At 41.9% G+C, this 72,089-nt stretch overlaps 1 protein-coding gene and 1 long non-coding RNA gene across 4 annotated transcripts; one reads left to right on the forward strand and one right to left on the reverse strand.

Annotated features, from left to right (window-relative positions):
* The first annotated feature begins 11,626 nt into the window (after positions 1 to 11,626).
* LOC311081676 (uncharacterized protein) lies at positions 11,627 to 39,742 on the forward strand. 3 transcript variants are annotated; one of them, XM_084112291.1, is made up of 4 exons: positions 11,636 to 11,704; positions 15,178 to 15,494; positions 37,226 to 37,239; positions 37,279 to 39,742. In XM_084112291.1, exons 2-4 carry the CDS (start codon positions 15,236 to 15,238, stop codon positions 38,434 to 38,436), a joined length of 1,431 nt encoding a protein of 476 aa, XP_083968417.1. In that variant the 5' UTR covers positions 11,636 to 11,704; positions 15,178 to 15,235; the 3' UTR covers positions 38,437 to 39,742. The 3 variants fall into 3 exon arrangements, with proteins under 3 accessions (XP_083968416.1, XP_083968417.1, XP_083968415.1); XM_084112290.1 differs by having other exon boundaries at positions 11,627 to 11,690; positions 37,226 to 39,742; XM_084112289.1 differs by having other exon boundaries at positions 37,226 to 39,742.
* A 9,867-nt stretch (positions 39,743 to 49,609) lies between these two features.
* On the reverse strand, positions 49,610 to 52,707 carry LOC311081716. Its single transcript, XR_014605988.1, has 3 exons — positions 52,550 to 52,707; positions 52,116 to 52,198; positions 49,610 to 50,295 (listed from the first exon to the last, which is right to left on the reverse strand). It is a non-coding gene; the product is annotated as an uncharacterized lncRNA (long non-coding RNA).
* Positions 52,708 to 72,089: the final 19,382 nt, after the last annotated feature.

Here is a 72,089-nt window from a genome sequence, read left to right on the forward strand (position 1 = left end):
GGTGGGGTCAAAACAGAGACAGGAACACAAACACCACATGTGCTACACAAGACAGGACAGGCATGTGACAGTTTCAGCATGCCATCATCCACCAAACACAAAAAGGCTGTAAGGGCATCTTCAATATTGCGCTTGGCGTGCGCTGTCGGGCCTGCCGCTTCAGTTAGTACATTTTGGCATTGTCGCCTTCCTCTGTCTTCACCCAGCTCTATATAGGTCCACACTGTGCCGTCTTTCGCCGTTTCACGCCTTTCGGCTGTAAGTGGGTTCATTAGGCCAGCTTCCACATCTCGTGGTGGACTGTGTTGTCTTGGCACAGCAGGCACATCTGATGGATCAGAATTTTGCACTATTGCCAAAAAAAAAAAAAAAAAGGACAGAACAGACTAATTACTTTTTTATTTCATGAAATCGTAATCTTGTTAGGACTAATTAGCCCATATGATTTCTACTAGCCTGACAATATAGTATAATACTAGCAATAGAATAATAATAATGAAAAGGTGTGTGCATTCATTCACAATTTTACATCAGGGTGCCTGAGGTAAAAATGTGAATGAATGGATCGGTCGTCAGGAAAGGTGCGTCGGTAACAGCGGTGGGTGTGTGAGAGGAAAAATAATAGGACAACCATTTTCGATACCAGATCTGATCGGTATAGTCTACCTTAGATAGTTAGAGACGGATAACTACTTTGAAGTAGCCTAACGTATTATTGATAATATGGCTCGTCTGCCTCACAAAGTATAAAAATATAGCTAGAGAAGAAGAGAAACATACCTGGAATATTATCTGATGGAACAAGGTCAGTTCCAGGATCGGAGATGTCCAGCCGGCTCTTTTTTCGACGGGGAATTAATTCATTATCTGAATCACTCTCAGAGCTGAATGAACTGTCCAGGGACCAAGAGACATCGCTGTCCTGATCCGAACCTGCTCCTCCATCAGACTCCTCATCGTCAAGCGTCCTAAGCATGGCTAAAACCTCTGTGGCTGTCATTGTTCTTTTAGATGACATTTTCATTAGCTCAAATGTATAACTTATAGTGTTGGAACAGCTTTAACAAAAAAGGACAGATCGTTGCTATGTAACGGGTACGAATAGGCGGGAAATGTAGCGGATTTATGTATCAATAATGCGTGCGGTCAAAATGACCGTTACGGGTATTCTAGGTAGAAATTTGTGATTTTAATAAAATAACAGTGTCAGAATAAAATATACACATATTTAGGAAAAGTCAGAGTCCTACAGCCAAATTGATTTTATTTGAACAAAGTTATTACACTGTAAAATGTGTATTAAAAACGGTCAAAATGACCGTCTTGGGAGTTCTAGTGTTAACAGTATTAACGACTATAGGGTTGTTATTGCACAAAGTCCTTACAGACTTTATATTCTTACAGGATAAAAGACAGAGCAATGAGCAGTGAGTATGAAACTTTTCTATACATAACCAAACAGAGGTGGGATCCTCCTTTACCCATTCAGCTACAAACCTCAAATGTGATGCCAGTTGATACAATCTAAAGTTAGGCACATCCACCCCCCCTTTTGACGTAGATAACTGTAACTTAAAAAAATTTAAGCCTGGGTTTTCTTTTATTCCAAATAAATTCACTCAACCAGCTATTAAGTAGTTTCAGTACTTTGTTTGAAAGTAGTAAGGGGTAATCTATGAAGAACGTTCATCTTAATAAGAGATACCCTACCAAGCAAAGATAAGGGAAGAGAGCACCACCTTTGTAAATCTCTTTTTATGACATCTAGTAGAGGAGTGTAGTTAGCCTTAAACATTTGGTGAAACATAGGGGTCATATGGATACCGAGATACACAAAAACAGACAGGGACCAACGAAATGGAAAAGGTACAAGGGAATTAGTCCTTCCTCTGTGTAAAAGTTATCATCAGTAGTGCCCTAGAGAGCCACCTGAGGGCACTCTACATCAGACTATCATTATTCACTCACAACTACATTTCCCATAATTCACTGCCCGGACTCATCTTCCCTGATTATCAGGGATGTAGTGGAGGCTAAACGCACGTAAACGCCGTTTACGCACCTCCCAAAATTCGGAAATAGCGTTTGCCCACCTCCAAAGTGCGTTTATCCACCTCTACATTGCGTTTATCCACCTCTACATTTCACGTTATTTGAGCGGACTTTGTTTTTCCAGTGCGTTATCGCCGATCGGTACATGATTCGAGCATTTGAGCCGTTAACGACAGAGCAGAACGCGTAGCACAAACACGGAGCAGAGAGCGCAGCGCGCCGACACACACACACACGGAACAAAGAGAACGGCGCACACACGTAGCAGAAAACACACGCTCGTGAAGTTACTAAACAAGCTGCGCGAGAATGAAACTTGATCGCAGCCGCAACAGGAAATCATTAAAACAATGCAAAAAAGGGATTTTTTAATTTCATTACAGGCCGCTGGTTTAATGTAGGGAGCATGTCAAAACCCAACTGTACAAGAGATTCAGAGGGAGTCAAGCCTGCACCAGGTTTAAGACTTTTCCCTCTACAGGGAAACACTGATCCACATTTTTCTGATAGACCAAAAAATTAATCAATTAATCGAGGAAATATTCAACAGATTAATCGACTATGAAAATAATCCCAAATCACTAATCATTATGCACAAGTGCATTGCATTGGAAGCCCTGGATATAAGCCTCCCTCTCGATCTCTCATAAATATTTTTGATCTTTGAGTTTTGTCATTTAGTAAACTTTATAGATTTCAACCATATTATTCCTTTTTGAGTCTCTTTAACAAGAACTTAGATTAATGTATGAATTGAATAGTGATTGTGTGACCTATGATGAGGGAACAACCAGTGATACCCTTGGTAGTACCATCAAATGATAGCCTATAGCGATGTCATCAGGATACACATCGTGGTCCACCGGAATTTATAGTTTACCCACCTCTTTTTTTACCACTACACCACTGCTGATTATCACATTCACCTGTGTCTCATTATATTGTTTAGTTCACCCCATATAGCCTGGTTCACCTCATCATTCCCTGCGAAGTCTTGTACGTTTCCACTGCCTTTCTGAGCATTTCCTTTGTTGTCGTTGTTCCTGGTTCCTGATCTCTGCCTGTGTCCTGGTTTTCCTGTTTTCTGCCTCACCCTCTGGATTTGTCTGTTTGTTGGATTGCCTGCCTGTGTATGACCTTTGCCTGGATTTTGACTACAATTCTGTATAACCCTTTAAATAAAACTGCATTTGGATCCTCAACTTTCGTGTCTCGGAGCAGTACGTAACACTCTGAGAGCCCCCAGAGGCATCGCAAGAGATTTAGAAAAGTTTATTTTGTAACCCGAAAATGTTCCAAATTGGTGAATTAGTTTGATGAGACGGGAAATAGTTGAAGCTGGTTCTGATATAATAAAATATCATCCGCGTATAGAGAAATTTTATGTTGAGTGTTGCCCGCGCTAATTCCTTTTATTAATAAATCTTGCCTGACGGCCGCGGCCAGGGGCTCAATCGCCAGGGCAAAGAGGGAGGGTCTGAGAGGACAGCCTTGGCGTGTCAAGCGGTAAAGTGAGAAATTGTTAGACCTATAGCCATTAGTGATAACTGAAGCTAAAGGTTTATTATACAGCAAACTAATCCACCTTATAAATGTCTCTCCTAAATTAAACTTATGTAAAATATGATGCAAATAAGCTTTTGATATTCTGAGTTTGACATATATTAATAATATTTAAGAGTCTTCTTACATTGTGGTTAGAACTTCTTCCCTTGATAAACCCCGTCTGGTCTTCCTTGATTATGACAGGCAAAACTTTTCGAGTCGGAGCGCTAGTATCTTAGAAAGTAACTTAAGATCCTGGTTTAACAAAGCGATAGGCCTGTAATTAGATCAGTGATCTGCGTTCTTGCCCTTTTTAAGGATAACTGTGATGTCTGCCTCTCTCAAAGATTGAGGTAGAAGGCCGGATGTAAAAGAATGCTCTAGCATAGTCAAAAAAGGGTCCAATAGCACGTGGTGGAACTCTTTATAAAAATCGCCAGTCAAGCCATCTGGCCCGGGTGCCTTCCCTGATTGTAATGTTTTAAGTGCAAACAGGGCTTCATCTTTAGTAATAGGTGCATTTAATTCAACCTTCTGAGTTTCAGAAATAGTAGGAAGAATTATTTGAGACAGAAAATGTTCCATATCCACAGAGGCCCCTGGGGGAAGATCTGATTTATAAAGTTGTGAGTAAAATTCTCTGAAAATATTATTTATGTTTTTATTATCAAAATAACGAATACCGGCAGTATCAACTATTGAGGTGATTATTTGAGGATCTGATTCGACTTTAGTCAAGTAAGATAGATACTTGCTGGGTTTATCACCAAATTCATATAGTCGCTGTCTAGAAAAGAGAATAGAACTCTTAGCCCGTTGAGTTAACAAAGCGTCTAATGCGGCTTGCAAAGCGCATTTATTTTGTAATAATAATGGGTCGGATGATGAAGTTAACGTTTTATCAAAATATCCTTTAAAGGTCCCGTTCTTCGTGATCCCATGTTTCAAACTTTAGTTAGTGTGTAATGTTGCTGTTAGAGTATAAATAATATCTGTAAAATTATAAAGCTCAAAGTTCAATGCCAAGCGAGATATTTTATTTAACAGAATTCGCCTACATCGAACGGCCCGTTTGGACTACATCCCTCTACATCCTTCTTTAATGACGTCACTAGAACAGTTTTTTGACTAACCTCCGCCCACAGGAATGCTCCCTCAACCGAAATTCGTTTATGTACTTGCGCACTTCTTATAACTTACTGTGTTTACTCAGCTCTTATGGTGATTTTCTGAAGTAAAACTGACGCTTCATCTTTTGTGTGATGTACAATAAACTTTATTAAACTCATCAGTATATGTTTGATCATCATTCGGACCTGGTCCGAAACAGCAGACTTGTAGGCTATTAATAAATAATGGATACATACAAGCAGATGACAAATACGTTATAACCGTAATTAAACTACTAAACTATACCTACCTGTTCCATCTCTATACAGCACTCTGACTCTGTAGGCATTATTGTCCGACTCGAAATGAACACCTTTACTGAGAGTTTCTGATGTTATCATCATTCCGTGAGATGAAATTGTCCTGAGAGACTGAGCGCGAGCTCGTGAGGCTCCGCCCCCTGGGCCGTCCAGCAGCAGCTTATTTGCATTTAAAGGGCACACACTAAAACAGCGCGTTTTTCTGAGCCCCAAAAAATGACAATTTAAACATGCTGTAAAAAATGATCTGTTGGGTATTTTGAGCTTAAACTTCACATACACACTCTGGGGACATCAGAGACTTATTTTACATCTTGTGAAAAGGGGCATAATACGGGACCTTTAAATCTTTCTCAAGCTTTGACTGGAGCTCTGATTGCCTTCGTTTCTTAGAGGTAGAGTAGCCAATTACTAAACCTCTGATATATGTTTTTGAAGTCTCCCAAAGTAGAGAGGGGTCTTCAGTAGACTGTGAATTTATATCTATAAAGATTTTAAATTCACTGGTCATATACGATACAAATTTCTCATCTATTAGAAGGCTTGAATCAAATCTCCATCTCCTGCTTCCTGCAAAATGTCCAACAGTAGTCAATTTCAGACAAACCATAGCATGATCACTAACAACAATGTTCCCGATTTCGCAAAATGAGACGTATTGTATGAGGGACTAAAAACAATAATCTATACGAGTGTGGCATTTATGAGGAGGGGAGTAAAATGTAAATTGTTTGTCGGATGGGTGTAAAGTTCACCACACATCGAGAAAGCTCATCTCATCACATATCGCAGATCTAAAGCTACAGATGCTAACAAATTCTAAAAATGCTTTTGTTAAAAGATCAGGAGAATAATTGGGAGGGCAGTAGAGATTCATTACAGTAGTTTCTTCTCCCTGTAAGATTCCCTTAATAATAACATATCTTCCACGTATGTCCTTGACACACGTCTTTAAATGAAATGGTATTTTCTTACTTATAAGTATTACAACACCCCTACTGCTGGTGGTGAAAGAGGAAAAGTAAACCTGGCTAACCCAACCATATTTCAATCTAAGATGCTCACTATCATTAAGATGCGATTCCTGAAGCAGCGCCACATCAATTTTCTCCTTTTTTAGTAAAGCAAATACTTTTCTCTGTTTAACCTTGCCTCGCAAACCCTTCACATTCCATGAACAAAATTTCAAATTGCCCTCTTAGTGATGCAACATAAGTGCTTCCAAAAGGCGCACAGCAGTCATTAAGTCCATATCCCTCTTTTGCAAGCCGTTGCTTGTAAGCTTAAATCGGTTCAGCACAGTGTCCCAAAATATGGTCATGAGTGCAGTCTCCAGCTTCCCAAGCTTGTTACACAGCACAGCGGTAAATCCCCTGTTATTTCAGTATAATTTTCATGCAGAGCTTTTGTGGAATCTCCTCTGCAGCTCCATCGTGTACAGGAGAGGGATTTTAGCGTCAGTGTGATGTCGGCAGTGAATATCTTATTTCATCGATAGGTGGAAGCAGAGCAAAAAGCATATAGAGCTTGAAGTAAGTAAAAAAACTGGCTTGCTCCCCGACAGCTATTTCTGATACAGTTCACACCAACCAAATTTAAAGAATGTGCCGCACATGGAATGTAATGAATGAGTGGGTATTTTTTCTTGAGTTGAGCTTGCAAACCATTATATTTCCCTGACATGTTTGATGCGTTGTCATATGCCTGGCCACGGCAGTTGGAGAGATCCAGCCCCAAATCTCTGACCATCTTCATCACACAGTCGGCCAGACTTGACCCTGTGTGGCTGTGAATTGGTTCAAATGCGATAAATCGCTCAACTACTTTTCCATTCTCACTTACAAATCGGAACACAAAAGTTAGTTGGTCCACGTGAGACATGTCAGGTGTAGAGTCTACGATAACAGAGAAATATTTTGCTCTCTGTAGTTCTGTAGCTATGACTTTCTTTGTTTTGTCACCCATTAAGCCAATAAATTCGTCACAGATAGTTGATGACAAATATGAAGTCTTACCACGACCCTTCTGACCATACTTCTGCAAATGCTCCATTAAAAATGGATCAAATTGTGCGAGCAGCTCAATGATTCCCAGGTAATTACCATTGTGTGGGGATCCCAATTCATCATCTCCGCGGAAAGGAAGCCCCCTTTCACTCAGAAATTTAATGACGGTAACTATAGACTTCAATACATCCTTCCAGTACTGTCCTTCTGCTTCAATTTGTCTCCCAAGAGAAGCATTCACAGTTCCCAGATGTTTACTGCGACCGTGTAAGTGAAAGCATGCATTTTATGTGTTCACCACTCATTTCATGTTCCATTATTCTCTCTGGATGTTTCCAGTCGCTAAACCCGACAACAAATGCGCTGCTGTGTGTTGATAACACTTTACAAGCAAAGCAAAAAAGGTCTCCGGTGGACGGTGAATATATAATCCACTCTCGTTGCACAGTTTCATCGTTGTGAAGGTGTCGGGTCAGTGCCTCGTTGGTGAGAGAGCATGTTTTTCCGCCACTAGCTTCGTTCCCCCTCCGAGATGCTGGATATTTAGCCGCCCGATTCTGAATGGCTCCTGGACGCTCTCTGCAATCGGTCCCCATAAAGCAGGGTCTTCAGAGATGATGGTACCTGAGTTACAGGTGCATCGTTAATTTCGACAGCAAATTTTTATTTAGTTTTAGTCGTAGGCCGTTTCTCAACATGTGTTCTTGTCTGTATTTGTGTTAATATGAATCATTTTTTTTAAGTTTGAACATGCAATACAGATATATATTTAGATAAAATCCCTTAAAATTAAATAAAAACACTTCTAAGAACAGTCATTTTTCTTCAATGAATAATTATGCAGTCTTTAACTTATAATACAACATTCTTTATTCTTTCAATATATTTGTATACATAACATATAATTAATTCTTATTAAAGCTATTAAAGAGCAGTGCATGCTTTTCTCTTTTTATTTTGTTGTTTGAATAATATTGTCAATAATCAAATGGTTTTGATTGTGGTGTAATGTTTAATGTAATTAATAACTTGGATCTAAGCATTTTGGTGTTTTGTACGGCTTAAGTTTAGTTTTAAAAGGTAAGAGACAGGAATTAAAAAATAAGAGACCAAACAAAAGCAGATTACTAACAATTATTTTTAATATCACTAAGTTTTCATAAATCTTTCATAAAGGCACTGCGTGCATATCAAGCTTTTACTCAAACGTCCCTCATCAGTGCACTCCACATATAATACATAGTTTTTATGTATGTTATGTGCAATGCCTTGTTGAAGGTCGTCTGGCTGAAAGCCTGATATGCAGTGCCTTTATGAAAGTGTATATACAGTGTGGTTGCATGCTGGAAATCCTCAGATCTCAGGCTTCTTTGCCCAGGCCTTTACCAGTGGCCCATTTTCATAGTTCGTAAGGAGACAAGCCACCGTGTACAGCTGATTGATGCTCCTAAAAACCCGTAGGGGAATCACAGAATCGAAAAACTTGTGCTCTTTGACCCGACGAATGGAGCGCTCCACATGCACTCTTAGACGTGCTATGGCTTGGGTCTCCCTAACCTCAGATGCAGACATTTGAGGCCTGCCAGAGAGGAAGGCTGGCCTGTAAACCTTACATGGCACAATGTCATCAATGAGGAAACCTCTGTCTACCATGACAGCCATCCCAGGTTTGAGCAGATTGAGGACACCAGATTCACGGGTAATCTGTTTGTCGCTGATAGACCCAGCATACAGCGCAGAGACAAATGTCACTGCCCCATGTGGCGCGATCCCAGTGAGCCCCTTCAGAGTGCAGTGGGACTTGTAGGAGGAAAATACCTCACTCTGAAGGAGAGGGGAAGATGGGCGTTGACACCTCAGCTCAGTGCAGTCAAGGATGACTGTGGTGTCGGGGTAGTCCTTAAAGTCAGCAGGCAGTTTTCTCTGTATCTCCTCTTCGGGTATCCAGATCCTCACTGAGCCGAGTACTGTAAACAGAAAGTTGCTCCATGTTGTTATGATTCTGCTGACCATGGACTGATGGATACCATACCGGTCAGCAAGGTCCCGTTGCTTAGATCTGAGGGCAAGGTAATTCAAAAATAGGAAAAACTCATCAATGGGCTGCAGGGAATGGGTTGTAGCATTTGACTCTGTGAGAGCTCCTCTTTGTGCTTGTCGAACACTGACCATGGATGGTAGAGAGTTTGCAATCAAGCCCCAGAAACGCATCAGTAGATCATATGATGCAAACCTAAAGAAATGGAATACAGATACACTATTAATAACTGTTCATAATTAACTACACAAAATGTACACACATAACTTTAATTAAATGTATCTGTGCAAAATTTAAAACACTAAAGAGTTTTGGTACAAAATCATGTTTATCAGACATTTTGGGAGACAGAACAAGTGAATATGGAAATAAGTTCCATATTCCTAATAATTATTTGATATTATTATAAAAATGTTGCCAATCATTACTCTATGTCTTTCATAACATAGTTGAGAATTATCTTTAAACAAATCTTGGTAAAAGAAAAAAAAATCATGAAACCTAGAAATTGATTGGTGAATAAAATAAAATAAAAAAAAACATTGTTTTGGTCTATACATGTAATTTCATGTAATTTTATTTTTTAAACAACCTGGTGTTCTCTACAGAGGACATGCTAATTTCAAAAACCTTTTTTTTCTGGGATGTGTGCTGTCCTGATTTACAACCTCCCGCATCCCTCAGTCACATCACATCACAACCCATTCTCTCTCTCTCTCTCTCTCACACACACACTCTCTCTCTCTCTCTCTCTCTCTCTCTCTCGCTCTCACTCTCTCACACACACACACACACGTTAGCCTAAGCCTACCTGTCTAAACGTACCTTGTAAAGAACCTGATATCCTTGTCCGAGGCAGCAAAACGATGAATGCCCAACCGCTGCCTCAGCGTAAGGCCCTCGATCTGTTGGCGTAACAGGCGATTTTCCTCCCGGAGAGAAGTATTTTCCTCCAACACTAAATCAACGACTGCAGCCTCAGGTTTCGATGCATAGTCGAGTTGCATGAGGACGCCGAATGTTACGTTGTCCAGTGTAGCGTTATCTGGTGTATCCAACCTGTTCTCTGGCGACGGTGGTCTTTCCCTTCTCTCCCAAACCCCCGGTCTTGTAGGTGGAAGGGAGAAGTTGTTCCACTCAAATAAAACTGGAACAACACCCTTTTTTAACAGCCGATGACCTGTTTCTGATGCTGGTTCATGGATGTCTTCCCATCTGAAGTGCCGGCTACACACCCGGGTGTGAGGCGTCACGGTGAATTTGTCCCTCCGTATATTGACGATCCACTTACGTCTCAGCTCCTCATCAGCAGGAAAAGTAAAACAACTAAGTACAGAATTGTACTTTCCGGATGCCTGGCACTGTGGCACACAGCAGTGTTCGGCAGTAGTACCAGACACTCTCTGGTATTTAAACTTTGATGACTTCATGTCAACTAAAAGCAGCTACCAAAGCAAGTGGACGCTTAGGCTAGCCGGAAGTATTCGCGGTGGCTGACATTTCAGCGGAAGTGCGTCACAACAGCCGTTGGCATTTAGCCTTATTGACATATGAATCAGACAATCCCGATACAATTTTTTTGTAAACAACTTTTTTAAAATTCTGATTGGATAATTATCAAGATCGCATATATACTATTTTTATGTAGGTAAAAAATAAATAAAATAAAAATCGGTAACACTTTACAATAAGGTTCATTAATGTATTAACTGACATGAACTAACAATGAGCAATACATTTGTTACAGTATTTATTCATCTTTTTTAATGTTAGTAAATAGAAATACAGCTGTTTATTGTTTGTTCAGTTCACAGTGCATTAACTAATGTTAACAATAATTTAATAAAGTAAATGTTGAAATTAACAATAACAAAGATTAATAAATGCTGTATAATTATCCCTTTAGAACCTGAAGCTAAAATAGGTGTTTTTCCACATATTTTGATTTTTTGACTGTAAAATTCTAAAACAATGTGCTATCTTCATGTGCAAGGTGTCATCTTTTTCAGAAAAAGATAGCTTTCAACAAATTACAGTTATTGACCATTATTGTGTGTGGTGAGTCTGTAAATAGAATTTAAATAGACAAAAATAATAAAAAATGAGAATACATTTTCAAATTTTTATTTAGAAAAAACAGAAAAATCACGAACGAAAGAAAGAAACTAACACTTTAAAGTTGAAAAATGAAGTATAATACATCTATACAAGTCTTTTTTGTGACATTGGGTTGCACAGTTTTCATTTAGGAAATTTCATTTTTACTTTTTTTTCATACACGCACACATACTAATGCGTCCATTCATAGGCACGCATGCATACACAACATGTGATATGTGAAAGAGTAACAGCCATCCATCTCTCAAGATTAATTAAAAATCATCCCAATCCCTTCTGCTGTCTACTAGTACCACACCACTTCTTCCGCCATGTATTCGTTCCTTTTATTACTTTATGCGATCCAAAACACTCTTACCTGCTGCGCTTCGTATCATGTTCATGTCTGTGTACTGTACGTTTGTGATTTTAGACGGAGTAAAGGGGACTTTTATTTTGGTTTGGCTGTGTGACGTCATAAGACTGCGCCGCAGTCCTGCATCTGTTGTGATTCGGAGAAAGGTTTGTGAAGAAAGGTTTGTGTTTTAAGCATATAAAGTGTTTAAATCAATGCAAACTCTTTAATCAATCTAATCGTGTTTACAAGCTATTTAAAACTAAATGAACCAATCCGAATGTAACGTATTTTTTAAATCTAATATTAATGAGCAGTGTTTTGTGCGAGTAAAGTAACAGAAGAGGAGTGTCTCAATTCGCTCCCTGTATGTATCGTCAGTTTATCATAAACACAAATTCTGCTTCTGGCAAGTAGTGATGGAGAAATTTAGTCTTTTAAACTAAATTGAACTAAAAGTAGTTTAAAAAACTAAATTTCTAGAAAAATAGCCACTGATAGCAGACGAATGCAGTTATTAGTGCAGTTTTTAGATTAACTTACACTAATGCTGGAGACACTTAACGACTGGCTGACACATGACTGTTCTTCGACTGCAGCAGATTCTGTGAACACAGACTGTAAACACCGACTGAACGCGCTGAGTGCATGATCAGTCATCATAAGTATCAAATTACATTTATAACCGGCCTTACAGTGAGTGTGTCCCCGGCTTTATGCAGTTATTAATGCAGAGAGGGAGGGAGGGAGAGAGAGAGAGAGAGAGAAGCATGTGCGTCAATATTATTATTTATTTATTAATCAAATTCGTTTTAATTAACCCTTTGGGCTTCTTCATTAATGTGTTACACTTGGCTTCCTTTCGTGCAAAAACGACCGAAGCCTCAAAATTGAACTTTTTCCCTCCAGGAAAACCAATGAAATATATTTTTGTTCAATAATATTTTTTGATTTTTATTTAGAATCTTTAAAGGTTTTTATGATACTTTGCATTAATTATATAATTTGTATGCACTATTTTTTCATTAGAATTAATATATATATATATATTTTTTTTTTTTTTATTTAATGCAACATTTCACATTAGAATGCAGTGTAGAGCTAAAAAAAATATATATATTTGAAGTGAAAAGAGCGCTATCCAGTGGCGTTAAAAGAGAATTTTTAGTGCAATGCCATGTAACGCCAGTAGGCTGCCTACTTATTTACTTTTTTCCCAATACATTTCAAGTTCAATTTATCATTTAGCTTAGAATATAAGTTATTATTGTACAATTATTGTTAGCAGTGAACAAATACAAAGTAGCACATACCTTGTCTAGATTGTCCACTCCACCTTTGTAATCTGTGCATTCGTTGTAATCTAAAATCATCTCTGGTTTTCTGCCCTCGCGCTCGCTGACTGCTGCATCCTTGTGTGTGGTGCTCATTAGGATGACGTTCTTCTTCTTTTCAGTTTTCAGTATGACACGAGGGTGTGTGTCTCAGTGAATGCGAAGAGAGATGATAGAGGAGCCCTGTTTCCAGTAGTCACCAGTGCACTTGGGAGCTCTGCTCTGTTTTTGCGTACAGTACCCAGCATCCTTTTTTTTTTTTTTGCAAGATCTCTGTGCCAAGAGCATAGGACGTTAAGAAATTGTCACAAGTGACAATGTGCCCCTTCAGATCTTGTATCATGTCATGCACCACACGTTTTCCCAGGTTTTGCTCACGTTGTGCTCCTGCAGGTTTGCCTGTGTACACTTGCATATTGTGGCAGTAGCTGCTTTTAGCATCACAGGCTGCCCAGATTTTAAGTCCATATCTAGCCGGTTTGCTCGGCATATACTGCTTGAATTGGCACCGGCCTCTGAAGCCAATCAAGCACTCGTCCACGGTTACATACAAGTCTGGGTTATACAATATGGGAAGCCTTTGCACCCATTTTTCCCACAGTTCACATATGGGTGCCAGCTTGCCAGCTTCTCTTCTTTGGGTTCTTGTGGTTTTGTCATCAAAACGTATAACACCTGACAATCTGATGAAATCTTTCAGATGCATGGTTGCTCGAAAAATTGCTCTTCCCATCTCCCCATGCCACAGGCTTCGTGTTGCTTCGCCATGTGATTTCGAAAACCCCAGCAAGAATGAGAAGACCCATGTAAGCTTCTATTTCAGGCCAGCCAATGTTTCTCCACTGATCCCCATCCAACTCAAAAGTAGATTTGATGTCTTCAGCTCTTGAAATGGCATACCTTGTGGGACCAGGTGTTTTCCTCATGATCTCCTCTCCTCGTGCTCTTCCTGGAGTTTGTGGTGGAGGAGATGAACTCCATAGTATTTCTCCATTTTTTGATAGGAATGATGGATCTCCCTCAGGGCCTTCCTCCCCTGAATCCTCCTCTGATGGCTGATCCTCGGTCATCTGGAAATCTGGGTCAGCCTCCAAATCTTCCTCTATGTCTGAAGTGTCATCTGGTTCACTAAATTCTTCGTCATCACTTGCCTGAAGCAAGTATTCAAGGGTCTTTTGAGCAGTATATCTTCTTGACATTTTTGCTGAAGAATTAACTGTGGACTGTGGTAGCAGGCAGAGGGGAAAGTGATTGTTTTATAAACAAATACTCTTATTGGCCTGGTGGTTACCGGGGGGTCTTGATGTTTTAGAGTGTCACCCCTTCATTGCTGTGCACGTTTTTTCTGCACAGTGGCTGATCTGTAGTTTGTACCACCAAAAGTTTCTCTGAGTTTTCCTATATTTTCGTATTTCCCATTCCTTTCCTATGGTCGGTCATTTTTGCACGAAGGAAGCTAAGTGTGACTTTTTTTTTACGACCCTTTAACATATCCGAATCATCTCCTTGATTTTTGTGTGTGTTCACATAGGTAATATAACAAAAGTCACCAAGTTTCATCCCCCTCCGATGAAGCAAAACAATTAAAAATTTCGAAACGTAAACGTTTTCGTGCATTTTTGCACAAAGAAGCCCAGAGGGTTAATTCGTTCATTCTTTTTTTTCTATTAGTGACAGTAGACTAGCCTAATAAACGAAACACAAAGCCCTTTTAACAAGTATAGGCCTATCAATAATTATGTATTTTTTATATGATCTATAAATAGTATCTATAAAACCCGTGCAGCAGGACTATCAGTTTATATTCAGTTTAATTTCCCATTGATTATAGATAGGACTATATACTTTATTTATTCAAATTAAACTGCATGTTTCCATTGATTGTGAAGTTAGACATTGAAAATTGCAGATCAAGCGTATGGGGCTTATCTTGCATATGGGGCTGCATTATTTTTCTTGTTATGAATTGTATCCTATTATCCGTTATTACAGTTGACTACGCAGAGTGATATGGGGCTGTAATGCAGTCAAGACCTGCTTGAACTACTTTAGCCGTGCAAAATAATGAACACCTTAGAACGTTCGTCAACCAATCAGATTCAAGCATTCAACGGCCCTGTAGTATAAATTGATTTAATTTATGTTATACAAATTTAATACCAAATATAAATCATAACTTAAGTATGTAAAATACAAACTCTCTCTCTGACTGACTCTTTGACCAGTGAACTGAACTACTGAACTAGATCTGATTGAAACGCACTCAGAGATTTAGTTAGGATTTATTTTTCTTTCTGTTAATTATTCTCCTCTTAAACAGGACAAACACAGAAAAACCCCGGAGAAGAGACTGAGATCCACCTAACATTACTATAAAGATGGCGTTTATTACAGAGGAGAGTGAAGACTTCAAGATTGAAGAAGTATTCAGTTTGAAACAAAAAGAAACAGAGGAACAAACAAAGATGGCGTTTATTAAAGAGGAGAGTGAAGTCTTCAAGATTGAAGAAGTATTCAGTCTGAAACAAAAAGAAACCGAGGAACAAACAAAGATGGTGTTTATTAAAGAGGAGAGCAAAGAGGTGAAGATTCAAGAAACATTCAGTGTGAAGCAAGAAGAAACTGAGGAACTAACAGGTTGGTTTCATTCTCACAGCTGAACTCAGTCATTTGATCCTAGGGCTGGGTGATATGGCCTAACAAAGATTTAAGTTGATTTCCCCCCCTTACCAGACTGATCTCATGAAATGGCGTATGTATGACACGCCAATTCGTATTTCCATTTTTGGCGTGCTATCAACACGCATAATCGCTTTTCAGCATGTTTATCAACGCCGTTGACTTAACGTTACATTACTGTATATAAATATGACCTACCCCAACTCCGTCCCTAAACCTACCCGTCACTGGGGTTAATACCATTTATGAGTGTTCCCCTACCATCCTAGGAAAAAAAATATCGATCCCCAGATGTAGATATACATTTTGCTCCGTTTCGCTCGGACATTTAACGGCGTAGACATACACGCGGAAGATGACGGTTCGTTTCGGCGTGGACATACACGCGGATAGCTCAAAATGCGTATAGATAACACGCCACTTGACTTGAAAGTGGCGTGTATGTTTACGCAAAGTCATGATGTCATGTTGCCCTTACTTAAAATCAATCTGCAGATGACAAAGAAATTGTTTAAAACAAGTTTTAACTTTATTTTGTTTTGATATTTTCCCTTCATGGATTTGATCTGGATTTCCACCTTGAGGTTAAAGTGCGATCAGAAACAACAAGCCAAAAAGACAAGATTGCAGGCCCTGCCTTTGTAAACAGTGAAAATGTAACACAACGTAACATGACATAAAATGATGTGACCCTTTTTGAAACGTTTTCTCTAAACACAAGTTTAACATCTTGGTATTCAGTAGATAGGAGGTAGTTCTGATAAAGTGCAAACAAAACATTCAACAGCATTGTTTATTTGTTGTGTTGGTTTTAGTTTGAACATCCTTTTTTTTTTTTTTTTTTGAAAAATATTTGAAGCTTGGTAGAACATACCTGGGGTCCAAAACTTTCAGCATGTGAATAAACCCTGGCTTTTCCACAGTATATTAGAATATTTTCCATATTATATTAGTATAGTAGATTGCGACTGTATCTGTGATCGCTTTCCACTGTTCCCAGTCTTATCATACAGATACAGTTTGAACATGTGTGTAAGAACTACGGGAGCCCAGAGGGGAGAGTCGGCGGATGTTAAAGAGAACAACTATTTTCATTCAAACAAGTCGGTATAAACTACACATTCGAGTTAATCGATGCCCTGTTTAATCCCTATTAAAATGTCCAGTTCTACAGAAATTAGTGATATTTTTGTAGAGTGTCCTAATTAAAGTGTTTTTATTTGTCATTGAGCGGGTGGACAGACATGTTGAGATTGCATGACCAGACAAATAGACCCTTTTTCAGTTAGTAAACGATCCCTCTGGCCGCTTCACTAACGCTAGTTAGCAAGTTTTGTTAGCTCGTTTTTTAACAATGACTGGAGAAAATCCGATTTTATCTTAATGTGTAAGGTCACTCACTGTCCAGGACCGCGATTGTTATTTGCAAAAGATCCTTTTAAAGTCGGCATGAAATCAAATTTTACAATTTGTATTTTTATATGTAATATTGTAGTGTGTATTATAAATGATTTATCTATGCACTTAATTTTTTAAAATTCATGTACCCTTATAATCTTTAATTAAATGCGTTATCCTTCCCTCCCCCCTCGAAACGACTTCTTTTCTCTTCCTGTCATGTGCTATTGCCTTTTTGACATCTTTTATGAGCCCATGGAGTGTCCCCAGAACAACAGACATTCCTCACGAGTCACGTTGGCCAACCACAGAGAGAGGGGAATCACTCCTCTGACCCAGGGAGAGAGATTACAAACTCTCTGCACATTCACAAATGACACATTACAAATGACTCTCTGCACATTACAAATGAGTCTACTCCATCTGGATACTCCTATAAGCACGAACCCCGTCTGATTGGTCGTGGCGGCGGTGTTGCAGCGGTCTATAGAGATATTCTCAATGTTACTCAGAAAACGGGTTATAAGTTTATTTCGTTTGAAATACTTGTACTAAATGTTACGCTCTTAGATGTTAGAAAAAAATCCATATTATCTCTAGCCTTGGCTACCGTATATAGACCGCCTGGGCCTTACGCTGGTTTCCTAAAAGAGTTTGCAGATTTTCTCTCAGATCTATTGGTCAATGTAGATAAAGCATTAATTGTTGGAGATTTTAACATACACGTAGATAATCCAAATGATGCGTTAGGGACTGCGTTTATAGATTTATTAAATTAATTTGGGGTCAAACAAAACGTCACCGGACCAACTCATCGTCTTAATCACACACTCGATTTAATTATATCATATGGAACCGATCCAACCGATATAGATATCATTCCACAAAGTGATGATGTCACTGACCATTACTTGGTAACTTGCATATTACGTACTGCTGTAATATGTCATGCGGCGCCACGTTTTCGACCAGGCAGATCAATCCTTCCATCCACCATAGATAATTTCTCGAGTTGCTTGTCTGATCTGTCTCAGCTGCTGCCTGAACCCAAACAAACAGATGAACTAGAAGAACTAACTAGCACTATGAGCACCATTCTCTCTAGAACATTGGATGTTGTTGCACCCGTTAGATTAAAAAAGGTCACAGAGAAAATTAAAGCACCATGGTACAATAATACTACGCATGTTCTAAAGAGAGAAACCCGTAATTTAGAGCGTAAATGGAAACAAACTAATTTAGAGGTCTTTAGAATCGCGTGGAAAGACAGTATGTCACGTTATAAAAAGGCCCTAAAAGCGGCCAGGGCTGAGCACCTCCGCAAACTAATAGAAAACAACCAAAACAATCCTAGGTATTTATTTAACACCGTGGCTAGACTAACAAATAAACAGACGTCACACGAACAAAATATCCCGTTACAGTTTAGTAGTAATGATTTCATGAACTTCTTCACTGAGAAAATAGAAAACATCAGAACCACAATTGTAAACGTTCAATCCTCAATCGCACCTTATAATTCAGCCTCAATTTTCCCCCCGCAAGAACAATTACAGTGCTTTACAACTATAGGACAGGAGGAGCTAAATAAACTTATCACTTCATCTAAAACAACAGCATGTTTATTAGATCCTATACCAACTAAACTACTGAAGGAAGTGTTACCTGTAGTGGAAGAGCCTCTCCTCAATATTATTAACTCGTCTTTATCTTTAGGTCATGTTCCAAGAACATTTAAACTGGCAGTGATAAAACCTCTCATTAAGAAACCACAATTAGACCCGCATAATCTAGCAAATTATAGACCCATTTCAAATCTACCTTTTATGTCTAAAATACTAGAAAAAGTTGTGTCCACTCAACTGGGCTCTTTCTTGCAAGAAAATGACATCTATGAAAAGTTTCAGTCTGGTTTCAGGCCGCATCACAGCACTGAAACTGCGCTCGTTAAAATCACAAATGATTTACTCTTAGCTTCTGACCAAGGCTGTATCTCAATACTAGTTTTACTGGATCTAAGTGCTGCGTTCGATACTATAGATCACACAATACTCTTAGATCGACTACAAAATTATACTGGTGTTCAAGGACAAGCATTAAGCTGGTTTAGATCATATTTATCTGACCGCTACCATTTTGTCTATTTAAATGGAGAAAAATCGATCATAACTCCAGTAAACTATGGAGTGCCGCAGGGATCTGTGTTAAGCCCTCTGTTATTCTCAATATATATGCTGCCACTTGGAAATATTATAAGGAAACATGGAATTAGTTTCCATTGTTATGCTGATGACACTCAAATATATATTTCATCACGGCCGGATGAAAACGCTAAATTATCCAAATTGACAGAGTGTGTTAAAGATATAAAAGATTGGATGACGCGTAATTTTCTATTATTAAATCCAGACAAGACAGAGGTAATACTTATCGGTTCAAAAAAACGCCCACAGAACCTCTCACAATACAACTTTGACATCGTAGGATGTCCTGTTACTTTATCCTCTACAGTAAAAGACCTGGGTGTTATATTAGACTGCAACCTGTCTTTTGAAAATCATATTTCGTATGTTACAAAAACAGCCTTTTTCCACCTTAGAAACATTGCTAAGCTACGTAATATGCTATCAGTTTCTGATGCAGAAAAGTTAGTTCATGCATTCATGACCTCAAGACTAGATTACTGTAATGCTTTGTTGGCCGGTTGTCCTGCATCCTCAATAAACAAGCTACAGTTAGTCCAAAATGCAGCTGCTAGAGTTCTTACTAGATCAAGAAAATATGATCATATAACACCAATTTTATCATCACTACATTGGCTACCTATAAAGTTCCGTATTAATTACAAGGTATTGCTACTGACTTATAAAGCCCTAAACGGCTTAGCTCCAGTCTATTTAGCGGATCTTCTATCACCCTATAATCCATCGCGCTCTTTAAGATCAATAAATTCAAGGCTTTTGGTCATACCTAGGATATCCAGATCAACCAAAGGAGGGAGAGCATTTTCACATTTGGCTCCAAAACTCTGGAATAGCCTTCCTGATACTGTTCGTTGCTCGGACTCACTCTCCCAGTTTAAAACTAGATTAAAGACGCATCTTTTCAGCCAGGCATTCATATAATATTGTTAATCTCACAGTTTCAAACTACAATCCGGCCTCTAGTTCATAAATGCCAGAGGAGAACTGGCCCCCGACTGAGCCTGGGTTCTCTCAAGGTTTTTTTTTTCTCCATTAGGTCACCTGATGGAGTTTTAGGACACCATTAGGCCGCTTGATGGAGTTTTTTCGGTTCCTTGCCACTGTTGCCTTTGGCTTGCTCAGTTGGGGATATTTTGGGGATATTTAATTTTATTCTATCAATCAATAAATTCCACTAGAAACAAACTTTGTTGTATTATTTTATTTTAATACTGTGAAGCTGCTTTGATACAATCTGTATTGTGAAAAGCGCTATACAAATATACTTGATTTGATTTGATTTGATTCACGCACACACATACACGGACCTTTAACATTAAACTTAGATTATAAGCTTGTCAAAATGATGTAGGTCTACTCCTGTGTGTTTCCCAGTTCATATTAGCGTAGTTTATGATTTCCTAGTTGTAGGAGTGAACTATAAGTGCTCATATTCATGCATACGAATATAACTTTGTATTTCCACCTTCTTTACCTGCCGTTCTTGGTGTCTCGTTAACCGTCTCGGTCTGACTGAGCTACTCATATATAGGAGATTACAGTAAAATGTATTATTCTGTGTGTACCATCTTTCTGGAGTAGAAATGACGAATTCTGACATCGTCATAAACTATGCAGATGAACCGTCCTGACAGGACAAAGCTTCAAGGACTTCCCGCTCGAAAATCTCTGAAGGTGATTTGTCATTCACGGAGGAGGCGTGAACGAGGATTTCCTTAAAAGGACGGAACATTTAGTTTCACTTCACTTCAGTTCTTCACTTCAGTTATTCATCCTCAGCTTTCCTCTTTGGTTTTCTTCACTTCGGTTTTCTTTTTAGCTTTAGTTTGTCTTTTGTCTTTGTTTTTCATTTTCTCCTTTGTTCATTTCCACCTACGAGTGAAATGAACTTAGCCTGAATTATTTACTTCACTTTCAATGGACCTTTAAACTCCCCGCGTACTCTGCTCGCCCCAGAAGAAACGAGAGAGCACGCCCAGCTCAGAAAGACCGACACACGTGCCTTCTTTCTTCAGCAACACAAAAGAACCATATGCAAGTACCAGCTTTATTGAGCTTTTAATGCGTTAAGATTGTTTGCCCTGCTTAGGGTGATTTGATGTCTCTCAAAGGTTACTTTGTGATTTTGCCATACTGTGATCATTCTGTGATCTCTCTCTATTCCTGTCACTCTCTCATTCTCATTCTCATTCTCTTTCATTGTTTACTGCCATTATTCTGTTGTGTGTATGTATGTATATAATATATATATATTAGGGGTGTGCAAAGCAGCCGGTATTTGTATCTGTATTTGTATTTGTTGAGGGGGGAAAAGTATTTGTATTTGTATTTGTATTCGAGTAAAATTCAAAATAGGTGTAAAAATCCATTTTTTTTGCGTTACACTTCTAATTTACGTTAGCCTATAGTGTAAGTATTCTTTAATTATATCCATTATAATAATTATGGATATGCAATATTGGTTGATGTTTTTCCATAAATCCAGCAATTGAACATGTAACAAGGAATGTCATTGAAAAGAAAATAACATAACAACCATTACCAACAACTCTGTCAACAGCCTATTGTCTAAATTACCGAGCTAACAGAGCTACTAGTGTTGTCACTGTACCAAAATTTCAGTATTCGGTACCAATACCAGTGAAAATCCACGGTTCTCGGTACCAATTTCGGTACCAAAGCTTAATTTAGATTAAATTTACATATATTAACAGGGTTCCCACGCGTCCTGGAAAACCTGGAAAATGAAAGACTAATTTTCCAGTCCTGGAAAACACATGGAAAATGGGAAAAAAAGTAAAATGTCCTGGAAACGTTTGCGTTGTCCTGGAAAATAATTTTCCCTCCTTGTGGATGAAACGGGTTAAACATTTTACGCATGTATGTCTGTTTTCAGCTGCCTTCAACGGGTAATATCAGAGAATGTCTAAGGGCCTGTTCACATATCGCGTCTTTTGCACGCTCAAGTTCGTTATTTCAAATGTAGACGCGCGGTATGCGCGCTCATAATGGAAGCGACGTGCTCGTTTTTTCCAAGCGCGTCCGCGCCGCATCGAGACATCTCAACATCTCAACTTTTCAGAATGCCGCAAGCGCACCGTAGGTCACGTGACAAGAACCACGCTTAACAACGACAGACGCCTCCGGAGCGCAACCGACATAGCGCTTTGGAAAAATGAGAATGCGGCGCGCCTAGCGTTTTCTACGCGTTTTTAGGCGCGATATGTGAACGCCGCCTAATAGGAAGAGAATTGGCACTCTCTGGTTACTTCCGGTTTCTGGACTGGCTGCAGTAACACGTCTCTGTCCATGCGGGGGCGCTCGCAGGCGAGTGCAGAATGAATGGAGGCTATACCCCTCAAAATCCACTTTTCTCAGGATATCATTTTTTGTCTAGTAATTTGAATATTGTATTCGAAAGGAGATGCAAAGAAATTACACATTGCTGGGTGTTAGATTTTTTAGAGTCACTTATTTGCTTTAAAAAGTCTTTTAAAATGTCAATAACGTCATACACATCGTACGACCAGAGATGCTGCTTTACGGCAATCCTTCAGTCACTTTGGTGTTTTCGCGCTCTGCACTTTCTTTTCTCTCGAGGCATCGACAAAACAGCTGACACAGGTAAACACGCGCTAGAAGAGTTTTTGTTTTGTTTGTTTCTGGTCCCGCTTCGGATGCCACGATGCCATCAAGCAGTATCTCTGGTTGTAATCAGTCCTTCACTGACCAATCAGTGTTCATTAGCAGAATGCTAGCGTGTTATGGGCAACAACAACTCAACCTGTAAGAAATCAAAAGGACATAAGTACTCGTTCATTAAATTTTTCGACCTATAACCCATGTTGAACTTGCAAAACCTACAATAAAATCTGAGATTTCTCAATGGCAATCGGGTGAGGGAGACAAATTTAGCCGTCTAGCCCCATTGACTCCCATTCAGTCTGCACTCGCCCGCGATTACCTCCAGTGGAATTCTAATGGAACTGCAACCAAAATCGATACAATGACTGCAGAACCGCAGAACCATACGTCATAGCAGTGTGAGGATGACAGCGCCAGCCTAACAGTCTGATGCCGGAACCGCATACTATACATAGCCACCTTGCATATACCATACCTAAACCTACCCATCTCCACCCCCTGACCCCTAAACCTACCCATCTCCACCCCTTAGATGTTTTTAACCCGCCCACTTCCGGCATCAGACTGTTAGGCTGGCGCTGTCGTCCTCACACTGCTATGACGTATGGTTCTGCGGTTCTGCAGTTGGTTAATATTGATACAATGGGGCTAATAGGAAGTGCCAAAGCTCTCCGTAGACAGGCTCTGGTAATATTGGGCTGGAGCTGTCTGCTTTCATTTCTGCATGTAGCCAGCACAGCGCCCCACGTGACACAAACCTGCCAATATGTACGCATTTTGCGTAGCAAGTACGCAATTTGACATCTCAGTACGTTGGCATACATGCCAACCCTCCCGATTTTTCCGGGAGACTCCCGAATTTCAAAGCCCCTCCCGAAAATCTCCCGGACCGACCTTTCTCCCGAATTTCTCCCGATTTCCACCCGGACAACAATATTGCTACACTATCCGTCACTGGGCACCGTTTCAGACCGAACAATAATAAAGGTTACACCTCGAAGTCAAGCGCGGCAATCAGAACGGAAAAAGAAGCAGAAGAGGAAGGGGAAAAGGAAGAAAGAAGAGACCATGGCGAATAAAAAGAGAAAATATGCAGTATGTTATATCAGCATTCTCGAGAAAAGGAGTTTTCCCGTAGCGTAAGCTAAACTTACGCAACACGAGAGTACTCTCGTAAGAGAACGACACTCGGTTACTAACGTAACCTCGGTTCTCTCTAGAGAGGGAACGAGTGTTGCGTAGCCTGCCGTGCTTGTGCTGCACTTGGTTTCGCTTCTAGTCGACTGAAATCACTTGTGCAACCTGTGCGAGGGGGTTTTATAGGCTAGCCACACCCCTTTTTGGCGGGCCATGACGACACCCCCCCCTCAAGGTTGGCAAGTATGTATGCTGGTAGGACTTGCCCCTCTAAACTACGGTCATGTGAGTTCTGTGGCAAATGTGCACTGATATCAGCAAGTAAAATACCAGTGTATGAACTAAAGTAGAGAATAACTTCTGTTTTAGTAGTGTGGCATTGCAAGTAGAGGAAAGCAGGTGGCATTGTGAAAGACAACAATCTTTGCACAACTATAATACAGATATAACGGTATAGGTACAATATCACATCTGTTTCAAAATATATCTCGATATGATAATATCGGTATATCGCCCAGCTAGTTGTGATAACTTGACTCGCACTGTAGCAGCTGAAAAAGTCTTGAAAATGTCCTGGAAAAGTCCTGGAAAATCATTTCAAGAAAAGAGTGGGAACCCTGATTAAAGTGTATATCACGGTTACAAAGATGGAAACTGTAGTATTAAAAACACTTTACAATAAGATTCAATTTGTTAGATAACATTAGATAAAATGACCTAACAATAAACAATAGTTATATACTGTCGCAATTATTCTCCTTGGGGTTAATTTAAAAATACATTATTTATGTTAACATTATTTAATGCACAATGACTGAAGTGAACAAACATGACCAATCAAGTGTTTGTATTAAATAACATTCACAAACATTAATTAATGTTGTAAAAATATATTGTTCACTCAATGTGTTGATGTTAGATGTGCATTAAGTAATGTTAATGAATGGTATCTTGTAGTGTTACCAAATACAGGAGATAAAACGTGTTTTATTTGACTTGGCTGTACTTTTATTTAATCCAAAACTGCATTCATATTTAATTTTAAAAGGGCTTTTTAAACCTGCTAAGAGTTATCCAGCCAAGAATAAGCCTAGAACAGCTTTTCTGAAGGACTGATATTAATGACATGATGACGGCTTTTTATTTCATTTCTCATCTCCATAAATATATCTAAAGCTAATGCAAGGGCTAAATCAATTAATTATTTGCTGATACTTCCTCGTCATCATGGAGAGCGCAGTTCGCACCGCGTCTGTCGTTGCTATGCAACCAACATAGGCGCGCCTGGAAAAACGAAATCTGCACGCGCAAAAAAAGCGCTATGTGAACGACCGCTAATGGCAACGTGACATTAGCCTAATCCAAAATATTTCCGTGTCATTTCCTCCTTTCTTATCAAGTGGATTTACAGCCGGAGGAAACGCAGCTTTTTGATATAAAGTTTTTCTTGTTCCCGAATACAAATATTTTTTTTAAGTATTTGTTCGAAATAAGTATTCGTAAAAAACACATTATTTGTGCCTTTCCGAATACCGTATTCGGGTTCGGCTCCACCCCTAATATATATATATATATATATATATATATATATATATATATATATATATATATCTATATACATACATACATATATATACATATACATGTGTGTATATATATATATATATATATATATATATATATATATATATATATATATGTATATGTATATATATATATATATATGTATGTATATATGTATGGGGGGCCAAACAGGAAAAAATTCGGTGTAAATCCGAATATGTAGTTAAAACTCTGAATATATAGTTGTAAATCCTGAATATATAAATGCAACCCTGAATATATAGTTATAATTCTGAATATATCAATGTAAATCCTGAATATATAGTTATAACTCTGAATATATAAATGTAAATCTGAATATATAAATGTAAATCCCGAATATATAGTTATAACTCTGAATATATAAATGTAACTCTGAATATATAGTTATAACTCTGAATATATAAATGTAAATCCCGAATATATAGTTAACCTCTTATGGAACGGCTGAAATTTCATGTTTTTTATCTAAACGACATACCCAAATTAAAAGTGGTACAGCTCCCATATACTTTGACACTCAGGGGTGTGCCTGGTATCATTGGAAAGGAAACAATCTCTGGTTTCTGATACAAGTGTCAGGGTGATTCTAGACCTTACTGACACAGAGTTACAGAGGCTAGAATGGAGGGTTTTTATTTCCGTCAAAGTCATTCATCTGTAAACTGACTAAAATACACTGCTGTAAACACATCTAATGAGATAAAGACAAACTCAAGGTCATAGCCACATGTCTTAGCTTACTACAGAAAAAAGTTTGAAGTCAAAAGACTAAAAAATGGATTTTATATGAATCTTTTTCTACAGATATGTCTGTGCGTTTTTGTTTTGTGCCATTTGGAGACTCCAAAAGGAACTTTGGTTACCAAGACAGCATGCTGAGTTTCCAAGGCTTATAACTTTTGAACCCCTTTGCCTAGAAACATAATCTTGGTATCTGATAAAAGCTAACACTCTGATGTATTTTGTTATGTATTTGGATTTCATGTCAGTCACTTAGGCACAACATTACATTAGCATAACCACACAAAACCCATATTTTCTTCCATTCCGCCTGAGAGATTTTGATAAAAAAGGGCAAACAAAGTGCACTGTCAAAGTTTTTTATATAGAAATATTAGAAAATTGAATAACTAAACTATGCAAAATACAAATACACACACACGAATGATAAAAAACTATTTACATGACCGAAGAGCCTGAGAAAATTTCAAAACTGAACTGTGCAAAATACAAACACACACACACACACACACACACACACACACGAATGATAAAAAACTATTTACATAATATATAAAATTAAAAATTGTTCAGGGTGTGCCATGTGTTGTAACAGTCCCTGGTTATTGTGAAGCACAGGCACACATCACAGGAGGAGCATTTCACTGTGGTCCTCTGGTGGCAGTGGACACACCTCCTCCGACCTACGGTGCCATCCTGTGAAAAATGTACAGGTTTGTGTAAGGCACCTTGGGGAGCAGGAGGGGGTGGCTGTGGAGGGGCTGTGGTGGTAGACCCAACCGCTTTCAGTTCCATCACCAGGGTCTCACGAAAGGCCTTGTGTGACATCACCTTCTCCTGCCTTGCAATGGCCATCTCCTTGTACAGGATAAAGGCGTTGACAATGGCGATGTCGATGAAGTGGAACAGGAAAGACCGGTACCACTTCTTGGTCTTGTGCAGGATGGAGTAGTAGCCAATCAGGGCATCGGACAGGTCCACACCACCCATGTTCCTGAGTAGAAAAGGAACATAGCCATTACATTACACTGATATTGATGCATTGACATGATATCAAAATTCAATTCAAAGAGTCGAAACTATGAAAACACTGTACATACCTGTTGTAATCCTTGATGGCTGGTGGAATGGAGACATCCAGTACAGACCACTGCCCATCTGCCCCCTTGATCCTTCTCTGGACTGTATCCTCTCCATGTGCTGCATGGATTGTGGAACACATTAGCACATCTCTGGTGTCCCTCCACTGAACAAACACCAAGGGCCCCTCGCGGATCCAGCGAATGGTGCCCCGGGGAGCCCGCCTCTCACGCCCCTGGCCTGTCTTTGGGGAACCCAATACGCTGTCCGCGAATGGTACCGCAGGCCCAGATCTTCTTTGCCAGCAGGTCACGAAAGAGATCTGGGCTTGTGTAAAAGTTATCCACAAATAACTTGTACCCTCTACCAAGCAACTGCGTATTCATGAGCCGCATTACGGAGTCATAACTGAGCCCATTGACAATTTGTGATCCCTTGCCTTCGTAGATGAAGAAGTCCCAGGTGTAACCATTGGTGGAATCCGCCAGCACAAACAGCTTATAACCCCACTTCACAGGCTTGTTCTTCATGTATTGGCGGAGTCTGCTGCGGGCTTTGGATGCGACCATCCTCTCGTCAATTGCAACACACTGGTGGGGTTGGTAAAGCGCCATGCACACCTGCCTAACCTCATGGTACATTGGCTTAATTTTACAAAGCCTGTCGTACCCAGCGGTGCCTCTTTTTAAGTTGTTGGCAGCATCGTCATCAGGGTCACTGAGGTGGATGGCGCGTGAGATGGCTTTGAACCTCCGCCCTGACATCACACTCGATGGAAAAGAAAAGGCGTATAGCTCAGACCTTCTCCAGTAGTCAGTGATGTTCGGTGTCTCGACTAGTCCCATGTAGATAATCATCGCCAAGTACGACATCATCTCTGGCAAGGTGATCCTCTGAAAGGTGTTTGGGTGGTCAGTTTCTCCAAACTTGTTGGAATTTTTCACAATGACTTGGAGTATATCATTGGTCATAAACAAATTAAATAATTGTAGAATGGTGTATTGTACACCACCCATGAGCTGGCCACCAGGTGTGCGTGCTGGGTGGAAGGATGGCTGTTCAGGAGTGATGTCCTCCACATCAGTGCCTTGCCATGCACCTTCAGGTCCAGAACTCTGCTCTGGAGTGCTTCTCCCTCCTGCTCTCCCTCCTGCTCTCCCTCCGGCTCTCCCCCTGGCTCTCCCCCTGGCTCTCCCCCTGGCTCTCCCCCTCCCCTGTCTTGCAGGCTGTGTGGAGGTAGAGGATTGGGGTTCCAGCTCATCCTCTTCTTCTTCCTCCTCCTCCTCCTCCTCAACAGTCATTGGGGTCCTCGTGGGCCTCTTTGCCTCTGGCTGCCAATCTGAGTCAGATGACTCTGGCTCTCTGAAACACAGAAATGCAATGATTAGCTTATCTCACACCTCATACACACACACAATAACATCCCCTAACACTCAGAATAATCCCACTGCAATACCAGGCAGGTGTTTTTATTTACACAGCACCCTTCCCAAAATACAAAGTTTCTGTATTGACCACAGTCAGAGAACTCAAAATGCAATTTATTCAAATCACATCTACAATTTTCCCCTACACACAAACACACACACACACACACACACACACATGTCTGGTGTACTATCTTCCCAAAATGTCCTCATTATTCCGAGTGTCCTCATATGCAGGTGTGTTATCATAAAAATGTCCTCAGTTGTCATGAAAACAAAAGCACGCATACACACACACACACACACACACACACATATATACACACATAAAATAATAATTACATAACATAATATATGTACTCACACTTCTAGATCAGGATCTCTTCCATTTAGAAAATCCTCCTCAGCTTCAGAGTCCACAGATACTTCGCTTTCCGAAGAGGACGCAATATCGTCGTCGGATCTTTCGGCCAAAATAGCAGCTGCCTCCTCCATTGTAAACCACTTCTTTCCGAACATTACGAAATATTTCCAAAACTGGAAAAATTTAAAAGTTGTCCAAAAACCTCACCAAAGTCGCTCTATGCAATAACGCCCACTCGAAAAATAGTTTGTGTGAGTGCGCACGCTTTACGCAAAAAAAAAAAAAGGTTTTGCGCACGGCTCTAAAAGGCACACACCCTTACATGATGGCACATATCATATATTGTTGAAATCGTATCCTTATTCGCTAAAGAGTTATGACGGTCCCGGACCATGAAATTGCTACTGGCAGGAACAACTGTCAATCAAAAGGAGGGTGGTCCAAATTGAATGCAGAGCCATCATTTGCTCCTTAGCTGTCTATCTCTGCCCTACGGGAACCTATTGGCTCATGAGAGGGCTTGTTTGATACGTAAGACTTTGCTCAACAAACATGACGCCCAAATGTAGTATTATAAGTCTCGAATGAGAAGTGAGAGTCGAAAGAATGTCCGGTAGTGAACTACGGTTTACAGTTTTTATATCGTAATTCGGTCAGAAATGTCAAGATTGTGAGGCGAACAAATAATTTTGGATTAAAAGGCTTGGATATTCCATTTCCTTGGACTCTTTGGGATTTATGAAAACAATTTGTTTTGGACAATTTCACCGAAGTGGAAAGAGGGAAGAATTTTGACGGTAAGTAAACAAACTGAATTGGCGCCGCCCAGTTCAGGTGACTAAAGCCTGGAACACACCAAGCCGACGCCGACGAACTAGCGCTGATGAAAGCCGACTGTGTTGTCGCCTCGCGTCGGGTTAAAAAGTGCACTTGAACACACCTTGAGAACTACAGCCGACTGTTAGCTAGAAAGCGCGTTCTGCGCCTGCGTGTAAATGAGACAACCGTCTATTTCTGCAGATATATCATCTATATTCGTCATTCAAAAAGGGAAACCGACGTTGCCGGCTGCAGATACACAAACCGTAAACAAAGCAGTGCGTGCTTACCGTTTTGAACATCAATCCTGCTAAACACTTTCTTTATTCCACTCCTCTTGTGTTAATATTGAAATATGCGCCAAGGAACACTCAGGTAAGATGACATATCATTAGAACAGCCTTCTATCTGTACCGTTTTGACTTTGCTCGCTGTTTTGCTATTATTCTCGTGCACTGCCTCCTTCACTAAGCTGAACAGCCAATCAGAGTTCCCTCTTTCACCGACGGCCCGACGCCGATGTCGAATCGGCCGTTACAAAGCCGACGAGGACCAATTTCAGCCGACGGTGCGGAACACACTGAGAAGATTTAGTCGGCCGACGCACGGAAACTGCCCGACGGCCGACCGTCGGCTTGGTGTGTTCCAGGCTTAACAACTAGATTACAGTTTTATGACTGTTATAAATCATATTATGCTTTGTGTGTGGGCTTAATGGAATCCTGAGAGTCTACGCTTTCAAACGATGTGCTGTATGACCGTATATTTGGAAGATTTAATGCTTCAAAGTTACAATGAAGTTTATGCAGCGTCACTTCCGAGGGGGGGGTGTGCCGTGTACGATCCTTAACAGGTTAAAACTCTGAATATATAAATGTAATCCTGAATATATAGTTATAACTCTGAATATATAAATGTAAATTCCGAATATATAGTTATAACTCTGAATATATAAATGTAAATCCTGAATATATAGTTATAACTCTGAATATATAAATGTAACTCTGAATATATAGTTATAACTCTGGATATATAAATGTAAATCCTGAATATATAGTTATAACTCTGAATATATAAATGTAAATCTGAATATATAAATGTAAATGTAAATCCCGAATATATAGTTATAACTCTGAATATATAAATGTAAATCCTGAATATAGTTAGAACTCAGCATGTGAGCTCCGCTCAATATTCCGCTCTATGCCAATGCGCTCCAATCAATCGCTCACGGCCCAAGCGCTCAAATCCCGCTCCGACATGAAATCTCAGTGTAACGTAGGCTACTGTACTATAGCCTTTGTTGATTATTTTTAAGGCATTGTTGGGGGCATTTACCATTTTGCATAGGTGGTCTCAGCACATTGTTTGTGTGATAATAGGCCATTCTTTAAACTTTATTAGTTTCAGAAAGATTCTCGCGGATACAGAGACAGTTGAAACAAAGGTAGATCTTTATTTTACAAAAGCACAAGGTTTTGGTGTTATTGTGAATGTACACAAATAAAAGTAGACCCTTTGTAGTTGTCTTACACACTAATCTGTATGGCCAAAAATTGACGGAGTTTCTTCCACTGTCATTAAAGAAAAATCCTTTTATTCTTGCCGCCATAGGCGGCTGCTTAGTTCGCCTAGGCACGCCGCGCGCCGGCCCTGCTTGCATGTTTATCACTATTAGCAGTGGTTTATGAAACTTCAAAGGGTTTCCTTTAAAATGACACCAAAATTGTGTATTTAGACCACTATATGTGGGTATGGGAAGCTATTGATCTATTTTTGCCTACCTGTATTGATAATTGATTATAATCCGTTGTATTTAATTATCCCTCTATACAGATACATTGGCAAAAGTATTCCCTTTTCTGGTGTTTTAACCCCTTAATGCGATACGACTAATCATATCCCTGAGTAATTATTAATATTCCCTTTATTTGAACTAGTGTCTTTACAATTATAATTATAAACAGAATTATAATTATAAAAATTATGAACAGAACTGGTGACAAAGGGCAGCCCTGCCGGAGTGCAACATGCACCGGGAACAAGTCTGACTTACTGCCGGCAATGCGAACCAAGCTCCTGCTCCGGTCGTACATGGACCGGATAGCCCTTAGCAAAGGGCCTCGAACCCCGTACTCCCAGAGCAGCCTCCAAAAGATGTTGCGAGGGACACAGTCAAATGCCTTCTCCAAATCCACAAAGCACACATGGATTGGTTGGGCAAACTCCCATGAACCCTCCAGCACCCTGGAGAGGGTATAGAGCTGGTCCAGTGTTCCACGACCGGGATGAAAACCACACTGTTCCTCCTGAATCCGAGGTTCTACTATCTGCCTTATTCTCCTCTCCAGTACCCTAGCATAGACTTTCCCGGGGAGGCTGAGAAGTGTGATCACCTTATAGTTGGAGCACACCCTCCGGTCCGCCGCCTTAAAAAGAGGGACCACCACCCCGGTCTGCCAGTCCAAAGGTACTGTCCCCGACTGCCACGCAATGCTGCAGAGGCGTGTCAGCCAAGATAGCCCCACAACATCCAGAGACTTGAGGTACTCGGGGCGGATCTCATCCACCCCCGGTGCCTTGCCACCGAGGAGTTTATTGACTACCTCGGTGACTTCAGCCCGGGTGATGAACGAGTCCGTCTCCGAGCCCTCAGCCTCTGCTTCCTCAATGGAAGACGTGACGGCGGGATTGAGGAGATCCTCGAGGTATTCCTTCCACCGTCTGATGATATCCCCAGTTGAGGTCAACAGCTGCCCACCTCCACTGTAAACGGCGTTGGTAGGGAACTGCTTCCCCCTCCTGAGGCACCGGACGGTTTGCCAGAATCTCTTCGAGGCCGACCGATAGTCCTTCTCCATGGCCTTACCGAACTCCTCCCTAGCCCGATTTTTTTTTTTTGCCTCCACAACCACCCGGGCTGCAGTCCGCTTGGCCTGTCGGTGCCCGTCAGCTGCCTCAGGAGTCCCACAAGCCAGCCAGGCCCACTAGGACTCCTTCAGCTTGACGGCATCCCTTACTTCCGGTGTCCACCACCGGGTTCGGGGATTGCCGCCTCGACAGGCACCGGAGACCTTATGGCCACAGCTCCGAGTGGCGCCTTGACAATGGAGGTGGAGAACATGGTCCACTCGGACTCAATATCTCCAGACTCCCTCGGGATCTGGTTGAAGCTCTGCCGGAGGTGGAAGTTGAAGATCTCTCTGACAGGGGATTCGGCCAAACGTTCCCAACAGACCCTCACAGTACGTTTGGGTCTGCCGAGTCTGTTCAGCTTCCTCCCCCGCCATCGGATCCAACTCACCACCAGGTGGTGATCAGTTGACAGCTCCACCCCTCTCTTCACCCGATTGTCCAAGACATACGGCCGGAGGTCCGATGAAACAACCACAAAATCGATCACCGACCTAGGGTGTCCTGGTGCCACGTGCACTGATGGACACCCTTATGCTTGAACATGTTGTTTGTTATGGATAAGCCATAACTAGCACAGAAGTCCAACTCCAGAGTGGTGAAGAGTCCATCCTCTCTCAAGGAGTGTGGTTCCAGAGCCCAAGCCGTGCGTGGAAGTGCTCCCAACTATCTCTAATCTCTGAACCTCACGCACAATCTCAGGCTCCTTCCCCACCAGAGAAGTGACGTTCTATGTCCCTAGAACTAGATTCCGTGTCCAGGGATTGGGTTGTCGAGGCCCCCGCCTTCGACTGTCGCCCCAATCCACTAAGCACCGGCCCCTTAAGGTCCCTCCTGCAAGTGGTGGGTTCACGGGAGGGCGGCCCCACGTCGCTCCTTCGGGCTGAGCCCGGCCGGACCCCATGAGGGAGGGCCTGACCACCAGGCGCTCGCATACGAGCCCCAACCCCACGCCTGGCTCCAGGGTGGGCTTTTTTTTTTTGCTATCCCCGTGACTCCCACTGATTCTCTCTCATCAAGACCACATCAGCAAAGATCAACTGGAGCCTCAACAAATTGCATCAGGACAGTTTAATTAAAATGGGCGAGACATGCAAGTATCAAACTCAGTGGCGGAGCCAGGATTTTTTCATAGGGGTGGCCAGGCAAGGGCCAGCAACCAGTCTGGGGTGGCACAGAAATATTAATTATTTTATCATAAAAAATTATTTATGCATTGGACTGTTTTAGTGTCTACACAACTGAATAAAGTTAATTTGTACTTAATTGTAATTGAGATAGTGAATTAGGAATCATGGAATACTGAGTGAATTTTATATTTTTGTATCATTACCCACCACCTCATATTAAAATGAATTAAATAGTAATAAAAGGGCACGCACTATAGCTAAAGTTCAACTTGCTCAGTTAGCTTGGTTCTGGTTCTCAAAATCTCCAATAGCTTGTTCTATTGTTGCATCTTCATGGATGAGATAACATGCAGATAAATACTGTAGTCCAAAGATTATTCAACCTTCAATGCGTTTTTTATAATCAATCATCTCTTTAACCAATTCTGAGTTTGTCAAAAAAAAGTTTAACTTTCTATATTAGTTGTCAAAATAAATAATTGCAACAGTTCTATCATACCTAAATTAAAAAGGAAAACAAAAGTTCTCTTTTGAATCCCCATGTGCAAGAATGTGAACAAGGCGGAAGTCAACAGCACATAATGTAAAATGTTATGTTTTTCATAATGTAATGTTGCCAGAATGTAAAAGTAGTTATTTTATGGATTTAAAAATTATCCATTTTTGTTTGTCCTTTACAAATTAACGCAAAATGAATGCCTATCGTCTAGTACAAATGCACAGTGCTCACATTTATTTGGGACATTAAAACATTACATATCAGTTTGTGCCTTATATTGTGATCTCACAGCAGAATATTTTAATCCAGACACATGTGACGCATATAACAAATACATGCATGCAGTTTTGACAGCTTTAATCGCCTTTTTGATTCTTACATGAGTTAATTGACGACAGAACTACGGGTACAGCACGCCGCATTTGCGCGCGATGTGCGTACCGCAAGCACAGTACAACAGCCGTCAACCGTATGACAGAAAAGTTAGTTTTGCTGACATTTGACCTGACAACATCTCATCTTCCCGAAGATAGCCAACTGAATAAGGACAACGCCCTTTTCTCAGCATCTGACAGAAGTGTCACAAGCTTTCACACACATCTAAAATAAAAGTAGCATCAGAAAAAAAGAGAATTACATTTGTTGTTGACTGCACACTATTCGACTTCCTCAAAACGGTCTTGCAACCCACCAGTTGAGAAAGATTAACTCTATATTTACTATGTGCATATCACTGTCTGATGTTCTGCTGAAGCTCATTCGGCACTTGCTCATTTCCGCACTCGTTTGGCTTGCGCCTGGCGCTGAGGTGAAACTGGAGTGTGCATCTGAAAAGTCTCATGTTTTTTGTGGTCTTAAAGAGACGGTTCAGCGTTTTAAGAAACGCAATTTTTGTCAATAAAAAAAGAGACAGAAACAGCAGTTGTGAGAGGGGTGGCCAAAGGGGTGGCCAAGCTTAGACCAAGGGTGGCCACGGCCACCCCTGGCCACCCCCTAGCTCCGCCAGTGATCAAACTTAGTCTCATTATTTGATACATTAAGTGTCCTTACCCCTTTTAAAAAATCCTTACCCCTTTTAAAGTGTTAGAACTAAATGGATGGTTTGCTCAAGGCTGTTGATCTGCTGAATTTCAAACAATGCTATAACTTCTTGCTTTCCTGTAAGCATTTACTCCAGGCTCTTACTAGTACTGCACAGTAAGAAAGACATTTCCCATGCCCCGGAAATGTACATTTCTTAGAATTAATAAACAATTAATACTGAGTGTTCATGGCACCAACAGGTTAATTGATTGTAATATTAATTTTACTACATTAAGTTAATTATATTAACTGATCCAAATATTCATAATCAATTATGATTGGTTATTAATATTTCTTACAGCTAATTTGCTACAGGAGTAACGCATAGTTGTCAACAGAACTCAACTGCATGCACGCTGGAAGTTTGGAAGTACACGCTGGAAGTACAACTTTGTTGTAAAAAGAATTTTATAAAACGGATGGTTCCGGTCCTTGATTCTGATTGGTTGAGCCGCGTTTGAAGCTGTTGTAAATTACGTGGATTATGATACTGTTGATCATCTGTCCATCATCGCATAAAGCCCGCCCTGACAATTTGATTGGTCCAAACAGATCTGGTTAGGAGCATAGTTGCTCCACAACAAATCAAGACCAGACCAAACTTCCCGACCTAAAATGTTGTGGACGGGGCTAAGTTTGGCTGGTATCCAGGCTTCCACCAAGTATGATCATTTTATCTTACTGAAATGTGCCCTGGGGGGACATTTAAAAATGATATTTGTCCCTGGGGGGGACAAATAAAAAACACCTGGTATTAAGACAAGTAGACGATGTTAAATAAAGGCGTGAACTGACTAAAACGTTTTGAGCTTGTCCACTTTCGACCACTTCCAGCGGTAACGCATTAGACCGGATTGCTTTCGTAGTGTAGACACTCATGTGGTCAAATGTGTTCAAACAGCCACAAAAGACGCTTACTGACCTAATGCGTAAACATTATGGGAACTGCGGAGGCCAGACACGATTTAAATGTTGTCGGCTGTAAACCCAAGTTTGGTTTGAAGACAAAAATGTACCAAGCACAATGTTCTCTCACCATTCTTGATTTCTAACGCACTTACCGTTTTCTTAGAAGTCTTACATATATCAGAGTAGAAATGAAAGCTGCTGCTCGCCATATGTTTTCACATCATCTCTAAAAAGAGTTCATATGTAAATTGAGAGCTTCTTTTGTCCATCAGGTCGAAAGATCTAAAAAGCCCATACATTTACCTGCCCCTTGAAAAAATCAGGACAGAAATGGTTTAAAGTGGACAAGAGATGGATTAAAATACCAGGTACAAACAGAAATGTCTCCCTCCTCTTCTTGGGATCCATCTTAAAACAGAGACTTTTTTTAGGCTGTATTTCTTTAATAGATCAAACCCAATGAAATGATCTTTCAAAGAGCAATTCATAAGTAGCCTGTAAGCCATATCATTCCAGGGTAACATGCGTGTTTGTAATTCAAACTGTATTCCCTCCTGCTACCTTTCTCAACCTCTACTTTCTCCATTTCCACAGCAGCATATTGTGTTAGAGCACCTCTGCTCAATACTTATACACTGCAACAGCCAAATTTGATCACCGTCATTTATCAAGACAGGACGCGCAGGTAAACTTATGACACTGGGGTTAATTTGTATTTGTCTCTTTTCACCTTAGACCTGACGGAGTTGAAAGAGGAGAGTCAAGAACTCAATGAAGTGGAAGAGAACAAAGAGGAGAGTCAAGAACTCAATGAAGTGGAAGAGAACAAACAGTTTGAGATGCATCATAATTTCACAACAGGAGAAGAATCCACACAGACTGAAAAGATAACCTCACGAAAAAGAGCCCAGAAGACCAAATCCAATAGTTCTAATCTAACACAAAAACAAAACCTTGAAATCCACAGAAGAGTTCACACTGGAGAGGAGCCTTTGACTCACGTGAGAATTTGCACAGAAGAGAAGCCGTTCACATGTGTTCAGTGTGGAAAGAGTTTCAAATTCAATAGAAACCTTACTGCTCACATGAAAGTTCACACAGGGGAGAGGCCTTTCACCTGCAAACTGTGTGGGAAGAGCTTCACACAAAAAGTAAATATGAAGACTCACATGAACAGTCACACTGGAGAGAAGCCTTTCACATGTGTTCAGTGTGGAAAGAGTTTTACACGTGAAGGAAACCTTAATTCCCACATGAACAGTCACACTGGAAAGAAGCCTTTCACATGTGTTCAGTGTGGAAAGAGTTTCAGATCTAAAGGAAACCTTAATTCCCACATGAGTCTTCACACTGGAAAGAGCCCTTACACCTGCAAACAGTGTGGGAAGAGTTTCACATTAAAAGGAAATCTTAAGGCTCACATGATAATTCACAATGGAGAGAAGCCAATCACATGTGTTCAGTGTGGAAAGAGTTTCAGATGTAAAGAAAGACTTGGGTACCACATGAATATTCACTTAAGGGAGAACTGTTTTATATGTCATCAGTGTGGAAGGAGTTTCAAAGACAAGAATCACCTTAAAAAACATGTAACAACTCACACTGGAAAGAAGCCTAACATGTGCCATCACTGTGGAAAGAGTTTCAAATTCGAAGCATTGCTTAGGGTTCACATAAGAGTTCACACCGGAGAGAAGCCTTACTCCTGCCCTCAGTGTGGAAAGAGCTTCACTGCTAAAGGAAACCTTCAGACTCACATGAGAATTCACTCCGGAGAGAAGCCTTTCTCCTGCCCTCAGTGTGGAAAGAGTTTCACTGATAAAGGAAACCTTCAGACGCACATGAGAATTCACTCTGGAGAGAAGCCTTACCCGTGCAATCATTGTGGAAAGAGTTTCAGATTTAAAGGAAACCTTTACACTCACATGAGGCTTCACATGTCTTAGTGTGAGAAGATGTACACATATCAAAGAGATCTCAAACATTTACAAAATCATCAGGGAAAGAAATGGCAGTTGTGAGTCTGAAAGGTTTCTGAAATAAAAATAAAATAAAAATTCCCTGCACATTCACAAGTGATTTAATTAGGATCTGTGTAAACATTTATTTTGAAATTTCAACTTAAAGGGTTAGTTGACCCAAAAATGAAAATTCAGTAATAACTCACCCTCATGTTGTTCCAACCCCGTAAGACTTTCGTTCATCTTCGGAACACAAATTAACACATTTTTGATGAAATATGAGAGCTGATCACTCCTACATAGATAGGCTTCTAGGCAATTTCATTCTGCTGGTCCAGAAAAGTTTAACGTGTGGATTACTTTTATCACGGATGGATAGGGTTTGATGGAGTTCTAAAAAATATACCCATTGACTCCCACTATAAAGATTGGAAGAGCCCGTTTTTCTTTTTTATATATATATATAACTCTGATTGTATTTGTCTGAAAGAAGAATGTCATATACACATAGGATGGCTTCAGGGTGAGTAAATCATGGGCTAATTTAAATTTTTGAGTGAAGTGTCCATTTAAAGCTCCAGTCCGTAACTTTTTTGGTTAAAAATTATCCAAAATAAATTTGAGCAAGTAAATAACCAGCCAGTGTTCAAAACTCTCTGCTTGCTTTAGCTCGATTCAAAACGGTAAGCTTGTAATAATGTTTTAATTCCAGTGGTACTGGTGGATTTCCGTGGGAAATTCGAGCATGTCTTTGCATCATTATGTCACATCTGTCCACATAAAGAAGAGTCTCGGCTAGTAGACTATGAGTGTGAGGATGTTGGAGTTGGAGATTAATAGCCTTTTTTCACTGCACCTGATATATTTAAACTTATCAATTTGATGGCGGATCCAGAAATGTTCAAACGACAATCACCAGGAACAACTGGAGATTCACCCGTTGTAATGCAAAAGACTTCGTTCGGAGTGGCTACAGAAAAAAAAAGACTGCAACCGGCCCATAAGAAAACAAGGATAATTTTGTCACGCAATGCTGATGTTGTTAACATTCACAATTTGAGAACAAAGTATAATTTGCTTGGTTTGACGTGATATGACAAGCGATTTAATCAGCGCCATTTACTGCAATGCTTTTTTCCCTTTAGTTGGTCAAAACAAAAGTGGATGTTACTTACTGGTTTAGATTATATTTTTTTCCGGTGAAAATTCTTATGTTGGTCATTGTTACGAGCTCCCCTGTCTAGGGTAGAGGAGAACGAACAGAAATAAATCTTTTAAAGAATCCCCCAAATCAATGCAACGAAATAAACATCTTCAAAGCCCCTGTCTCCCGTCCAAGCACTGATTCAACACTAGAACCATTTTCCAAATCAAAAAAATACATTTATTTAGGGAACATACAATAACAGTGACCAAGAAAACTCAAGATTTTTACAAGGAAGCAATTAACTTCAGGAGGAGGCTAATGCCAAAATAACAAATAAAACAAGTCTGTTTTAATAAACTAAATAACCTAAACACCAAAATAACGATGTAAACAAAAGACAATACTAAACCTAACTTCCTCTCTAAAAATAATCAGGAGAAAAATAAGTCATTCAAATTAAATGGCCCCAACCTACTTACAGGGGGAAAACAAATGAAAAGAAATCCTTTAACAGTCAAAACAACATTGCACTGATCTCTCACCTCAGTAATAAGTCTTACTTGGTACACAAACACAAATGGAGAAAACTGCAACAGGAGAAAGGGTCTCTTCAGAAGAGAGATGAGGGGAAACCTCCCTCCTCTCCAGTGCTGAAAAACTGGTCAGCTTTTATGGCAGAGCACACACCTGCAAAAGTGAATCAGCACAGGGAGATAACAGGTGCTGCTACTTCGGCTGAATCCTAATTCTCTGTCTTAAGGCGGGCATACACTGTGCGATTTTCGTCCGAATTTGAGCCGAATTCTGACTCGTGCGACTCTTTTTCGGGTCGGGCCGATTTTCAGCTTTGTCGTGCGTCGTTTGTCGTGCAGTGTTCGTGCAGTGTACAGGGGGAAACGAGAGGCGATTAACCTCTCCCGACCGCCAATCGGATGGTCGGGTGAATTTCTGGCATGTTAGAAATTTTGGTCGCTCCTCGTGACTATATTGCACAGTTAAAGCAGAGCTACGAACCGATCGCCCTAAACTCAGTGTTTTTTCCCTCATTGCGCCTGCGCTAAAACAGAAGTTTAACCATTTAATTTGCAGCAAATCTGCAGCAAAAAATTTAATAAAAAAAAACAAAAGAGGGAGATCTTTATAATGTTCTGTAGTTAAAACTAGCTACAAATCACTGTTGCTTACCTCCTGTTCGTGTTGCAAAAATGGATTAACCATATATATTACCCACGTCTTTCAAGCCATCTGCGATGTAGGCTATCTACACCATGCCTCTTTTATTAATTTGTTAAAACAATGTTTTTGAAATAAAGCTGTTTTTAATTTTTATTGATGACTAATTATTGCAGTGTTCGGACATATTATAGAGTGTTAATAATTAGTTATATGCATATAATTAATTGTAATCGACCTAAATATTTTAGACAATCTCCAATGAGGAGGAGTAAGCTTCTATATAATATTTGATTATCCTCAGCGCGTTGGTTATGCCGTGATATGCGCTATGAAATTATTGCGTGGCAAATTAATTATAATAGCCTATCAATTTAATAATAAATGTAGCCTAGGCCTTCCCTAATAATAATAATACACTAATAATACATAAATTGGAAATGCTAAATCATCTTTATTGATAGCTGATGCTTGTTTTGACAATATCTCTGGATAGGCTACATGATAATGTTGTTATGTAGTTGTCTTTTATCCCTTTGTAAATTGTTATGCACAGCACTTTGGTCAGCCTAGGGTTGTTTTTAAATGTGCTTTATAAAGAAAGAAAGAAAGAAAGATATCGTCTATTGGCGCAACCCGGCATGGGTTTTATATTGAGGAAACAAAAATGCTTGGTATCTACCACTTCCCCTTAGCCCTACCCCTCGATCAAAACGAGAACTGGGATAGCCCTTACTCTCACGTGAACGTATAAAACTAAGGGGAAGGGGTAAGACAGAAAATTGGGATTCAGCCTTACCCTATGGGAGAGCAGAAACAATAGAAAGACAAGCATTCACAACACTTTATCAAGGATACGCACTTTGATGTAACACCCCCACACTTAAGTTTACAAATCCACTGAATTGTAAATAAACCTCATTAACCCATAGGATTATAGACTCTAGATAAGGCATCCGCTACCACATTCCCAGAGCCTTTTTGAAGTTGAATATCTAGGTTGTATTCCTGGATTATTAAAGACCAGCGCATCAATGGCCTGTAACTTAAAGTAATTGTAAAAAAAAAAAAAAGTAACCTGTAACTTATCCACCTGTAACTTAAAAGGTAGACCAAAATCTGGTTCAGAGAGAACTGGAGCGTTACAAAGAATATCTTTGGTGAGAACAGAGTACTGCAAAAAGTTATCTGGCGTTACAAAGGCAGAAATTTCTGAAGCTCGTGGTGTTAAAGGAACTTGCCAGTAGACTTTCAAAAGATCAAGCTTAGTTACATACATAGCTGATCGACTCTGTCTATACAGTCTTCTAAACGGGGCAAGGGAAAAGAGTTTGGCTTAGTGATGCAATTTACTTTTCGATAGTCAGTACACAAGCATGGTGAACTCCAGTGATATGAATCACCAAAAAAAAAAAAAAAAAAAAAGTTCTACTAAAGAAAAACTCACATCTTACATGGCAAGACAATAAATATATTATCAGCATATTTTTATTTATTTTAAGTGACCTATTCCATTAACATGAATAAATCAACCTGCTCAGCAAAGTTTTACTTCTTCCGACTTCCAGTTGGCGAGGGCTCATCCAACAAATGATCACCTTCCTCAAACCAACTCTCCATCTCAATTGCTTCAGCTTCTCCAAGCGAATCGTCCTTCAGCTACAGGTTCAACACTGAATTGGACTCTTTGAAATCTTCACCAAAATCCCCTGACAGGGAGACTTTGGCAGTTACAGTGGGCTGAAAACTGGCAATCCTCTGTAGCAGCCCACACCTCTCACAACGATGAAACTGGCATTTTCCATCAAAGTCCGCCTGCCAGGCAGAGCACTTCCTACAGCAACGCCGTACACTGACCTCCGCACCAGTCACATGACCAGTCAGCGTTTTTGCTTCGCATTCATCGACTGTGAACAAAACATCCATGCTCTGACCAGTCAGAGCTGCCACCTCTTTCATTTCACTTGTACGGGTCGTGGTCAGGTACAAATCCCTGGTGGACACATTGGTGATGTCATAGGATTTACTACTCACCAGCGCTCCCAGTTGTGTCTCCCACAACTGAAGCTTTATCTGATCTGTGTGATCTGCTATGTAACAGGTTTGCGTTTCCATTGGCACCATCAACCGTTTCAGTGGCAGAACTGACATGCATCACTTTCACTTTCACAGCAGCAACCAAAGCTATGAACAAAGAATTTTATTCATCAGTATTATGACAAATACATGTAAGATCCAGACAGAATCAGTTTAGTCCTTTTTCAAAGGAAAACTTAAACCGACACTACAAATGGCCATTAAATCAAACATAACATGGCAACAACAGATCCGAGAACTTGGATGTAAGTGGAATATGGTATAGGCTATGTCAACTACATTAGGTGCTAGTAAAATGCCAATATTCAAAATGTATCAATTTAGTCCTTTTTTAAAGGAAAACAGACACAACAAATGGTAAAATAAGAAATAACATGGCAACAACATGCAAGGTTTATTTATGGGTGAGGCAGACAATCAACTACATTACCCTAAATGTGGGTGCCTGTAAAATGCCATCCTTCATATATTCCCCAAAGTATTCATATTGATGATGCACTGGCAGCCTTGAAACAATGCTGCAAGTGTTTGCTTCAGGGAATATCTTGGCTGGCTCATTTTCCTGCGGATGCAGAAACTCTAATGTTGCTTCTACTGGGAAATCCAGTCTAGGAATGGAGGTGGATCCTGAAGCAAATGCCAAAACCTGGCTCAGAGTAAGAGGTGATGAAGCTCCTTCTGAGGAAAAATGAACACAAAAAGGTTATTTTTTATAAAGGATTATTTATGATTATTGTTCTTAAAACTTTAAATATGGATATTTTTTCTTACAAAAACCCATCACTTCATTCCAGAAGGCATTTATTAGCAATTTCTTTTCTAAATGCTTAAATCATGACAATTTTTGAACCATTTTTCAGGTGGGGCGACCCATGCTCATGTGCAGTCCTAAGTGCATATCTTACAACGCTGTCTATTTCTATAGAAGCCAGAGCTTCTAATGGCAGGTGCAGTGAGTCACAGGTGTAGATGTAATTAGTTACTCAGTAGAGATCGGGGAAACCAAAAGGACCATTACAGGGGGACCTGTAATATCATACAAAGTATAATCACAAACATCAAAGGAAAAAAAATAAAAGAGAAAAAAAGACATGATATGGTGGTCACTTTTTTTCTTTCTTTGATGCTTGCGATATTTTGTAATAACACACACACACATATATAATATGCTATATATAAATCACAAACGCAGACATCACATTATAAGACAGACGCAAGTGTCACGTTCATTGAGACGAGTGCATGTTGCAAAGTCATATTAAAGACACTGCACTGAGCCGTGTTGAGTAGCGTGTTAAATACGTGTTAGCGAAAAAAAACAATAACTTCACTGCTACACGTGAATGATACGTAACGTGACACCACACTTCACTGCCACACGTGATTTACGTGACGTCTACGCCTCATCTGCACCACTAAATAAAATTAAAAATTAAAAACACCTGGTATTAAGATGTGTTTTGGAGATTGAATCACAAATTAAATGGAAACTGTTCTCTGCCTGGTGCGGAGAACGCCTTCTGAATCTTGCTATCAGTACTTGATTTCTGCAATGAATGTTTCTTTGCTGGGTTATCTCTGAGGAGAGATCCTTATTTCGTCTTCTCCATGGTACATGAGGCTGAGGCCTGCACGTACTTGGATTTGCACCTGGTATGGTGATAGTCTTTCTTCACCCCTTGCCGGGTTGTATTCCTAGGTCCCTACTAAATTTGCGGATCATTTGTGCTGCAGGCCTTCTGTCCTCCACCTTAATACCTCAGATCAGGAAAAACTTAATCTGTTATGCCCCGGGCTTTGGATGCTTATGTCCACAGAGCTGCCCTGTGGCGTATATATAAGAGCAATTATTTGTCTGCTTCGGGTTACCTAAGATAGGTTGCCCTGCATCTAAACAGATAATGAGCAAGTGAAAACTGGAACCGAGGGGGGCCGAGGAGGGTTCAGCCTCCTAGCTCCCCTGAGGAAATGGATTATGAGGTCATTCTTTCCCAGCGACTGGCCATTTACAGGCTGCGTAAATGCTGCTATGGCCGCCACATGCACCTTGAGCATGGATGGGGTTCTCCCGCTGTCCAACAGCTCTTGCAAGAAAGAAAGTACCACCGTTACCTCACAATCTAGCGGGTCCAATTCATGAGCTGAACACCATTCAGCGAACACTGACCATTTAGACGCATAGAGCCGTCTAGTAGACTGAGCTCTAGCCTGTGTGATCGTGTTCATCACTCCTCCACAGCTCCGGGTATGGGTGCCAAACTGCGCCCTTGGCCTGAGACAACAGGTCCTTCCTCAGCGGAATCGGCCATGGAGCTGTGCTCCCCAGTTCCATCAACTCTGGGAACCAAACTTGATTCTCCCAGAGCGGGGCTACCAGGATTATCGAGCATTTGCACTCCCTGATTCGCTTGATTACCTGTGGTAACAAGGCAACTGGGCCAGTCTAGGCCAGTCTGGGCCAGTCTAGGCCAGTCTGGGCCAGTCTAGGGCCAGCGCGTCCCTTTCTTTTGAAAAGAACATTGGGCAATGAGAGTTGGCTTGTGACACGAACAGGTCTACCTCCGCTCTGCCGAAGATGTCCCAGATGTTTTGTACCACCAGGGGATGCAAGGACCATTCCCCTGGGGGAAGCTTGGCCCTGGACAACATGTCTGGGCCCACATTCAGGACGCCCGGCACATGCACTGCTCTCAGCGAGCACAGATTGTGTTGGGCCCATATAAGGAGGCGTTTTGCTCTTGCAAGAAGGCTCCGGGACCTGAGGCCGCCCTGGCGGTTTATGTAAGACACCACTGACATGTTGTCTGTTCTGACTAGAACGTGGTGGTTCCTCAGCACAGGGAGGAAAAACTGTAGGGCATTCTCGACCGCTTTCATCTCTAGACAGTTTATGTGTAGACACTTCTCTGCGTCTGACCACAGGCCCATTGATGGCCTCCCTTCGTAAAGGGCGCCCCAACCCGTGTTGGAGGCATCTGTCGAGACTACTTTGACTTTTGAGGCTATGCCCAGGTTCACGCCGGACTGGTACCAGTCGGCCCTCGTCTACGGTTTCAGCGCTGCTGCGCATGTCTGATTCACCGTGAGATGAAGCAAACCTGATATCCATGCTCGCGCTGGAACACGCCGCCTCAGCCATAGCTGAAAAGGGCACATGTATAGCAGACCCAGCCGCAGCACTGTCGAGGCTGAGGCCATAAGACCCATCATCCTCTGAAACACTCTGAGATATTAGGTTTCAGGTTTCCGAGCTGGCACCTGAAACACCACCAGCGTGAGCTGGGCTCATACGCTGGGGCATTATGTGTGTGCATAACATAGATACAGTTGTGTTCATAGGTAGGGGTGAGCACTGTACAGCGGGAACATTTCCTACACTTAAAACATGAACGGCATGAGCCGGTTTGACTGATATGGACCCTGGGGTGGTGTGAGACACTTATGTGTAGGGGTGAACACTGGGTAGTGGGCACTTTTCCTACACTTAGCGGTCGAGCGGCATGAGCCAACTTTATTGTTTTCGACCCTGGATGAGTGTGACTCACAGAGAGGGTAGTGCTTATGTGTAGGGGTGGGCACTGGGTAGTGGGCACATTTCCTACATTCAAAACACCTTCGGCCTGAGCCGGAATATGATCAGACATAATGCTCTTTTTGAGATTTATGTGGGTCGCCGTGAGAACGGCGTTTGTGTGCAGGCGAGCGAGTTGAGGAACTGACTCGTTGGAATACACTCTTCAAATCGCCTCTGTTGAGGGAACTGAGAGAGCGGGTTGTGCCGATTTCTGCGCCTTACTAGGGGGGCTAGGAAGATTTAGGAGGCTCAAAGTTCGGTGCGATCTTGGGCCTGGGTCCCCGGGCGGGAGGCGGTCTGCGGCGGCTAGTGGAGCGCAAGCGCTGACGCACATCCCGAGCCTGGCGATGCTGTGAGGCTGGTTTCCGAGCGGGCGGCTGCTTCTTAGCGCGACCCGCTGCGGAACTGGAGCGCCGCGGTAGAAAGTGTCTCATGGCCTGAGACGCCTTCTGTACCTCAGAATAGCCCTCCGCGAAGCCCTTCACCAAGGGACCGAAGAGACCAGATGGTGACACAGGAGCGTCCAGAAAAGTGGCACGGTCAGAGTCTGACATGTCGGACAGCGTTAGCCACAGGTGACGCTCCCAGCCTCATCCAGGGAGCAGAGAAGGTTGGCCTGATGTATCTGGAGAATCGCCATGGCATGTAACGCAGATGCGGCTTGACCGGCAGCAGCATATGCGCGGCCGATCAATGCCGAAGTGGTCCGGCAAGCTTTAGTGGGCAGACTTGACTTGGACCGCTATCCTGCAGAGGGCGGACACAAGTGTGTTGCTACCGCTTCCTCAACCGGAGGAACGGAGAGATATCCTCTTTCCTTGGCGCCGTCGACCGCGGAGAGCGCCGAAGAAACAGAGGACCTCAGCCTGGCCGAATACGGAGCTCCCCGCGACCTGGAGAGCTCGTCGTGCAGTTCGGGGAGGAAGGGAGCGGGCCTCAAAACAGGCGAAGAGCGGCGTCCTGGCAGAAAGCAGCCATCCAGCCTGTTGGGCGCAGGCTCCTGGGGCGCAGACCATTCGAGGCCACGGTCCTCCACGGATTCCGACCATTCCTCGCTCCCGGACGCGAGGAGAGAACAGCTGTCGTCCTCCACGACACCCCCGTCCATCTCGTCGAGCACCGCCGTAGCGGGACGCTGACCGTCGATGAAGGAGACGGGGGACTCCGAAAGAGAGCCGGCGAGGGCTCTCTCACTGAAGTTTCAGGCGGCCTCTGTGAACGGCGCTTTTTACAGCGCGGCCCAACAGGGAGCGTCGGAGGGGCGGACTCGGTGGTAAACAAGGCCTGTCGAGCCTGCAGGGTCGAGAGAGGCAGTGCTTCGCACTCACGGCAGCCGCCGTTAGAGAGCGTGTGATCCACATGGTCCTGGCCCAGGCAGGAAGGGCCTAGGTCTGCTTGCTGCAGCAAATGCGTTTTAAATTATTAAAAATTAAGGGTAATTTTTTGCTTCAATATTCTCAAGAAAAGGAGTTTCTCCCATAGCGTAAACTAAACTTACGCAACACGAGAGTACTCTCGTAAGAGAACTCCCTTTTTGGGAAAAGCTTTTGGCAGAACAATGTAATTGTGAATATTAAGGTACTTCAGCTACATAAATGGTCATATAATCCTAACATTTTGCATGGTGTATCCTGACACATAGGGGAAACTAGCAGAAAAAGATTCTGGGGATTGCTGCCTTTTTGCTGTCAAATATCACCCTCAACATAGCCCAAAAGACAAAAAAATGTCTGTCCGCCTGACAAATTGTCATGTCAAGTGATAGTTTTCAAGCATTTTATTAAACATATCACTGCCTCAAATGTACATTAAAAAGTTCTCAAGTTTATAAGCTTCAATTTAAGTCCAAGATGACCTTTCTATCTAGAGGATTACAGCTGGTATAAGAAAAGTTTCACTTAGGGTGACCAAAATCTGAGCTGCTGTCCCGAATCCTAGATCCGTCTCTAATTGTCCCGAAAATTATACTTAAGCAATATCTTGAGTAAAACATTAAAAACTGTCCGTGGAGGTTGAGTCGTCCTGCAGCCAGCCCCCGTCGGCTGCTCATTGGCTGCGGCATCTTTTTTGTTTATTTTTTCAAAGACACTTTTGCACGATATTCAAATTTTTCCAGTTTCACATGTATATGCACGAAGACAATACGACCGTTTTGTTTTATACATAGGCCTTGATGAAGCAAGTTGCAGCAGCCGCAAGGACAGTGAATGTGCAGGCAGCCAGTCATAAAGGAGTGATTGATTGGTCACGGCACTGTGCACAAAAAAATACCTAATGTCTGATGTCGGGTTACACAAAGCAAATCATCTACACAATTATTTAGTTTTCTTATTTAATGTCCGACGATTTAGTTATAGGCTAATAATAATTTTGGCCTGAAAGGTCTGATTTACGCATTGTAACAGTCATTGTTTTTTGGGTTTTTTCACAATTTGAGTTCATGATTTTAATGTTGTTGTTTTTTTGTGGCAGACTAAAGACTAATGACAGACTGTTGATCTTTGAATAAAAATATGTTTGGTTTGGTTTGGTTTTGGGTTTTTTTTTTTTAGCAAAACATGTATCCTTTTCACTCCTCTTCAACATAACTAAATATTCAAACTATTTACATACAGTGTCAATAGACAAGAGGTCAGGATGTTCAAAAGGTCATTGCTGATTTAGTGTGAGTAATAACTTATAACTTTTTGTTTAAGCATTTTATCAATGGAGGGCCCAGCACTGAGTTTCCCCATCCTCACCAAGCTACAAGGACTGGATCTACTGTAGGACAGAGGTGTCGTCCATCTCCAAAAAAGAGGTACCACAAACGCGTGTTGGGTGCACACATACATGAACACACACAGGTTCAAGTCACACTTGATCATTGATGACATAATATCAAGCTGAAGGCAAAAATCAGTAAAAGGATCTGCACACTGTTAAAAAAAAATCCCAGCAGCTTTAATAGCAAAAAACATTGGGTTTTGAGAAACACATAGAAACATTTTATGACATATTATGAATCCACTTAATATTAATCCATAAAATAATCAAAACACATTGATAATGAAAATAATTGTTTCTTTCAGCCCTAATGATGTTATTTTTCTTTCATTTACAGGTGTGAATCAGCTCTCAGAAGGACCAAGAAGGACAGAAAAATCAGGAGAGGAGGTGAGATCTATTTCTTGGGACAAAAGTTATTTACATGAAATTCATGAAGCTTTGCAATCATTGAATTGATGAACAGGACATCTTTGTGAACTCTCTCAATGTACAGATCTGCCCTTGTGTAAAGGACAAAATCACAGAAATCAAGTCCACCTAAAAATCAGCTGCCCTTGGATTTGATAGTAGCAGTTGTGGCTTTTTGATACTTTGATGTCTTGTCCAATGTTGATGACAGAAGTCTTTGATAGTTGAGGCAGCTTCTTCTATGGTCATGTCTCTTGATCCAAAGGGGCACTTAATTTCGAGCAGTCCAGTTTCCCCATCATCACATATAATAGCATCCGGGGTTGCACCAAGAAAAGGCTGTAGCATTAGGCCAGCATCGTGTACATGTCTAGATGGATATTTCTCTTGGTAGAGCTCCTTTACAATTGGCTCATTGGCAGTGCCATAGCTTGTTGCCTTTGAGGTGAAGGGTTTGGGGTAGTACATCGACTGGATGAATTCCTCTGTAACTTTTTTTCTTTTCAATATTTTTCCAAAGTTAGAGGCTGTCAGCCTTCCCTCACAATCTTTGTGCCATTTCTCACAGGCAGCCTGTGCCTTTGTCGCCACTTGCATTTTCCTTGCTTCTTCAAGTTTGAAACTCTGATTGACTTGTTCAGTAGGTGTTGGTAGAGAGATGTCTGGGGAGAGGGGCCTAGGAATACAGAAACAGCAGAAATTACAATATAACTAATAATAACAACATGTGAGAGGGAGTGCTCTGTTGTGGTTATTGGCACTGGTGTGCTGCGGTCTTAAGGTATGCTATTTAGTCAATTCATAGTAAATCATTAATTTTTCCTATTTTTCTAACACTATTTTCTCTTCCAAATTTTAAAAGCATTTATGTTCCATGGCTACACAGTTTTCATTGTTTTACTTGTTTCAAATATTATGTGCTCTATCAAGTGTACACTTTATTTTGAATAATTTTACTGATATGTTGGTTGGTTTGTGACATTTGGCTTGTACCAGAACATATTTGTTTTCATTCATTCATTTTAAACCATAAATTTATATTTGCAGTGCCGCTAGAGGATGAGCAACCACCCATGCAACAGCAGCCAGAGGAAGTGCCAGAACATCTGGACCAGCATCCGCCACTGGAGCTGCCCTCAGGGGAAGTGGAGCAAGAGCTGCTGACATTAAGGAGTCTAACAACACTGACACCAGAACTCCTGCACTGCAGCAATATTTCAAACTATTTCCGGTACTGCACTGGCTTCAGTTACAATCAGTTTAACAACTTGTGCTCTGTGTTTGCTGTGCCAAATACTTATACAGCTCCACAAACCTTTGTCCCATTAACATATAAGAGGGTTGATCGAGAAATAAATAAAATGCCACTACGTCACCAACTTTTGCTGGTTCTCATGAAGTTGCGCCAAAATTTAGACTTAAAGGATATGGCTTACAGATTTCAGATACCAGAACGAAGCGCAGGCACTCTTTTCAACTCATGGGTCGATTACATGTTTGATGTACTTGGTGAATTACCTGTATGGCCACATAGAGACACCATCATCTCCCAAATGCCAGATAAATATAAGATCAACTTTGGAACAACTCTAGCAATACTTGATTGCACAGATGTAAAGATTGAGAGGCCAAGTTCATTAGTACTGCAAAGTCAAAGTTTCTCAAACTCTGAAATCAAACAACACTCTGAAATCACTGACTGCATGTGATCCATGTGGCGCTATCATGTTCACATCGACTCTTTTTACTGGATCATTGTCTGACAATGAAATTGTTCAGAAAAGCAAATTCCTAGAGTTGCTGAAAACACTCATGTCTCATATCTACCTGAACAAAGGTGATGGTGTAATGGTTGACAAAGGATTTCTCATTGAGAAAGAATTGGAAGAAATTGGACTGAGAGTAAATATCCCCCCTTTTGCTCAGTCAAACAAACAGATGTCTGCCGCTGATGTACACAAAACATTAAAGATAGCTGCTCACAGAGTTCATGTGGAGAGAGCTATTGCCAAAATAAAGAAATTCAAAATTGTATCGGGGAGAATACCCAACATCAGGTTGGGCAACATAAATCAAATTTGGTATGTTGTAAGCATGCTCTCAAATTTTCAGCCTCACATATTATAGGCTAGTTATCCTGTATTTCTCTGTGTTGAGCAAGGGATTTAAAATGTCAAAAAGATGGCTCATCTAAAATAATTTTATTGTATGTGTGTATATATGTGTAAAGATTTTTTTGTGACTGGAATAGTTGTATTTGTTAATAATCTACTGTGATTAGCTGTAAGTGTTGCACATTTTGACTTCTGGGGGTCCCGCATACATCATTATGAGAAATGATGTAGAGGAATGCACATTGCTTGAATGTTTTCAAATGTAAATAAAAATAAATTGATCAACTGTTAGCTGTCATAGTCTACTTATGTAGATATGAATATTTGAACCATCTTTCCTCCAGATACTGTGCAGTGTGCAGACTGTTAGTGTATTATTTACCTGGTAACTCAAACCACATCTGATTGGAAGTTCCTTTCCCTGTACTGTCACCCTAGCAGTCTGCTCTCACACCTGACTCTTTCCTAAAAAAGGCAGCAAGGTTGTTTTAGGTAATGTATTGCAAAACATGAGCTTCATAGTCACCTCACAATGTTAGTCATACTTGGATATTGTACAGTACATGCAGCATCACAAAGATGAAAACATGCTGTTTCTCTGAGTTCATGAAGAGAATATGAATGAATGAAAATAAAACACACAGACTGTTTAACTGCAGAATAAGTACTTTGCCCACCACTGTGTACTGTACATGACCTCAACCTATGATTACCTGTTTGGGTTGTAGGAGCAGATGACCAGCTTCTTTTTCCGTTTAGCCTTTGCTTTGGCAACAATGACAGACGTGATAGGTTGGGCGCTCGTGATCTGCTTACCTCTCGGCTGATGCCACTGCTGGGCCTGACTTGTACAGGACAGCTGATCTCTCCCCCGCAGCCGGTCAACATATAGTGGAACAGACCAATAATATGGGAGCAGTAACCCGGTTCCCTATGGATTCAATCCCAATGATGTGTCAGATCAATTACATGGAACTTGTTACTGTTAACAGATGTTTAGCAAAGCCTAGTATATTACAAAACGCTGCTTTAGCAGAAGAAAAATCTAGCTATGCTAATACGGAGCTTTAAGCTAGGTTTAGATAAAAAATAAGCTAGTAGCAATTACCATAGCATATTTTACAAGTCACGTCAAGTTAGATTAATAAATTGAAAGTAATAATAATACATTAATAAATTGAAAGTAAATCACACTTCTTACCCTGCAGTGCATGCACAATGCTGATCCTCTATCTTGCTGTCTGAGATGGTGATGGCAACGAGATGCGGTTTATCACGTTTACACTGTGACCTGTACATTTTTGCCTGGAGCTGAAGCTTTTCATCGACCTTCTCAACAATATAATTATTAATATAACCCTCCAATGCATACTTAAGGCCCTTTTGGTGACTTTGAGATGATATATAATCTTTCTGTCTCCAAAAATCATCAATTGCCTCCTGTGAAATGTCTCCTACTGTGATAGCTGCCATAGCGCCTGCCACCGAATGTTGACTGTTTGTCCGAGTGAGTGGAGGGGGCATGGCTTAGCCATAGGTCAATTTATACATGTTTTATTTATTAGTCTATTTTGTTTTCTATTTTGGTGTTGGGGCATCCTGACAGGCCCGGTTCTAGAACCAAATCACTGAGGGTGCTTCTGAATATAGTGAGGGTGCTGCTTACATAATCGTAGGAAATAGCTCAGTCATCAGTCTGAAACATAGTATCTCAAAATTGGGGATGTTGTATACAACAATACTACTGTAATTGCTGTTATGTTAAACAGTAGTAGCAGTAAATTATAGAATAGCATGTAAACAAGCAGCAGTCTTCACTTTGCAAAACATTAAAACATGCCACACATAGCCTACTTACACTGTGGTGATACCCTTGTTGTAACCGGCTTCAACTTCAATTGAACACTCCTAGAATGGCCAAAAGTCACTGCCTTACACATGTCTCTCTCCATGACTGTGAGAGACACATTTTTACATAACAAGGCAGAAAATGTACCAAGAACATCCAACCTAACTTGAACATAAACACACGTAACTTTACTAACACAAACCCCAACCATGTTGCTGTAATAACGCATAAATCAACTCCCAACAAACAATTACCCATAATGCACTAGCGCTGAATGCCGGGTCTGTACAATATGACAACCATGACAACACATCAACACCCAATCAGTCATTCATTGTTAGCGTTATGCATAAACATATTGATAAAGCACTGCTGCAGTAACGTTATTACACCAAGGTATTGCTGCTATATTCTTTATGACAACTCCAATAACAACGACAAGCAGTTCAAAACAATTGACAGCAAAAGACCAAGAAGCTGCGCTAGCTTAACGTTACACAACACACATAACGTTACCTAAAGCCCCGTCTCAGAAAGTCAGCTAACAAAATTTCTGAGCGGGAAGCACGCACGCAAGCAAAGTGGGCAATTAAAGAGACAGCTTCACCTTTTGCGTATCGCGATCACGAAAGGACAACTACAATGCATTAAACATGAAAGCATAACGAAATAATTTATTTAATATATATATATATTTGTTTAATTTTATTAATTTATTTATTTTGTGTAGGCTATCCTATTATAGGCAAGAGTGTGAAATCCGTCTGTGTTTTATTTTCGGCAAAATCTCGTTTATGTGTGCTATTAATAATTTTTCATCTGAGGGTGCTTTCACTTTTATTTGAGGGTGCTTAGCACCCTCAAGCACCCCCGTAGAACCGGGCCTGCATCCTGAAGACATGGCTCCTTAATTTAATTACTTTTTTTTCCACCTTAATAAATGATATTTTTTGTGGAACAAAGATTTGTGTCTTTGGTGATCTGTCGGCTGGGGCTGGATTCCTTTTTACCAACTGGAAAAGTTCACATCAAGCCCTTTCTTTATTGAACGGGTCGTAACAAATGAGGTCTTGTCCTATCGTAATGGATTGTGACACGTTATGGTAACAAGTTCGTCCTATTGTATTTATACGTCTTTTTTTCTCATTTTGCTGGTGCAGGCGTTTTATTGGCAGTTTTATCTTGAGTATCGGGGAAAGGGATATAAAATACTGGAATTTAGTATTGAGGTGTTTTGACAAAAGCCTTCGTATGAAGTATTAGAATTGTGTCGTAAAGCGGCTTTTACTTTTTCATAATCGATACCGTCTAAACAATAGATTTAGGGACTGTTCGTTTTTTATTTAAGGGGCCACCGGAGGAGTTTTGAGATCTGTAGTCAAAAAATACATGACCCTCCCTTCGCCAGCAATAAATTTTTCTATGACCCTCCAAAATGATTGTGAAAAAAGGCATGACCCTCCCCGATAATTTATTGATTAGCCTACTTCTGTACTGGTTTGCGCTTGGCAAATATGTTCAGATAGCCATTGTTTGTTTTTTTTACAACCATAAACTCTTGCTTTCTAATCTTACTAGGGCTGTAACGATAGACCAAACCTACGATTCGGTTCGTATCACGATTTTTGATTTTAGATTAGAAAAAAATCATGTTTTCGTTGTGATCTTCGCAGAACATGCCAGAGAGAAATGCACATTTCATACGGATTACATAAGAGAGCAGTCTGTTCCCTATCGTTCGGTCACTACGACGTACGTCGTGGTGAACGACGAATAGGAATCTCGCTAGAGAGGCCAATCTACTTCGAGTGAAACTAAAACAAGCCAATGCACATTGGCGTGCAATCATTTGCATCAGCTGTGCAGCCTCGCAGCGCGGGTATTTAACGAGCAGCTGGTGTGATTGCACTTCAGCTTTTTGCTTCGGAGCCAAGCACTTCGATGCGTCTACGGAAACAAGCTGTTGGATCTCTCTGTTACGGTGCGGGTGTCACAACACGGCAGCGGGGACAGTCTTCTCTTCTTTGTGTTCGTTTGTTTTCTGTGGTTTTGTCCGGTAAAACTGAGCAAACAAAAAGCTGTTTTAACAGCTGGTAAGGTGCGCCGTTGAGCGCTCAAAGGCTGTTGTCACAGCTGGTAAGACAGCGAGAAGAGAGAGAGCGCACAGACGGGTGCACATTCCCGTCTGTGTTCGCAGTGTCTGTTCCCCCTGTGTGTTTCAGCACCAGTGAGAGCAGTCCCTAAAAGAGCTTACACAGATAGAGAGCGTCTTTTTCAAAGAAGAAAAAAATGACTTTTTATCTGTGTGTTTCTGGATGCGGTCGTTACCTGGGTTCGCGGGATGGTCACGAACGCTGCCTCGTGTGTCTGGGCATTAAACACGCTGAGGCAGCGTTTGTGAATGAGTCATGTACCCATTGTGGGAAGATGACCATCGCGGAGCTGCGGTCGAGACTCACGTTCCTGCAAAGGGGCGGAGTCCCCGTGCCTCTGCCTCGATCCAATCCTCCTCAGAGGGTTGCTTCGGGCAGTGACATGGGTGACCTGAGGATTACGGTGAGCGCGTCTCCTTCGGGGAACCAACCCCCTAGGAGCCCTCACCCCTCTCATGCTCCGCAGCCAGTTGAGTCCCCATTGGAGAGAGCTGGACCATCCTCGCGGTGTGTACCGGTTGTCTCCTTTGGGGCTCCCTGCGAAGACCAGATGTCGATCGCGGCATCGGGGGGTGGGTCAGACGTCTCTGCGGATGACGACTCAGCGCCGTTACCTCCTTCGGGTGTGTCAACGGTGCCTGAGACGGACCCGGAGATGATGGCCATGCTTTCCCGGGCCGCCAACGGGGTCGGGCTCGTGTGGAACCCTCCACCGTGTCCCGAACCCTCGAGGTTGGATGATTGGTATCTCGGGGTGGCGCGCGCTGGTTCTCAGCAACCCACCCCAGTGCCTTTCTTCCCGGAAGTGCATGAGGAGCTTACGGGGACGTGGACGGCACCTTTCACTGCCAGAAACCGTTCCGGTGGCTCCTCCTCCCTCACCACCCTTGATGGCGGGGCAGCTAAGGGATACACACGCATCCCGCCAGTGGAACGGGCCGTTGCTATGCAACTGTGCCCTAACTCCACTTGGCGTGGAGAACCGTGTCTCCCTTCACGGGCCTGTAAGTACTCGTCGGATCTAACCGGCAAGGCTTACAAGGCCTGTGGGGAAGCTGCCTCTGCCGTGCACGCCATGGCGTTGCTGCAGGTTCATCAGGCCAAGGCACTGAAGAACCTGCACGAGGGTGGTCATGATCCCCAAGTTCTTCAGGAACTTCGTATCGCGACGGACCTCGCGCTTCGTGCGACGAAGGTGACCGCGCGGTCGGTGGGTCGTGCGATGTCCACCATGGTGGTCCAGGAACGCCATCTCTGGCTTCACATCGCGTCACATCCTGCCGCGGCGGCCAGCTGCTGCTCCCACCCCTCCGTCTGCGGCTCCTCAGTCTGCTCGTCGCCGAGGGCGGCCTCCTGCGTCTGCCCCTGCTCCCGCGCCGCAGCAGCAGCCTCCATCCAAACGGCGCCGTGGAGCCAGTCGCAGGCGGACCGCCCCGCCCGTCCAGGACCCTGCTAAGAAGGGCGGCAAGGCCAGGGGCAAGCGGCCCTAGGACGGGCGACCCAGAGATGGCAGGGACTGCTCTCCAGGAGACGATGACTGCATCGCTCCATCCCCCGGAAGAGGGCCGGGTGGAAAATCTTTGTTTTCCTTTTCTTTTTGTTCCGCCGCTGGCCTCAAAACCAGCGGTACCCAAATTTTCAATAAAAGAGCAGTTTCTTCCGTCTCTGGGTCCGAAGAGGGCCCGGAAAGTAGTGGGGGGAGAGAATCCTCACCACTCTCATCCGCCTCTTCTATCGCCAGCAGGCAGCAGTGTGCAGTTCGAGAACGCAACCAAGCCGTCTCCTGCACCTCCCGCCTCGTGGAATCAGGTAAGTGTTGCGCAGCACACTCAGACTCCGCTACGGGCCGCCTCCCAGAGAGAGCCTCCCGAGCCGAGCCCCTGTGTTCCACCTCGCTGCCTCACTCCGGGTACGCCTACGGTCCCCTTGGTCCCGCTTGTACGGTCTCTGCGAGCCTGGCTAGCGCTCCCCAGTCCGTCTCGCTGGCTCATTCGGACCATCAGGCTCGGCTATGCGATTCAGTTCGCCCGGCGTCCCCCCAAGTTTCGGGCCATCCACTCCACTACAGTGAGAGCAGCCGATGCCCATGTCTTGCGCGCGGAGATCGCAGTCCTACTGGCGAAGGACGCGATAGAGCCGGTCCCTCCAGCCGATATGAGGTCAGGGCACTACAGTCCCTACTTCATTGTACCCAAGAAAGGTGGTGGGTTACGACCGATCTTGGACCTGCGAGTTTTGAATCGGAGCCTTCACAGGCTACCGTTCAAAATGCTCACACAGAAACGCATTTTCGAATGCATCCGTTCCCAAGATTGGTTTGCAGCGATCGACCTGAAGGACGCGTACTTTCATGTCTCGATTCTTCCTCGACACAGGCCGTTTCTGCGCTTTGCGTTCGAGGGTCGAGCATATCAGTACAAGGTCCTACCCTTCGGGCTGGCCCTGTCTCCCCGTGTCTTCACGAAAGAACTCTTCCCATGAGAGAACAGGGTGTTCGCATTCTCAACTATCTCGACGACTGGCTCATACTAGCACACTCTCGAGATCAGTTATGCGAACACAGGGACCTCGTGCTCAGGCACCTCAGCCAGCTGGGCCTTCAGGTCAACTGGGAGAAGAGCAAACTCGCCCCCGTGCAGAGGATCTCTTATCTCGGTATGGAGTTGGATTCGGTCTCACAGAGCAACGCGCTCAGTCGGTGCTGAACTGCTTGAACACGTTCAAGGGCAGGACGGCGGTCCCACTGAAATTCTTTCAGAGGCTCCTGGGGCATATGGCAGCAGCAGCAGCGGTAACTCCGCTCGGCCTGCTCCATATGAGACCGCTTCAGCACTGGCTTCACGGCCGAGTCCCGAGATGGGCGTGGCATCACGGCACTCACCGGGTGGCAATCACACCGGAGTGCCGCCAGACCTTCAGTCCGTGGTCAGACCCCTCGTTCCTCCGGGCAGGAGTCCCCTTGGAACAGGTGTCCAGGCATGCTGTGGTTTTCACAGATGCATCTGCCACCGGCTGGGGTGCCACGTACAACGGGCATGCAGTGTCAGGGGTGTGGACGGGCCCCCAACTGCAGTGGCACATCAATTGCCTCGAGTTGCTAGCAGTACGTCTCGCTCTGAGCCGCCTAAAAAGGCCGCTACAGGGCAGAGACGTGCTGGTCCGTACGGACAACACTGCGACCGTTGCGTACATCAACCGTCAAGGTGGTCTACGCTCCCGTCGCATGTCGCAACTCGCCCGCCATCTCCTCCTTTGGAGTCAGAAGCATCTGAGGTTGCTTCGAGCCATGTATGTCCCCGGTGTGCTCAACCGTGTGGCCGACGAGCTATCACGAGCTGTGCTCCCGGGAGAATGGCGACTCCACCCCCAGGCGGTTCAGCTGATCTGGAGAGAGTTCGGAGAGGCTCAGGTAGACCTGTTTGCCTCCTCAGAAACCTCCCACTGCCGGTTGTTTTACTCCCTGACCGAGGGAACACTCGGCACGGATGCACTGGCACACAGCTGGCCCCGGGGCCTCCGCAAATATGCATTTCCCCCAGTGAGCCTACTTGCACAGACCCTGTGCAAAGTCAGGGAGGACGAGGAGCAGGTCCTTCTGGTGGCTCCCTATTGGCCCACCCGGACTTGGTTCCCAGAACTCATGCTCCTCGTGACAGTCCCTCCCTGGCCAATTCCTCTGAGGAAGGATCTTCTGACTCAGAGACGGGGCACCCTTTGGCACCCGCGTCCGGACCTCTGGAAACTCCATGTCTGGTCCCTGGACGGGACGCGGAGGTTCTAGGTGACTTACCCCCAGAGGTACTTAACACCATCACTTCTGCGCTAGCGCCGTCTACGAGACGTGCGTACGCCTTGAAGTGGAACCTGTTCGTCGAGTGGTGTTCCTCCCGCAGAGAGGACCCCCGAAGATGTTCGATAGGGTCAGTGCTTTCCTTCTTGCAGCAAGGGTTGGAGCGAAGGCTGTCTCCCTCCACCCTTAAAGTACATGCTGCTGCTATTTCAGCATATCATGACCTCATAGATGGCAAAACAGTTGGGAAGCACGACCTGGTCGTCAGGTTCCTTAGGGGGGCGAGACGATTAAATCCTCCTCGTCCCCCCTCCATACCCTCTTGGGACCTTTCCCTGGTGCTCCGAGCACTTCAGGATGCTCCCTTTGAGCCTTTGCAGTCAGCAGACTTAAAGCTTCTCTCCTTGAAGACTTTGCTGCTGGTTGCACTGGCCTCTATCAAGAGGGTAGGGGACCTGCAAGCATTTTCGGTCGACAAATCGTGCCTAGAGTTCGGGCCGGGTGACAACCATGTTGTACTGAGACCCCGGCCTGGCTATGTGCCCAAGGTTCCTACCACTCCCTTTAGAGATCAGGTAGTGAACCTGCAAGCGCTGCCCCTGGAGGAGGCAGACCCAGCCCTGGCTTTGCTCTGTCCCGTTCGCGCTCTGCGTATGTATGTGGACAGAACCCAAAGCGTCAGGACCTCAGACCAGCTCTTTGTCTGTTACGGAGGCCAGCAGAAGGGGAAGGCTGTCTCCAAGCAGAGGATGGCCCACTGGATAGTGGATGCCATCGCCTTGGCTTACGAAGCTCAAGGCGTGCCCTGCCCGCTCAGGTTGCATGCACACTCCACGAGAGGCGTTGCATCCTCTTGGGCGTTGGCACGTGGCTCCTCGCTAACAGATATCTGTAGAGCTGCGGGCTGGGCGACACCTAACACGTTCGCTAGATACTATAGCCTACGTGTAGAGCCCGTGTCCTCCCGTGTTCTCACCCTAGACGGGTAGAAGCACTGAGAGTACCGGCTCTGTCGGCTTGTTGCACCCTACTGTGCACCCTTATTGCTCCAGAGTTAAAACCTGTCGAGTCCTCCAAACACCCTCGGCCCGGACGTGGCGGAGCGTCCGGTGCCAGGACTTTACCCGCTGAATCCTTGAGAACCGGGTCTGGGCTGGGTCCCATATGTGTGACCCTACAGGGATCCCATATGTGTATATCTTCCACGGCTGCTCCTAAACGGAAGCCTGTGTCTTTCCCTTGGGCTAAGTCACCCATTATTCATATGCAGTACAACCCTTGGGTTAGTCCATATGTTATTCCCACATAACTCTTCTTAAGAATGTGGCTCCCGCAGCGTTCCCTCCCTCAGACGGGCACGCTTTCCCAGTGTTATCCAATATCTCACTGTATGGGTTATCACGGAACAACAGTGATGATACTCTCTGTGTAAGCCCTCTCCTATCATCCTTCCAGGCAAGAAGGTGTGGTGGCTTGCTCAGGGCGCTGGATGGGGTGCAGCAGCTGTGGCACTTTGGTTGGGATTCCTATTCGTCGTTCACCACGACGTACGTCGTAGTGACCGAACGATAGGGAACATCTCGGTTACATATGGTAACCCTCGTTCCCTGAGGGAGGGAACGGAGACGTACGTCCCGTCGCCACATCTGCCGCTACCCGCCGGGGCGACCAGCTTTTCAGGCTTGGCTCCTCAGCAAAAAACTGAAGTGCAATCACACCAGCTGCTCGTTAAATACCCGCGCTGCGAGGCTGCACAGCTGATGTAAATGATTGCACGCCAATGTGCATTGGCTTGTTTTAGTTTCACTCGAAGTAGATTGGCCTCTCTAGCGAGATTCCTATTCGTCGTTCACCACGACGTACGTCTCCGTTCCCTCCCTCAGGGAACGAGGGTTACCATATGTAACCGAGACGTTTTCTTTCGTTTTGAATTGTTCTGTTTAAAAGTAGACATTTCAAGCTTTCTATATATTTCTCAGGTCTGTGAGGCAAGTAGCCTACCTTAACGCTGAGTTTCGGTTCATTTATGAGACGAGAGTCCAGTTCACTCGCCGGCGCCTCCGTGTCATGATTATCTATTTTCTACTATATTTACGTCTTACTTATTAAATCCAGGCAATTGGTTGATGAAACATTGATTAAAATTAAGATACAATTAATAAAAAACTAAATTCACTTTAAAGACAGGCTTTGTGCTTTCTGTTTGAGGTCTTTTTTTAAAGTCGCTTTCAGAGCAGTCATGTCCGTAATGGAGAACTGGAGAAGTCATGTCACGCCCTTAACATTGTTTTGTTTTTGTTTTTTTCACATAAATGCGAGCACAAAAAATAAAAAAACCCCGAATATTTTATGTTCTGTGGAGGCCGACCCTTCTTCATCCGGTGGCTTGGCTATACATCTTTTGGTTTGCGCAGTGTAATTCATAGAATTACTAAAAAATATTTTGCCACCTAAAAGTTAAAGATTTTTTGTGTCACGTCACGTGTATTTCCCTCATATTAAATATAAAACGCATGTGTAGACTGATATTTTTCTAATGTCTTGACTCCTTTATTAAGGGAGTATGGATATATTAACAGATGTTTCAATATATTGGTATTAAATGCATTTTCTGAGAATTTATATTTCAAGTTTTGACTGCAAATGTCACGTCCATAACGCTGGAATTGCCCAATTTTAACGAATTTATCCTCAACTAGTTTTTTGGTGTAGGTCTACGTATTTTATTGTGTTAACTTAAATAATACTAATAGTAATTTAAAGATGTGGTAGCCCTACAACTTACACATCACACTCCACTGTTATGGTGGCAATTTCAGTAGATTTACTCACTAACATTATTGTGGAAACAAAATAAGGATGGAAACTAAAATATGGTATCGCGCTACAGCGCAGATTCTATCAGCTGCAGTTCTGGCGCCTCAGTCCCAATACTGTAAAACTCGACGTACATTCACATCACACATGTTAATGCTGCAGTAGAGTTACACTCACAGGACACTGTGCACTTATTCACAATCACAAAAGTTCATTATTTGCTCGTGCTTTAAAACTTTGCCGGGTAAACATTTCATTGGCGTTCTGTTCTGACATGATGCACTTTTTCTGAGCGGGTACTGAAGTGCGCGCGCACTGTCAAACAGCGCCAAACTGTTGGATATAAAAGAAAGCGCCAAAACTGTTGGATATCATGAATATAAAAGTTGGGTGACCCTCCCCCTAGACTAAAAAAAGTTGGATGACCCTCCCCTCAACAAAGAATAAAAAGACATGACCCTCCCCTATTTTCCTCCCGGTGGTCCTTTCCATAAATACCGAACGGTCCCTTAGAAAGAAAACACTGACATTATTTTCCACAACACTTACAAAACACTACATGATGAATTCAAAGCATGGTATTACCACATTTCATGTAGAAAAACATGGTTTTATCTTGTCAGGATACTTTCTAGATCAGGACAACCAGCATGAACCACTGAACAAAGAAACGTCAACAAATCTGGACATTTACAGTAATGATGTGATTCATCTGGACTGATTTTTTTAAGTAAACCTATTTGTCACGGTTCGCAGGTCTGTAGATTCTTTCTTGTCTTCTGTGAATTATTTGTGTGTGTTTGTGTGTGAATTATGTGTGTGTGTTTGTGTGTCACCTGTGTTGCTGGCAACCTTGATCGCTGATAAGCAATCAGCTTCAGCTGCGGCTCATCAGCCTTAGCTATATTGAAGTGTTTGTTCATTCCTTGTCGGTTCTTCTTGTGCTTACTGGTTGTTCTCCGTCCAGTGTCTCAGATTCTCCTGTTTTCTGTGCTCCAGTTTGCCTGCTGCTTGTGTAATTGTTCCTGCCTGCCAAAGGACTTTGCTTTTGGGTATATTTGACTGACTTTGGGTTTCTGCCTTGGTGGATGATCTATTTTGGATTTCTGCTGGATATTCATCATCACTGCCCATTGTAGTCCCTGTGCTACCGAGGATTTCCTTCTGAGGACAGTCCTCTTTCTGTATCTGTTCACTTATCTTCTATTAAATGTATTTTGTACACTTGCAAGTGAATCTCGTGTTTTGTATCCTGACACCTATTATTGTAACTTTTGAATCAAAGAGTCATTTATATAGTGCTTTTCATATGTACTACTGTACACCCAAAGCACTTTACAATCATGATTTTAGTTTCTTTACTTTCTTTTTGCAGTTTCTAAATCCACACTAAAGAAGCTCCAATATGTACAATATTTGTCCATAAGGATCTTAACTGGGTTCAGGATATGCAATCATACACTGTAAACCCAAACAGTATAACTAACTTAAAATGGAAAGTACCTGTTACTCAAAATGTGCCAAAAAGTTTAGCTAACTATTATTTTTCAGTTTATTCAACATCTATCAGAGATTTAAATTAACAGTAATAGTTTTTTTGAGTTTTTACAACTACACTAAAGTTAAGAGTTTAGGGAACTTGAAAAATAGATTCAACCATAATCAAATACTTTAAACGTACAGTATGTGATTTTTTCTCCACTAGGGGTCGCTAACCTATTTACAATAACAAAGGCGTAGTTTGATGACGCAACATTTGCTAAGAATTATGGATGTTGTCGTCAACGTCAAGCCGACCGATCTAATAATGTTTATGAATGACTGAATACATCAATGTTTTTATCATGACTGTGATATGAAGCATTTCGGGATTGCTAAGAGACAGCTATCAGCTCCAAACGCGACGCGAGTCCCGTGGATATAAAAGGAATATGGACATTTCATTCTACCGAACTACACGCAGAATCACTACTCACAGGTCAGTTTATTAGACAAATTAAACTTGTGAGGTAACGCAGCGCTGTTTCACTTGGTCTAACATTACACTAGCACACTAAACTGCATTTGAATGTGTTGAAATGTAACTTATGTGTTAGTTTGTCTGTATGAGACTAACGTTAGCAGTAACGTTAAGCTAGATCAACATTAGAATAACATACAGATCATATTCTGACATTTTATCATTGTTGAACTATAAAACATTGATTAGTTTTATGTAAATGTGCTCACGAAAACACCGCGCTGATATTAATTCTCGTTTTAGTTCTCCTTTTTTATCCAAAGTCTGCTTGCCATGGTCCATAATGTTTGAACGAAACAACAACAGCGTGCAAATAGACATTGCGAACAGTGGTCCACGTCTGTCGTCTTGGTTACTATCAGAGGGCTCTGGTTCATAGCTCTGGTTACCATGGCAGCACGAGCGGAAACCAGGGACAACGCGGATATGACGCCATTGACTGCGACATAACGGAAATAAAGACACGGTCCGTGTCTTCGAATTAAAATATTAATTTCTCTGGATTTAGAAGTTAATTGGAACTGTCGGGATAATGTAAATACACAACTTTAAAAAATATATAACATAGATATAGTGATTTTTTATATTTTTAAAGCAAAAAAAGTACATATTGTGCCTTTAATGTCAAACATACGTCCTCTAGTGGCGTAAAAAAAAAAAGTGACGTCATCACTGAACATGCACTCAGACGTATTCCAAACAGATGCACAGAAGTTCGCGCTCTGAGGGCAAACTGTTTGGATGGCTACAAACATATGCAAGTATTCAGCGGTTTCAAATAATGTTGCCGTCTAGTTGGTATCAGCTACACTAACACCCACGTTAGGTTTTCCATTTTTCAAAATATTTAGAATAGAGCTACCAGTTAAAAGTGTACAAACATATGTAAATTTCTCTAACGTTAGGATTTTAAATGATGCAGCGCACAACATTTTTAAATCATATTAAGTCGTGTATTTTTTCTATACGTGAAGTCAGCTGCAGGTTATCTGGTGAAAGTGCGTGTTCTATCTCTTTTCTTTGTGTTATGGATAGTTTTCTTCGACGTTTTGAAGCATAAAAGTAGTCTGAACTTAACAGGCCTGTCCGGTCCACCTGTCCACGCTGTTCCCGCAATTTCAGTTCCCAAGGTGAGACACGAACATTTCTGCTACATAATCCTTACACGAACATAGATTTTGTTTAATGAAAATTGCCCGGTTGACGCTAAATGTTGACGTAAATCTGAAGTTAAAGGTTATTTCATTGGCATTATGTGTTTAGGATTGTCACTGCCAGTTGAAATTCATGTTGTTTTTTTTGGATAGTGATAGATAAGGTTGTCTTTTGTTTGGATGCATACTTTTTGTGAAAATTAAATGATGCAGCGCACATGCAGTCTGTATGTTAGGCCTTTCTGTTTTTTTGTTTTTTTTTTAAGTCGTTTATCTTTCTATACGTAAAGTAAGCTGCAGGTTATTTGATGAAAATATGTGTTCAATCTGTTTTCTTTGTGTTACGGGTAGTTTTCTTCGACGATTCGGTGCATAAAAGTCGTCTGAACCTAATAGGCCTGTCCAGTCCAGGTTGTTCCCGCAAATCTAGGTCCTAAGGTGAGACAAGAACCTTCTTGTATTTCAATTAATCATAAAATGGCCCTGATATGTCACTAGACATTAAGAAATCATGTTCATTTCAAATACTTATATCACTGACAACAGTAGTACGGCCAGGATATTGTCATTTAAAAAGTGAAGTTGCAGCCCTCAACTGATGTTGATGTTGTCATCTTGTGTTTTGGCCTGAAGCACCACCCTCCACCTATCTACCAATCACGAAGTCAGTTGTGTTTCGGCATCCGGGTTGCCAGCTCTGCTCTAGTTGAAAGCTCCTTGTGGCAGCCTACGTTCCTGCTGGATCCTGCAGCCTATCTGGCAACCTCGAGTCAGGGGGAGGGGGAGGGGATACACCGCTCTACAGTAATTTGAAAGTGATTGCAGTACCAGTTTTGGCCACAATCTTACATACGGCTCCTTTAATAAATTGGTAATGAAAATTGCCTCACTGATGGAAGTTTTGTAAATTTGAAGTTAAATGTTATTTCATCTGAATTAGCCCTATATGTTTTAGGATTGTCACTGCCTGTTAAAATTCAAAATTTCTTTTAAAAAGTGCCAAATAAGGTTGTCTTTTGTTTTGAAAGATTGTTACAAAAAAAGGATATTAAATGATGCAGTGCATATGCAGTCTTACAGTATGGCCTTTCTGAAAATGTGTGTATTTTTGTATAGGTGGAGTCAGCTGCAGATCATTTGATGAAAATTATTTTTCTTTGTGTTATCATTTCTTCGACCTTTTGATGCACAGGCCTATTGAGTCCACGTTCTTCCTATTGCAGTTCCTAAGGTGAGACACACATTCTTGCAAATATAATTCTATAACAAAATATAAAAATTTGTAACCCCCCCAAAAAATGTGCTACTGAATTAAATGTTTATTTATTGCATCTGAAGTTTAGGTTTCATTTAAATTATTTTTTATTTTTAGGATCTCTGCCGAGCAAGTTGAAAGTTACAGTTACAAAAATTGGGACAACTTCCAGGTAAATTTGTCTAAGATTTTTGTTTGGTGAATTAGAGGGATGGCTTGGGACTGTAAGCTGTGTACAGCCTCATTTCAATCCAGAACACACTTGCTCACACACATTCGATTGCAGCATAGTCATTATTCAAAAGTTAGTCCGTTGCCATGTTTACATGAAGACTGTGCATGTTCATTTTACTCATTTAATGCCCTGAAAACCCATTTATCTCGATATCACATAGGAGACAGTATTACACAAGAGGCTCAAAATCCGGAACCTTTAGTTTTTATCTGTCCAATTTGTTTATTTAAGCAGCCGTTCTCAGACACCACTCTCTTCAGGCACCTGAGAGTCCATTTAAAAAGCCATGAAGTGGTTGAATGTCCATACAAGAATTGCCAATTTAAAAGTAATGTGTACTCGTCATTCAATTCACACAAGAGCAAGAACCACCAATTTCATTCCACCTCAGATTATAAAGATGGTCTAATAGTCAGTCAGGAATCAGATGTACCACAGTGCTCTCATGCTACAGCATCTGACACTACAGAAAATGAACCTGGCCCAAGTAATGACAGCCTTGATGTAGCAGAGATGCAGTGTGATATTGACAAGTTGAGATGTCAATTAAAATGTAATTTGTCCTCATTATTTTTGAAGATGCAAAGCATCCTCCATGTCTCGAACACAGCTTCACAGGAAATCATTCAACACTTGAATGAGATATTTTCCTTATCAAAGCCAATAGTAAAAGAGACCTTAACAGGGACACTTCAGAAACATAACTTGGCTGTTTCTAGTTCTGTTCTGGACGAACTAACGGAGGCTGTTATGGACTGCAATGTTGTAGTTAAAGCCACGTCAAAAGGCTCAGATTTGTCTACTGCAAAGCGCAGAAAGGTCTTTGTCGAAAAAAATTACCCTCTGGTAAAACCTGTTCAGTATGACTTGGAGATGTCAGGAAAAAAAATGGTTTATGTGCCTATTCTTAAAATGATTCAGGAGCTGTTCAAAAACACAGATATTCTTCACAAACTCCAGGAGTCTGTTAGTTTACCTGGTCACTATACATCCTGCTGTGATGGTTCATATTTTCAAACTAACACATTGCTTTCATCAGGAGAGTTCAGTCTGCCACTCCAACTATACATTGATGAATTAGAAATAGCAAACCCACTTGGAACATCAAAAAGAATCCACAAACTATGTGCTGTTTATTGGGTCTTTGCCAGCCTTCCCAGTAAGTATCGCTCAGCCTTGCATACAATTCAGCTGGCACTTCTATGTAAAGTAGCTGACCTTAAAAAGAGTGGGTATAAAGCTGTGTTCTCTCCACTGTTGAAAGACATTAGCATTCTTGAGGAAGAAGGTGTGTTTATTGAGTCATTAGGGCAGAATGTTAAAGGAACTGTCTTTTGTGTGTCTGCAGACAATCTTGCAGCACACGGATTGGGAGGCTTCACAGAATCATTTAGATCCGAGTATGCCTGTAGGTTTTGTTTAGCCACTAGAGATCAGATGAAATCTATGAGTGTAATTCAGGGGGATTTCCCCATGAGAACAGAGACCAGTCATGACATTCATGTTCGTGATGTTTTGCAGAGTGATACCCAAAGCAGTAAGTTTGGTGTAAAAGGAGACTGTGTGCTGCGTGAAGCATTGAAACATTTCCACCCTGTCACCGGATTTGCTCCAGACATTCTTCATGACCTATTGGAAGGTATTGTACCAGTTGAGTTGTGTTTATGCCTTCAAAAGCTGATTAACAAGAAGTACTTCACTTTAGACTACCTAAACAATAAGACTGAATTGTTTCCTTATGAACACACTGACAAAACAGACAAACCACACCCAATACCAAAAACCTGTTTCACAAAAGGTAGTGTTGGTGGAAATGGTCATGAAAACGCCACCTTACTTAGACTGTTTCCTCTGATGGTAGGTAGCAAAGTTCCAGAGGGAGATAAGTCATGGGCTGTCTTAATGGATTTAAAAGACATTGTTGAGCTGTCATTATCACCAGCATTTACGGAAGAAACTATCCAGTATTTGCAATGTAAGATCAGTGACCACAGGCAGATATTTTCTGAGATTTTCCCTGAATCGTGTTTCCGCCCTAAACATAATTTTGTGGAGCACTACCCGAATCTTATAAGGCGTTTCGGGCCGCTAGTGCATCTCTGGACAATGAGGTTTGAGGGGAAGCACAGATTCTTTAAAAGAGTTGTACATGACACCCAAAACTTTAAGAATGTGACTTCTACTCTTGCAACTAGACACCAGAACATGATGGCGTATCATCTGAGCTCACCATCATATTTTAAGCCACATACACATACTTCAAGTGTCTCTTCAGTGCTAGTCTCAACACTGCCTGATTGTGCTAAGGTTTTCATTCAGGGACAGACAACTACTAGCATAGTCTACACCACATCTAGGGTCACCATAGATGGCACTGACTATGCCCCAGGAATGTTTGTGTCTGCAGAAGCCTGTGGTGGATTGCCTCAGTTCTGGAGGATGATGAAATCTTTCTTGTCAATAACAATGTGTCGTTGCTCTGCAGTTCATTTGAGTCATGGTATGTTGAACATGTGCGCTGTTATGAGCTGTCACCAATGCCAGGAAGACTCTCTGTTTTTCAGATTTCGGATCTGAATGACACAATCACACTTGCTGCGTACTTCATTGATGGTCGGCTAATGCTGTCTCCCAGAAGATACATCTTGCAAAGGTATTGCTGAAGTTCAACATGGGTAGTTTAATGGGAAATGTTTCTGATCTGTGTTACAAAACACATTTTCAGATGTTGTGCATGTGATTGTTCATTTCTTTTTTTTATTACTATTCTTCAGTCCATAGAAAAATGGCAGCTTCCTCCTGTTTGATGCTTCGTGTCATTGTTGATGCCAGGACTACTCGGAAGATCACACTCGCCTCCTATCCTGAATCCACCGATGACCTGAAAAATGTTTTAAGAGAAAAACTGGACTTGGATAAAAACTTCAGCATACAATACGAAGACCCAGATTTCGATGGACAACTTGTATCTTTGGTGGACATCGACGAGTTGCCACCAAAAGCTACTGTTAAGCTTTTTTTTGATGGAGGAAGTAGTTCTACATCAACAACAGACAGTGAATTATTAACTGATGTTTCCACAGCTGAATGTGTTTCAGGGTGGCCTCAAGACAATTTTCCAGTGCCTGCGTTTTCTTATGAGGTCGAACACATACTTAGAGAAGGAAATTCTGCCTTTGAAAAAACAGGAAAAGTGCTGCAGCTAACCAGAGACCAGAAGCATGATGTCCTTGACAAATTAGCAGCTGCAATCTATAATTTTAAAGCCTACCCAAGTGACAAAGAGCTGTCAAAAGCAGCAGAAGCTCTGGTCACCAAACACCCATGTCTGAAAGAGCTGGGTTCAGACACCGGATGGTTTGGATGGAAAACTAGCATCAAATTTAAAATGGGAAACTTCCGAAACAAGCTGAGGAGAGCAGAATGTATGGAGGTTGCAGTGAACGCTGGAAAACGAAGCAAAAGCAGTCCAGACAATGAACCATCACACTCGAACATAAAAAGGGCAAGACGTGCCGAGGTAAACTACTTACCAGACTTCCCCCAAGGTCATGATTCTTCGACTCTAGAGCAGCAAAGGGTTGAAATTACAGAAGAAGTTCAGAAGGCTGAAAAAAATCTTGTTGTTGTTGATAAGAAGATGCAGATGACATTTGCATTATGCAGGAATGAGATCATTACCAGTCCATCACCAGTGAAAGAGATCCTTGGACGCTGACCAGCTCTACGTTTGGAATCACAGGTATAATTAAATTTAATTATGTGTTTAAAGAATTTATTTAATAGTTTCAGTCGTTTTGTGACATGCTTTTCTTGTCTTCTGTTTCAGGTATGTGCTGAATTTCAGCGCATTACCAACCAGAATTTGACAAACACATTTTACGCAGAGCTAGACCGCCACAGTGTTCGCCTGATGACTTTATATCGACAGAGAGCAGCGAAGACTGGAAAAACTGCTGATGCACTTGCTGAATTTCTTCGGGTTCATGACTTAAAGGTATTATCGTGGTATTATTGTTGTTTAATGCTTCAACAGACATTGTTTTGACTGTATATACTGAATATTATCACTTGATCTAAATATATAAGTCTAACTATGACTTGGATTTATTATGTACTAAGTGATGTGTAACAAATACAACTTTGGGTTAATTTGAATTAGCTCAAGAATATAGGGAATTTTGGAAATATTAATAATTATGACTCATGGTCATAATTCATAAGTCGCATGTACATTTATTTTTATCAATTATAGAGATTACCTTGTTCTGTAACTGGTCTGATCGTTATTCGTCCCGCGAATAAATGTAAGATTATCACAGTTAAGAAGGGGTATCTATTTACAAACTCCACGAAAGTTTATGTTCTGGCCACGGACATCAAACTTTCTGAGTTTATTAATTAAAACTACTCAAGTAGTCTATATATCGAGCTTGTAGCTTATAATTGGATCTTTTAAGTTTCATTGACTTATAAGGTGGATTTTCAAACACAGAGACAGTGAAAAGTATTTATGAATTTTAATAAATGCAAAACTAGAGATTATATGAGCTACGAATATAAACGTACGTAAAAATGCAAACAATAAAACAAACACACATATAACCAAACAATAACATAAGTGATCAGAATGAAATGAAATGAAAGAAAGAAAGAGAAGAGAAAATTAGTAATTATTACATACAGAAACCTAAGTTCACGAGACTCCTGGAAAGCAGCTTTCAGAGAGGGTTTTAAAGTTACTTGCACGTTCGTTCTCTGTTCGGGCGAGGCTGAGGCAGGAAGCGAGGGTGGTGTCCTGTTTTCCGCTGCGTCTTCCAGTGCCGCGGAAGTTTAAAAAGGCTCACTGAAATGTAACGTTACCGAGAAAGTTTGTCTCCCGGGATGGGAGAGGCCGGAAATCTTGGCTTCTAAGAGGGAAATCTATGACTCGAACATGCGTTCGTTCGATAGAGAAGGCCAGGGCCTTCTTCAGATGTTCCTGGGAGAAGCGCTGCGCCGGGGCGGCAGCAGGAGATGAGAGAGGAAGCGCCGGAGAAGAGCAGGGATCAGAGAGAAGAGAGAGAGGAAACAGGGTCTCTTG

Source organism: Abramis brama (genome assembly GCF_963993115.1).
Source record: "Abramis brama genome assembly, chromosome: 4".
NCBI lineage: Eukaryota > Metazoa > Chordata > Actinopteri > Cypriniformes > Leuciscidae > Abramis > Abramis brama.

Excerpts from the sequence above, each read along its gene's own strand:
- LOC311081676 (XM_084112290.1), top strand. The coding sequence starts at position 15,236 with ATGGCGTTTATTACAGAGGAGAGTGAAGACTTCAAGATTGAAGAAGTA. Across the intron at positions 15,495-37,225 it reads AGAAACTGAGGAACTAACAG|ACCTGACGGAGTTGAAAGAG; the intron begins GTTGGTTTCATT and ends TTTTCACCTTAG.